Source organism: Saccostrea cucullata, unplaced genomic scaffold (assembly GCF_032062105.1).
Source record: "Saccostrea cucullata isolate Sc308-1 unplaced genomic scaffold, CSIRO_AGI_Scuc_v1 ctg4891, whole genome shotgun sequence".
Classification (NCBI taxonomy): domain Eukaryota; kingdom Metazoa; phylum Mollusca; class Bivalvia; order Ostreida; family Ostreidae; genus Saccostrea; species Saccostrea cuccullata.
The window spans coordinates 20,008-86,485 of NW_026938626.1; the positions used below are offsets into that span (position 1 = coordinate 20,008).

At 33.6% G+C, this 66,478-nt stretch overlaps 2 long non-coding RNA genes across 2 annotated transcripts; one reads left to right on the plus strand and one right to left on the minus strand.

Moving 5' to 3' along the window:
- The first annotated feature begins 10,914 nt into the window (after window positions 1-10,914).
- Window positions 10,915-11,442, plus strand: LOC134250788 (uncharacterized). Its single transcript, XR_009988601.1, has 3 exons — window positions 10,915-10,974; window positions 11,139-11,219; window positions 11,333-11,442. It is a non-coding gene; the product is annotated as an uncharacterized LOC134250788 (long non-coding RNA).
- Window positions 11,443-39,564: 28,122 nt separating this feature from the next.
- On the minus strand, window positions 39,565-44,734 carry LOC134250789 (uncharacterized). Its single transcript, XR_009988603.1, has 4 exons — window positions 44,492-44,734; window positions 42,024-42,116; window positions 39,840-40,014; window positions 39,565-39,613 (listed from the first exon to the last, which is right to left on the minus strand). It is a non-coding gene; the product is annotated as an uncharacterized LOC134250789 (long non-coding RNA).
- Between the last annotated feature and the right edge of the window lie 21,744 nt (window positions 44,735-66,478).

Here is a 66,478-nt window from a genome sequence, read left to right on the forward strand (position 1 = left end):
TAAAACGTGCATTATCCTCGTCTGCTAAGGGCAAAACCTCGTAATATTCTGTAGCCTGCTAGGTCTTTTAATAAATTAACATTTAACCATATTTTTGAAAATGTATATATATATGTGTACATGTCAGTTTAAAATAAATTATATATGCAACAAATCCTGTTTAAATAGAGAAAGTAAAATTGTGTATACATAACGCGGTCTTTACTTTAGACTATGCCCAACACGTGTCCTAATTTTCTCCGCACCTCGGTCAGGTCAAATGTTTAATGTGCGTTTTTGTTAAACATTTAGACAGTCTTTTTAATATACTATTATATGAATGTTAAATATTTTTTATTTGCGTGGACTCTGAGGCAAAACCCCCGGAAACTCCTGGATTCTAGAGATTTTGTTAGGAAAAAATGAGGTCTACCAAGTAATGAAGTATACATATTTACATTTCTAGACGAAACTGTGATTTACGTTAATTTTGACAATTTTAGGGGGCGCCGGTTGCGCCCCCCTTAAATCCGCCACTGATTTGAATAAACAGGAAGATGTATAAATTTTTAACATCCGGTGATGTTAATACATTCGAGGTTGTTTTTCCGACCTTCGACGGAAAGACCCCCGAGATGATGCGATTGACCGGATGTCCTGGACAAACTTTGGGATACGCATGCACGAGATTGCTCGAGAGTTAGACTGGTACCCTGACATTGGTTAACCCTGTAGCGGCAGTGACTGGATTCAAGGGCAGAGAACCAGTACTACTAGAGAGTTTGCTTCTAAGACAACTTGATGGTAGAACAAGTTTGGCTTTCCAGAAAGCCTTAAATGTCATCTCTTTGGCTTCGTTGATATCACAGAATAAACAGTGGAGTGTAACTTTTTTTCTCAGCTATTACAATCTTAAGAACCTTTTTTTTTTTTGAAAAACACATTTGTTTGGGGAAGACATAGCTATACTTTAACAAAAATTGTGAATAAGGGAGGATATTTAAAGTATGATATGACTATATAGTATTAATAATGCCGTACTTTGGTAAATAACTAACCAATACCACTATTATTGTGCCTGGTTTTACTATTAAAATACACGAAAAAACAGGACCTTTCGGAGGCTTTGGCCCCTGGGCCCCCGCCACTGAAAGTATAATATATGATTCCTGAAAAGTATTAATAATGCCGTACTTTGTAGTGTACATAACTAATCGATACTACTTTAATTGTGCCTGGTTTTACTCTTGAAATACACGAAAACCCAAGAGTTTCCAGTGGCTTCGCCCCTTGGGTCCCCAACAGGGCTTCGCCCTGAACCAACTGCATGGGGGCCTTAAGACGGCCCTCAGGCCCCTGTCGGAATAAAGTTACCCCCCCTCTAATCACAAATCAAGTGCATGTATCCGCCCATGTAAAGGAGGAATGTACTAAGATTTGGCTTCATTTGATTTGGTGAATTTTGTGTCATTGATTTAAAATTACATAAAAATGAATGCAAGTTCTTAAATTATATTTGAAATCTTAAAAAGAAAAGTGAAGGAATGCAAGAAAATACTCGCAATGATTCTTTGTGTGTTTTTTTTTTCTTTTTTATGCCTGTATTTCTATAGTGCTTTGAATTTCTAAAAATTCTTTCCTCATAGTATACATTCGCTGAAGAAGATTATATTATTCAAAAATGGCAGGAAATAATGTACCAAACAGAAAAATGTTTTTGCCATCATTTCATATCAGTATATGCGCGTACTACTGTAAATGTTTTAACTTTGATAATTTTATCCGTTAATTATTGGATCCACTCCTCACCTGATATTTAGCGAGTTTTGATACACATGCACACTCTAACCTAGTTAGAATTTTCTATCGAGCGCTGGCTATCATTTAGCTTAGATGACTACATAAATAAGAACATATATTTTGAAGACCCACCACCACCCAGGCGATATTCTGTGTCTGACTCTCTAATATTTCTGTGCAGCTTGTTTTCTTTATCGATAATAGACAAATCGCTCATCATCCCTAGTTTATTTTTAGAAAATTTCATCATCGTCAAGCATTGACCACTCGGGGCGACTTCGATTCGTACCCGAGTACGTACTCCAGTTACTTGAGTTTCAATCGAACGACCATAGTTACTACTCAAAATACGTCATATGACCTTATAAACTCTACCCAAGCTAACCCAGTCATACAGTAGGATTACTAGAGTTTCGATATGGCGGCGTCGAAAGAAAAACCCGAACGTAGGAATTATTTTTTACTAAATATTATGTTTAGCATCGCTTATCCTTAAAAGCAAACTTCGAAACGCACTTTCTACATGAACGCTTTATAATTCATATGAATATATGTTTATTTGATTAGATTTTTCAGGCTTACTGCCCGATAACAGCAAAGACATAAATTCAAATTCGAAACCAACAAAGTTCAGAGCTGAAAAAGAAATACATTTCAACTGCAGCAAAAGCTATAGAAAAAATTAACTCAACAGATGATGTCAAAATGGACCTATTTGACCGCCTTTTAAAACTCATAGAGGAAAATAATTTTATTTTCGCTACCCTTCAAACTCATATGAGTTCGCTTGAAAACCACATGTTTGTGTAAACATCCGGTCATGTGACGTCAACCAAGAGTTAATACTCAGGTATGAATCGAAGTCGCCCTCGGTGTTCCTAAGGTGGCTAGTGCCTCGCACTATGGAGCCCAGCGGTGTCAGCCGAGGAGTACCGGTTGATTAATGGCAGCTTACATAGGGACTTCACATCCGGAAATCAAAGTTAATGTGTCATCTCTCGTGAGAGATGACAATAATTCGCCCTAGGCGAATTACACACTGCTCAACGCGTTATCGGCAACTCGGTTGTTATCGGACACTCGTGCAAGAAAAGCATTGTTTAGAAAATGTGGGTAATTTTAAATTTCATATATCAACGATAAATTTTTATTTCAGCAAATAAAGTTTGTGATCTATGACAGACTTTCAGCAGCAGAAAGCACAAACCAAATCACTCTCTTTCAAAAGATCTACAGTTCTTTCAAATGATATTTTACAAATATTTCGGACTATGTCATCACATTTTAACTTCTGTAGAGTTCAAAATTAGTTTATTCTATTAAAAAACTGATCTATTTACTCTATGGACAATTAGATACCTTTAGATCAGCAAACTGAGATTAAAAATCCAAATTAAGGGTTAGTAAACAGTCTTTTAAAATGTCTCGTTAGTTGAAAACATGTTATCGTCAACTCAGTTGATGTTGCCGGATACTTCGGTTTTTGACGGGTGTACGTTATCGGAAACTCAGGTTAAAAAGTTTCCTTTAGCTTCATAAATAGATTGGAAAAAATCCATTATAATCTGCGAATTCTTGAAAATAGCAAACGTAAAAGTTTGTTTTGATATAAATGTATATAGATAAGATTAATAATTATAAATTTATTATAGAACTACTCATCTGTTCAACCATTTTTCTTGTTTTCCATTCAAGATAACCTCTTGGAAACTGCTTCAGGCAGTTTCAAACATAAATTATCATGTTTAATTAATGATAACAATTTTGCTTTCGTCTTCCGATATAGTTTACATGTCTTACGTTATTTTTTAGGGAAAAAAAACAAGTTCAATTTTCTCCCATGATCCCCGGGGAACTATTTTTTTTTCCAGTAATGCTAATCGTATTATCACGTCACAGTTACACATATATAGCAGGTGTGGCTTAAGAAGGGATGCCCCATATATGAAACAAGTGCCTGTGGTTGTGACGTTAGGACTTATGTTGCTCCGCAGAAGAACGTAACATATTTTTAGAAGCTTAAAATAGAATCACCGAATTTATAGGACTTTTAAATACTTGATCATGTGATCTTGTGTCAATCAGACAGCCCCCAACATTAAAGAAAAATAATAATTCTTAATTCTTTTTCATACAATGTAATATGGATATGTAGTAGATTAAAGAGACTATCCTTTAACAAAAAGCGTGGTTCAGACAAAAATATTTTTAAAAAATGAGTTAAGAAGGCCGACTGGAATTATTTTCCAACCGTTAAAAATACCTATTAAGGAGGAGGGGTGCTGGTTGATTCACTTCAGTTCCTCGTATTTTTAACTTTTTCTACAAACAATTATTTGGGTTTTCAATTACAAAGAGGGGGGGGTTAGAGATTTTTTGCTTCAGTATAAACACCCAATAGCAATGCTAAATGACATATCCCCCACCCCACCCCCCTTCCATCTGAGCATTAGTGCTATCAACACATTGAATTTGAGCACACTGTAGGATGTAACAACCTCCGATGTTTTAGAGATCCGTATTCACGATTTTTAAAATTTTTTTATAGTCAAAATTTTGAATTTTATGTCATATATTTTGGTCTAACTACCTTTTTGGAAATTCATCTAACCACCCTTGAGTTTAAATTGTTTTGTATGTACATACCAAACTGATAAATGTTTTCGTGTTTGAAAGGTTGTGAGTTTGAAACTCAGCGGCGACTGACCTAAGTCAATCAAAATGGGTTGCAACTGTTTCTTCGCCATGCGTTCAGCAACTTGATTGTATGCTGTTTAACGCCCTCCTGCGTTTTTTCCAGTCATATGGAGAGGCCATCACTTGCCGACGGAGAGCTTCAAAATGTGTCATATACTCAGCACCTAGGGCCATTGAGCAGTGAGGGATCTTTTTTGTGCTAGCACCTACTGCGACGTCCCACTGTGGGATACGAACCCGCGACGTAAGGATCGACTCCTTACTTGGCGATTCTAGAGCAGACACTCTAACCAATGCGCCACACAGGGGACCTTGGTACCTTGTAATGAAATTTAAAACTTGTACCATATTTTCAAACAGGTCAATGCAGATTTCAGTGAGAAATGCCAAAAACACACAATTTTTAAAAGTTACATATTCTTAAAGAGGCATATTATAGCCAAAAATTAGAATTTCGAGCCAGCCACTTTAAATATTTAGATTTCATACGGATTTCTGTCGTTTCTTTGCGTTTTCCCTTAATTTATGACAACCTTTGTTTCCGATAACCAAAACCGAGTTATCCGATAACAAAGTGCATTATTCAACCGTATTTCCGATAACATACTTAAAGTTAAACTCGGGCAAATTTTACCCTTTAATTACATATTTGCAAGATTCTGAGGAAGTCTTCTTGTGGACAATCATTAACGCAAGGTAAACAAGGATTTTGAAGAAAAAAGGCTATTTACAGAAATGCCAATCGGAGAAATCTTGCAATATATAACAAATTTGACTTTTAAAGCCTTCCAAAGGCTAATAAATGCTATACTAGTACGTATCGAGGCTTTATTTTGTATTCGTATTCATTTCTGTTAACAAAAAGCACAATGAATATTCTCTGTTTCTATTTTAACAGAGTTTACTTAAAATAATTTACTAACCTGTCAAAAATTGTTATCAACCGAGTGTCCGATAACAACCGAGTAGCCGATAACGCGTTGAGCAGTGTGAATTAGAATATGCAATTTCATTGGAAAATCTGGCTTTTCAATTTGTACAGTTTATCGTATTTATAAATTTATTTGCAGATACGAATTTCTCTCATACATGTATACTTTTACTTACAAATTGAACATTGAATCTATAGCACAAGTACTTTAAAAAGTGGGAAGATCTTGCAGTATATACTACTGATTAGATAACTTAATAACTTGAATTGAAAACTTCATTCAACAGCAAGTTCTAGCTTTCAAAATCGGCATGAATTTTGTGCATCAAGGCTCAAAAAAATATTTTGATACACAGCAATCCAAATATAGCTTGACAGATGCCTGTAGAAACGGTTTTCCATGTAGGGGGGGGGGGTAAAATTTAAAAATCTGCTTAATACAGAGTCATGCTACAGGTGTACAATCAGATCTATTTTCTAATGATAGATTTCTTTTGTTTAAGTCTGGAACAGATCTCAAGTCCCAGCCGATATGGGTTACATGTATCAAAATAGCCCGACTTTTTTTTTTATTAGAAAACTTATATGCTATCCGGGGATAAAATTAAACAATTTTGCTTTGAATGTACTGTCAGTCAAAATACGCAGGTCATTGTGGAAATGTAAACGAACCTACAAGAATATTCACTAAATCAAGAAATTTTCTCTAATTGAATTTCGGTTTCTAATTAATTAATTTCTAATTGAATATGGTCCACGTATTGCGGTCCTTTTTTAAAGGACACAGCTTGTTAAATTGTTTTAACTCCTCGGAAACGCAGGGCGACTTCAAACTTTCATATCAAATAACCGACCGCCTCCGGGCGGCCGGTAATATGGCCTAACGTGGGAAAAGCACAATCTGCTTGCATAGAACGGGGACAATTCTTATTTTTGAAATATACCCTATTACAAGTTTTAAATAAAAGGGGGTGGGGGGGGGGGGGTCGATCCACACTTCAGGTGTCTGTACTTTCTATTGCAAGTTTGTGTGCACAAAAACATACGACAACATGACATTTATAAGATAACATAACATACTAGTAGGTAACATAAAAAATAAGATAAAATTACAGAACATAATTAGGGAAATTTTTCTTGCTTCAGAAAAATAGTATGGAACAAGCTAAATTTTTTTATTGTTTGCTTGACATTCACCATATGTTAACAAAATTTCCGGAAATCAGTACGATTCATTTTTTCAAACATCAAAGGGACTTTGACTATGATTATGACGTCATAATACAGTTTTACTTAAGAAATAAGGTATCATTTTTGAGTTTTATTGAGATGTAAAACGGGTTGGTCACGTGATCAAATCCCATAAAGGGTTTTATGGAAGATTTGATCATGTGCCAACCCGTTTTACATCTCAATAAAACTCAAAAAATTATACCTTATTACTTATATTTACATTTGTGACTTATTCATACTTTAAATTTGCCTGATTGTTACTTTTAACGTGCGAAATGCGTTATTTTTCAAACCCAACGGCATGTATGTAATCCACTAAACGCGCGTCGACCCTTTATGACGTCACAAATAGTTTACGTCGAACGTTTATCCAAACGCATATCTATGACCTCTTGACCCCGTACCTGTATTTATACAGTTATAAAAACGCTTGCTTTCAGTAGTGTTATATATAGGAAAACATTTGCAAATGTAAATATATAGATGTACAACGTCAATTACAAAGCAGTGGGTATGCAAACTGTAAGTAGACTTTAAGCCTTAGAATATCTAGCAGATTTATAATTAATTGCATTTCTAACAGTGGCGTAGCGTGTATCAAATATATGTGTAGCATTAGAAAAATGAAGCCTGACAGGCTTCACTGAGGCGCAAAGCGCCGAAAGGGGGTAGGCGCGGGAGGGGGTCACCCCCTCCTGCCAAGGGGGTTTGGGTGACCTCCCCCGAGAAAATATTGAAAAATAGACGCACAATTAGCACTTTTGAAAGAAAATTTTTAATTTAAACAAAAAACGTATGCTTGTCATAGTTATTTATTTGGGCATTTTAGGAATTTCGCCCATTAAACAATCAGATCTTGCTTTTTTTTAAACGCACACTCTTACAGATTCCCAAGATATATGTCCCCACAATGTACATTGAAGTTGAAAGAATCTTTAAAGCAGATTATTTTTAGACACCCCCTCCCCGTGATTTGAATGTTTAGAAACGATGATACATATATAGGCATTTTTACTATTTGTTATAAATTTGAATAAATGTTTTCAAAAATTGGTATATAAGTAATATAAGTATATAAGTAATATGTTGTCAGTGTTTTGGAGAAACAGATAAATTTTACCAATTTAAGAGAGAGAGAGAGAGTCAGAGTCGGTCTTAGTCAATTCCGTCGTAGTCCCTCACCCTCCCTATGTATGAACCTGTGTCAAACAAATTTTAAAGTTTTAATTATTTAATATACTAGTATCATAAACGCTGCTGAGCGAACAAAAAAAGGAAAGAACGTTTTAAGGATTTGAAAATGTGTGTAAGTTTGATACTAAATTTCGGTTAAATTTGAACAACAACACATTATACTACAGTTACTTGGTTGATTGGGATTAGAAAACATCAAAAGATTTAAACTTTGTTGTGAGAAACTCAATTTTTCTTAATATGTCAAAGATTGTAGGAATGTCCCACGACATCTTTGTATTAGGTACTCAGTTTGAATGCTAACGCCACTAAAAGAAACAAGACTGTAAATTATAGGTTTTACAGAAATAAAATATATAATATATATTATATGTACTGAATTTTATTTTATTTTTTTTTTATTTATTATTGACAAATTAATTTATTACATCAATTTTATTTTTTTTAAGAAACTTGACCAAATATTTTGCCCAAAATTATGTGTAGGCATTTGCCTTTTTGTCTTAATGGACGCTAAAGTGTGTTAGGAATCCAGCTTTCTTCTCTCATGATTTTAAATGGAAGTCATTGCCAGTCATTATCTGATTTGAATATTTTTCACTATTGATAGATGCCCCGTGGGGATCCGGGTTAGAATAGGTCCTCGGTACCCCCTTGCTTGTCGTAAAAGGCGACTAAATGGGGCGGTCCTTCGGATGAGACCGTATAAACCGAGGCCGCGTGTCACAGCAGGTGTGGTACGATAAAGATCCCTCCCTGCTCAAAGGCCGTAAGTGCCGAGCATAGGCCTAAATTTGCAGCCCTTCACCGGCAATGGTGACGTGTCCATATCAGTGAAATATTCTGGAGAGGGACGTTAAACAGTATACAATCAATCAATCAAACTATTGATAGATAGATAGTACCTGGGCAAACAATCTTCACTGTCCCCTTTTGGAGTTTTGTTTATATAAAAAGCCTTTGCGGAAGAATATGTGGGTTTTTATTTATATTTTTATTCATTATCATTTATTTTTTACTTTGACACGATTGACACGAATATGCATTTACCAAAACCGAGTCAGACTTGATTGAACATTAGATTGCTTTCAAAATACTTTGATAAAATACAAATAAGTTAATCGTTACGTCATGACAGAGGTTTTTAACGATGACCTATATATGACGTCATAGTTAAGTTTTGTTTACAAAAAAGCGATGGAAATGCATCTCGTGAGTAAAAATTTATAATGCTAATGATTTGTTAATGATTAGTAAAAGTAAACGATATTTCATTGATGTCTGTAATTTTTTTTTTATTAAACCTTTAAAATACTATTTTTGATGTTTGGTTGTTTAAATGAAAGACAGATAGGAATTCTGGAACACCTTATAATACTGCATTAAAAAATTCAAAAATTATCAGTACTTTGCAAATGTCGATAATTTTCATAGTTAACAATTTGCTTAATTCTGGAAATTATTTTTTTACCATTGCAGCTAGGACACAGAAATAATTCTGGACTTCGGAGATGAAGCCGTAAAAGATCTGGTGAGTATATTAATTAGAATAGCTAATTTTTGCAAATTTAAACAAGATAAAATGCTAGATTTAAGCCCTTCGGGAAAACTACACTGTATCTTGTGTCTAGAAGTTCCCTATATGCATCATTCACGTATAAAATATTTTGTTGAAGAGAGTCAACGTTAAGAGTTCAAATTACAAAAGTATTATTGAAAAATGAGAGAGAGAGAGAGAGAGAGAGAGAGAGAGAGAGAGAGAGAGAGAGAGAGAGAGAGAATGAGATTCATGTAAAAAGCGTCTTGATTTATTTGTTAGAAATCAAAGAAAGAGATACTAAAGTTTGAAAAAAGCTGGGTGGATATGGTGGAGGAAGCGGAACTGCAACAGCTAATGCAGGGCTTTAGAAATATCTGATATGATTCATTTGATTATTTTTAGTTTAACGCCCTTGCCAATTTTTTCACTTATATGGAGACACTATCATTAATCTGAGTAAATACCAGTACATAAGAGAACTATTTTAGTTTACAAATGAGCACAATTTGAAATATCCTGAAATTTACCTTTAAAAATGTCTGAAATGTATATTATGTATAATTTTTTAAAATAAATATTTACTTTTATTAAATATAATCTATTAAATAATTTTAATAAGGATTACGAAACAGGCAAAGACCATGTACACCCTCTCCTTCTATAATAGGCCAATGTAATATCTTTCATGAATGTAACAAATTAATTTATTTATTTCAAAAACTTTCATTTATTGTTTCGTAAATTGTTTATATAGGAAAATTTATCCAAGGTAGAAGATATATTGAAAGTCATGGATTCACAGATCAAGTCTAAAGAAGAAATGCAAAAAGAATTTAAGGTACTGTATACAAGACTTATTATGAAGTTGTAAAATGATATAAGTCTGCTCTTTGTAGACCAGCTTGATTAATGTTACAATGTTAATGTTACAATTGTATTAACAGAAAGATTCCCCCTAAAAATATCGTCAAGCTAAGAAGCACATTTATTGGCATTGAAAAATTGAGGAAAATGTGGAATCCCATCCACCGGGAACTGATGGTAAAATTTTCAGAAACATATGCTCTTGTACCCAATTATCTTACAGTTAAACTTGGTTATCACAAAGTCACGGGGATCTACGAAATAACTTCACTTTACCCATAATTCGTAATATCCGTTTAAGATATTCGTTAAATTTTTATAGGTGGGGATCCAAGATAACATCCCTATATCCGTAAATTCGCAATATCCGTGTTCGTACTAATAGAGTTTTACTGTATTATTTTTTGGAATTAAATGTTCATGATATAAAAATTGATCTATATCTGATAATTTATTATACAGGCATTTTTTACTACAAGAGTTCAAGAGCTCCACCATCAGACGAAGATCATGTCAGAGTTGTTAAAAGAACTTAAGGTAAACATGCCAAAAATATTGGTTGCAATACTTCAGAAACTGAAAATGTGGGCAATTTTCCAAGTTTTAAAAAGGTAAACTGTTCATTACTCTTGATAAATTTTGATTTTAGGTAGTGGCATCAAGAGAACTTGACAACAGAAATGAGAGATTGGAAAGAAGGCAGACTACTTGGAGAGGAATACATAAAGAGTTGATGGTAAGTTTTCATCTGTTTATCCTTTATGTTATATTTTTGTTATATTTGATTTAATATGTTCTCAATTTTAATGATCCTGTCTTGTTTGTCTTGTGTTTGTTTTAATTTGATTATTTAATACTTTATGATATTAAAAGATCTTTATTTTATCATTTATTAGACAGGAAGCTTTGATTCAAAGAGATCAGGACAAACTAAAAATCCACCATCAGAAGATCATGTCAGAGATGTTAAAAGAGCTGCAGGTAAACACATGTGTAAGCCAAATGTTACTGTTATTAGATACAAAAATGTTGACGATTAACAAATTTTTACACAGGTTCAGTAAAAATAATTTTTGATGAATTTTGATTTTCAGGTTTCGGCATTAATGGATTTTGAAGGAAGAATTGCAAGAGAAGAAAAGAGGCAAACCATACACAAAGAGCTGATGGTAAGTTTTCAATGCTTATCCTTATCTTATATATTCTTGTATTTTTATGCCCCGCCATGAATATGACAGGGAACTATTCCCCGAGGGCTTTCCCGAGGGGAAAAGTCCCTGTCAAGGGTTTGATAAAAGAGCTATCCCACTCACAACCAGTGGATAAGCGTTTTATTATACTGATGTATGATATAATTTCTGAGGTTTGAATTTTTTGATGTAAGATAATACTGCAAGAATAATCTGAAATCCTTATGATGTCACAATGCTACTGAAGTCATTATGACATCATCAGTCAATAGATTATCATTTATCACTGGAAATCAAAATTGGAGGCAAAAATTGGGTGGATAGCAAAAAAACTATACTCCAGGGTGTTATGCATGAACTATAAAAGATTTTTCCTTCTGAACTTTATATAGGAAACATTTTAACAGAGGTATAATGCATGTAAATATTGATGAGAGCTATGCAACTGCATCAACATATTTTTTACCTTTCCTTTGACCTTGACCTCACTTTTCTTAGATTAGTGTTTAACTCAGTTTTAAACATATCATTCAGACAAGGTGGTGTTATCAAACTTCACATGTTGATACAAACTTGCACGGATGATGCATCTATGGATGGACACTACCAGACTTGCTTCGGATGCTGGATCTGACCTACATTTTCCAGATGAGTGACCAGGTTAAAGTTTTTGGAGCAGGTCCATTCCTAAGGAACCATAAGCCTTACTTGGACCAAACTTGCATGAATGATGTAAAGAGATTGAAACTACCAGACTTGCTTCGGATGCTGGATCTGACCTACATTTTTATTCCCTATAACTATAAGCCCTACCTGAACCAAATTTGCATGTATGATGCATCTAGGGATGGACACTACCAGACTTGCTTCAGATGCTGGATCTGACCTATATTTGCATTCCCAAGTAACCATAAGCCCTACCTGTTCCCAAGTAACTAGATGATGCATCTAGGGATGGACACTACCAGACTTGCTTCTGATGCTGGATCTGACCTACATTTTTATTCCCTGAGTTCCTATAAGCCTTACCTGAACCAAATTTGCATGTCAAATGCATCTAGGGATGAACACTACCTGATTGCTTCAGTTGCTAACAATCTGACCTATATTTTCATTCCCAAGTAACTACAAGCCTTACCTGAACCAAATTTGCATGGACGATGCATCTAGGGATGAACACTACCAGACTTGCTTCAGATGCTGGATCTGACCTACATTTTTATTCCCTAGTAACTATAAGCCCTACCTAAACCAAACTTGATCTGAGGGCATTTGAGGTACTACCAGATTTGCTTCAGATGCTTGATCTGACCTATATTTTCATTCCCATGTAACTATATCCCTACCTGAACCAAACTTGCATGGATGATATCTATGGATGGACACTACCAGACTTGCTTCAAATTTTTGACCTATATTTTCATTGACCTTGACCTAACTTTAAGCCCTACCTGTCAAACTTCATATGATGATGCATCTATGGATGTAACAATTCAGCTGCATCAATGCTGGATCTGACCTATATTTTCCAAACAAGAGACCTGGTTAAAGTTTTGGGAACAGATCAATCTCAATGAATTTGAAGCTCTTGATATCTACAGTATTAACAAAGTTATGAATATCTGTTCACACTTTACATGTTTTTCACCCTACATGTGTAGAAATGTGTATATGCCATGTAAGGGGTTAAACATAACTTTCAAGAATATTGTTGTTGGGATAAATACTGAATATTTAGAAAATATGATGTGAGATTTGCATTTGACTTACACTGATAACATTCCTCGAGGTGAGCGAGCTTTGTTATCTTTGATTACCTATGTTTTATTAAAGACATCATTTCTAGATATTTTTATCAATCTTCATGTGTTGATACATACTGATGAGAGATACGTCACTGCATCAACATTTTTTTACCTTGACCTTTCCTTTGACCTTGACTTAACTTTTTCCTAAATCAGTGTCAAACTTCATATGCTGATACATACTGATGTAAGCAATTCAGCTGCATCAACAATTTTGACCTTGACCTCACTTTTATCAAATTGTGTATTAGTCAGTCTTTAATTAAAGACATCATTTCTTTATATTTTTAACTTCTTATGTTGATACATATTGATGAGAAATATGCAACTGCATCAGCATTTTTGACCTTGACCTTTGCTTTAACATTGACCTCACTTTTCCTAAATTAGTGTCAAACGTCATAAACTGATAGATATTGAGGTAAGCATTTCAAGTGCATCATTATTTTTTACCTTTACCTTTCATTTGACCTTGACCTCACTTTTATCCATTTTTTTGTTTAAGTCAGTTTTAAAGAAACCATTTATAATTATATTTTCAACTTTATTTGCTGATACTTACTGATAAGAGCTTTACAACTGAATCAACCGTTTTTGACCTTGGTATTTCTTTTGACCTTGAACTCACTTTAATGAAATTAGTGTCAAACTTCATTTCCTGATACATTCTAATGTAAGCAATTCAGCTGCATCACTATTCAAAATGCATGTATTCTGATCAAATTTTATACACATACTAATTTTCATGTTGCTTTACTAATATATCCTCGGTGGGGCAATCATGTCCTATGGACATATTTCTAGTTTGAATATGTTCTTAATTTTAATGACCCTGTCTTGTTTTGTTCATTTGTCATGAGTTATATTAAGTTTATTAAAAATTTTTTACAGTTAGTTTGGACTAAGAAGAATTTTGAAGATGTAAAGTTTCATTGTTAAAGTGAGTAAAAATCGGTCACCTATTGAGGAAGATTAAAATAAGTTCTTGTAAGGTTTTGACTAGAAAAAACTAATTTTTCTTCTTAACTACAAACTATCACTAAATTTGCTTATATTTCTTATAAAGGTGGTGTATCAAAATTTAAAAGACCATAGAGATAAAATAAGAAATTATATAGAAAAAGGTAATTCTGATATCAAAATTTGATCATTTTGTAAGTTTTATATTTCTTCGGAATCTTTTCGTATGAAAATATCTTCTTTTTGCCTCTCAAAATTTTAAATTTAGACAAAGAAATTAGAAAATTTTTACAAACTCTAAAGGCTCTGAAGTCAGCAGCCCCTTATGTAGCAGTTACACAAGTAACTATAGTGTTTATGTTTGTAAAATATCGTACTAAACATATGACTTTCAAAATTTTGAATATAGAAAAAAAAATTCCATGCAGTTTAAAAATGACTAAATACTTTTCTTCTTCTAGAATTTAGAATAAAAATATAAAAATATAACAACAAAAAAATTAATATTTCTGTCAATTTCCTTAGTGAGGAGTTCCATGTTTTATAGAAAGACTAGACAAAGAGAAGCAATCAGACTTAGAAAAGGAGAAAGAGGATGATCTATATGTCCCACGGAAACTGTTCCTGTTCAATGTGGATACTTTTAAAATTTCTCCACAGGTAAAAGTTTGATATGACATTTTTTAGAAATCATTTTGAAATATTTCCTTTGCAGAATTTTAATTGTGTTAAAAATTTACATATTTAATGCAGATAATCATCATTATATCCAATGTTAACGTTTGGGAGATGATAATTATTTAATTATGTTCTTTCTATATTGAAAAAAACATTTATGTACAATCTATGGAGGTTATAAAGGATTTTTTTATTCAAATAAAAGACTATGGTTTGTAAAGAGAGAGATGAATCCTAAAACCTTATTGACAAAAATGACATCTTAAGATTTGTGTGAGGTGCTTTACAAAATAAATTCTTACATTTTAGAATGTTGAGACTGAATTTTGCCACAACAGAACAGAGATCAAGAATGGCTACTGTACACCAAGAGTAGAAATGGTATGTAGTAATTTGTATTGTATGTATTTATGTTTTAGATTTTGACCAAAGTTTATGACCAATATTAAAAAAGCTGAATGTACTCTATTTTTTAAAATAGGAGGGGGAAAAATACGTGATTTAACAATTCTTATTTTACCTAATAATCAAAGAGTAAATTTCAATTATTGTTTTAATTTATTTCATATCTACTTACATTTTTTTTAAATAGCAAAATTTCACCTTAATCTTCAATCTGATTATAATCAGATCCTTGATCTGCTCCTTTATTTTTTATGGTCCAAAAAAATTAAAGGAAAATCAGGATCCTGATTTAAAGGCAAATTCACCAATCTTCAATCTGATTATAATCAGTAATTTAGCTCCTTTATTTTTTATTCCAAAAAAATTAAAGGAGCAGATCAGGATATGATTTTAATCCCATTGATTCTCTCTTATTTATGAATTTTAATTTGTTTTTTTAGGTACCCACTCCAGCAAAAAAGACTGAGGAATTCTTTGGTTTCAAATAAGACTCTGTGCGTGGAACCTTGGGAGAAAACCTAGCTGTTATATTTCATGATGGATTAAAATGTACCCGCTGGATAAAACTCAGACATAAGGCAAAAGAAAATAATTTCTTGGTTCTCAGGCCCTCCCTCATCTCTTCCAAGGGTGCCTCATTAACCCTTTTTATTGCTAAATCACTTAAATATAAACACCAAATCACCTCCCTTATCATTTTTTTTAGGTTTTGTACAATGTAAAAAGCTGCCTCATCAGGGCCGTAACTACCATTGAGGCAACGGAGGCAATTGCCTCCTCTAGATTTTCATTTTTTTTTTTTTGGGGAAATAAGAAAAAAAACACAAGCAGCTGGATCAAAATTGATCATTTATTTGTTTGATTATAGCCACCTGAGCAATTTTTCAGCTATCCATTGAGTGTCATCATTACCTATGCTCGAAGTTCAAAGCCTTTGAGCAGAGAAGGATCTTTATCGTGCCACATCTGTGACACGGGGCTTCGGTTAACTTTATGCGGTCTCCTCCGAAGGACCAGTCCCCATGTCCCATAGCGAAATTCGAACTACGGCGATCGATCATTTAAGAACTGCTTTTAGTACAGTGAAAACCATTCAGAATGAATCGACGGGTACGATCTTCCCAGATATCCCTATTGACCATCTTCGCTAAACCCTTGGCTAGCGAAGATGCTATTGACTTGAATAATTTTATCTTTTTCTTGGGAAAAGTCCGTTTCGTATTTATCATATTTACATTCAGAAGTTAAAATTCAATTGAAGCATCTGATGAGTATTGTGAGTTAACGTTAGTTGGTTAGTTATTGATTATTTTACGTCCCGCTCAAGATTTTTTCACTTATATACCATAATGGAGACGTCTCCATTGCCGGTAAAGGCCTTAAATTAAGACCTATGCTCGGCGCTTAGGGCCTTTGAGCAGGAAGGGATCTTTATCATGAAGCAGGAAGGGATCTTTATTATGACACACCTGCTGTGACACAGGACCACGGTTTTTTCCGTCTCATCCGAGGGACTGTCCCATTCAGTTGCTTCTTACAACACGCCATATAAGTGAAATATTCTTGAGCGGGACGTAAAATTATAAACAATCTTACAACAGGCAAGGGACAATGAGGACCAACTCTAAGTAACTCAGATCACTACGGGTCCCCATTCAGTCGCCTTTTACGACACACACTCCCCATTTAGTCGCCCCTTACCACACACAGTCTTCATTCAGTCGCCTTGAACTGTTTTACTGCAGTCAAACAGTAATAAAGTGGTAAGCATTCTCAAAATCAAGGAAATGGTCCAAAAATGAGCCGTTTGAAGCAATTTTTTGAATTCGCCCCTTCCCCGCACCCCCGATATTTGGGGGCCTCAATCGGCCCCAAACCCCCGCCTCCTCTATCTTTTACCCCTAGTTACGACCCTACTCATCATGTTTTGGGGGCAATAAAAAAGAAAAAAAAGCCTCCCTCCCTCATCATATTTCTTGAAAAAGGGCCTGAGAACCAAGTAATTAACTTTGCATAGCCTAAACTAACTCCAGAGTGTCATGATTGATCGATCATCTCTTAATTCAATTTTAAGTCTTTTTATCAATCTTTCCATTGATTTAATAAAATAGTTTTAATTCAATTTTTTTTTCTGCGTTTATTGGTGTATCTATTGCTTAGACTGGTTTCTTGAGCTGTAATTCAGAATATTTCTAATGTCTTTGTCTGAGATAAAGATTGTAAATGAACTTTATTTCCCCCATCTATGTATTGGCGCAGTTCCGAAAAAAAAGTGCATTTCGGGAAAACAGCTAGACAGAAGCATGGCTCGGAGCACGTGGATTGGCGTGATCAGAACATGTAAATATAAGGAATAACTTACTAGATTTTTCAATTTCATGACGATGATCAATCGATTGGCTTGCGTGATAATTTTATGCATGAACGCCAAAGTTTATGCAAATTACAACACAAGCCAATCGATTGATCACATCATGAAATCGAAAAATAAGACAGTTATTCCTTAAATGATTCAGTGCTTCTGATAAGAAAATATAACAACATAATAAAACCAACATCTCCATTAATTTTGTTTTACTATTTACAATAAATAATGTAGCAGATGTTCACTCCTCCATGGCACCTGATCCATCCTCTGATTTTGGGAGGTCCGCGTTTGCTCTGCTCCAATTTTGTATTGTTTAAATAAATGAATTACTGAGCTTGACTATTGTTCATTATCTTCATGTATTCCATGTTTACTATACATATATAGACAAGATATATCCCAGTGAGCTTTTTATTGAAGATACTATATAGAGTCTGTCACATTTGCTTTATACTATAAGTTTATATAATGAGGCGTATTTAGATATTTTACTGTAAAAGTAGCTGCAGAACTGTAGCTCTCCGAAAGAAATATCTTGAGAGACCGGAGGGCTACAGTGCCATCCATTGTAAAAACTGAATACCTATTGCGCACAAAAAGTTGCACTTAGTCCTAGATTAATTATAATACCAAATTCTTCACCTTAATCGCAAGCTCTGTGTGAAGTACTCTCGTAATTGACATCTGCACGAAGTGCGTAGGTCCAAATTATCTAACAAACAAAAACTGCAGTAAAGATAGACAAAATTCTCCATGATCTTAATTCCAGGGCCATGGGGGCTACATGTATTAACAAAAATTATAAGAAATATTTTGTTATGGAAACATCGTAAGAATATCTTAAGAATTCATGGTTAGTTACATTTTGAGATGAAAATAAAAAAAATATGGAGAAATAAATCGAGAAATAGTGCACTTTTCTGTGCGCAATAAATATACAATTTTTTTTAAGTGGTGGCACTGTAGCTCTCGATCCGGCCTGTCAAAATATTTTTTCCAGAGAGCTACAGTTTTGCAGCTACTAGAAAAGAAATGGTATACAGCAATATATTCTTATTACTTGCATATGGGATGTAGACCTCTCAGTTGATTCCATATGCAAAAGAATGGTCAACGTGTGAACAATTTCTAAAACAAGGTAATTTATTGACAAACAAGTTGATGAAACAATCTTAAAGTCATTATTTCGTAAGTTCTATGGTTGATACAATGACCTTATCAGCAAAATCTATCCCTTTGCGAGGAAAAAAAATAGATCCACTCAAGTGTATTTCAGTGAAATTTTGGGCTATAATCAGACATAGGTTGAAGGCCAAGGTATCTATTTCCGCTGCTTTCGCTAAAGTGAGGGGTATTGGACATTTGCGAAATACATGTAGCGTACAGTGGACATCAGACTTCAGACTTTAAATAAGAGGGAGCATCTCAATGTGTAGAAACTATAAATCATATTTGCATTTGAATTAATAATGCAATGGCATTTGATATTATGGTTATAAAAAAACAACGTCTTCCTGCGATATTTATTAATAGGAAATGAGGAACACTTGGATTATTCTAATGTTTCAGTCAGTCTCTTTGGAATCGAAACTCGCGTCAAAAACCAAATGTATTTTCCTTTTCTCTCTTATTTACTTCTTCATTCAAATGTTCTTTACCTTTTAAGTTTTATTATTAATAATTGAATTTCAAGATTTTTCTGCATTAAGAATTGTTTACTATATGCCTATTTTAACACCCCCCCCCCCTCCGAAAAAAAAGAAAAGGATGTGTCCTAATGCATATCGAATTTGAAATAAATAAAGAGTGGTGTACATTTTACTTTGCTGCAAACATGATGCAGGATTCCTGATATAATCAGCTTTATCAAATTTATACCAATATCAGTTACCTGGTTCAATCCATCTGAATAAGCAAGACTTATATACAGACTTATATCATAACTCAAATTCTAATTTTGCTTCATAAAATCAAATTAATTGAAAAGCAAGTTGAAGCCACCCTTCCACAAGCACACACCTTTTGGCTCAGTACTTGTGTTACATTAAAGTTTAAGAATTCAGATAATTTAAAACTATCTATAACAATCTAGATCGCCCTGACGATTGAATTTTCGAGTCTAGAATATTCTCCTTTTTCTGTTTATCAAACATTTTTTCAGGTAAGTTGTAGCCCCCTTCCCCCCAAAAAACAAAATTTCCAAATCGACTTGCCTATTCAGTACATATCTTATATACCAAATAACTGGAGACATTTAGCTTTAGGTACTTTTGATATTTCTTTTATTCAATATTCAACAAAATGTAAAAGAGAAAAAAAAAAACAAATAAAAAAACTAACATAAAACAGCATATTTTTTTTATCTATGAGGGGTAGCTTTTATTTACATGTAATGTTATTAACCTTGGTTTCTAAATTGTCTACTGCATTTAAAATAGGCTATTTAGTATGTTTTTACACAGTAAAATTTTTAACTAAAGATTTGACAAAATTCATGTTTTCTTCTCAATCCATTTTCCAAATAAAACTTATACCAAGAAAATGGGAATTAAAAAGTATAATGCAAGATATATATGACCCAAATTTGTGCATGAAGTAGTACTTTCAGTTTACAAATTAGAAACAAATTGAGTGTGAAGTTGCAATATAGAGTCTGTAAAATTCATTTTCTGAGATTGCAGTTGTTTGGAATATTTGATACATTTCAATTTAATAATTGCATAGTAAAATATAAGTTATTTCGATCGAGACAGTTCGATGTTTACTAATAAATTGTTTGAGAGCTTTCAAATTAACCAATCAAAAAACGAATTTCAAAATCCTTCGATCTAAATTTTTCATAGTCACCAGAGGCCTATACATTTTCAGGTGATTTGTTATAAATTTATAAATTTCAATTTTTTAAACCTCTCCCTTAGAAAGGCCCACCTTTAAATGTCTGAAGTCCGAATTCCGGTGTTCGCTATTCCGCAAATGTCCATTAAATCTCATTTGTCTGTCCGTTAGTCTGTCTGTCAAAAAAAAAAAAAAAACCTTAAACTTGCCCGTAACTTTTGATTCAGTGGAGCTATGACTTTCTTATTTTACATGTGTATTACTTGTGACAAGAACTTCCTTTGGGTACCAAATTTGACCTTTTTACCTTGACCTTAGAGTTTGGCCAACTTTTACTAAAAAATTCCAAACTTTTACTTTGACCATAACTTTTGAATGGTAGAAACTAGGATTTTTATATTTCACATATGTACTTTTTGTAGCAAGGCATTTAATTTGATACTAAAAACTTTGACCTTGGCCTTGGAAATTTCTATACTTATAACAAAACTCTTACCTTGACCATAACTTTTGAATGGTAAGGGCTAGGGCTTTCATACTTCACATATATTATTTTTTGTAAAAAGACCTTTCATTGGATACCAAGAACTTTAACCCTTTGACTTTGACTTTGAAGTTTTAACTACTTTTTAAAAACTTTAATCTTGGTCAAAACTTTGGAATGGTAAATACTAGGACTTTCATCTTTCACATATGTATTTTTTGTGATACGAACTTTCATTGAATACCAACAACTTTTACCTTTTGACCTTGACCTTGGAGATTTCTGTACTTATGAAAAAACTTTAACCTTGACCAACACTTTTGAATTTTAAGGGCTATGGCTTTCGTACTTCATATATGTAATCCTTGTGAGAAAATCTTTGATTAGATACCAATAACTTTGACCCTTTGACCTTGACATTAGAGTTTTTACTACTTTCTAAAAACTTTAACCTCGGTCACAACTTTTGAACGGTAGCTACTAGGATTTTCATATTTCACATATATATTCTTGATGGCAAGACCTTTCATTGGATATCAACAACTTTGACCTTGACCTTGTAAATTTAAATACTTATGATTGGACTTTAACCTTGACCATATTTTTTTTTGGTTAGGGCTAGGGCTTTTATACTTCACATTTGTGATACTTGTGAGAAGACCTTAGGTACCAAGAACTTTAACCCCTTGACCTTGACTTTGAAGTTGACCTACATTTTATAAAATTTAACCTTGGGTATATCTTTTGAACGGTTAGGGTTAGGGTTTTCATCCTTCACATGTGTAACCAACATCTCAGACCCATTCACCTTGGAATTTGACCTATCTTTCAAAAATTTATCCCCGACTTTAACTTTTAAACAGGTAGTGCAAGGTATTTTTTTTTATTTCACAATCGTATTTCTTGTGAGAAAAACCCTACTTTGGGCTATAATGTATCTAATTTGCATTTAAGGTAAGTTAAATCTTCGTTATGTTATCATACGGGGTCATCAGTGTTTCACAAACATATTGAGAAGAGATAAGGCTTTCATATTTGACATGTCCATTACCTGTGACAAGATAATTCCAAGAATGATTTGATTTCTTACCCCTTGACCTTCACGATTGACCTTATTTTAAAAAAATCATCTTCAATGATTATTTCTACATAAATGTCAAATGAAAGGGTATTCATTTTAGACACAATATGTCATAAAAATAACATCTCACCCACAAGGACACCGAGAGCGGGGGACCACAATTCTTTGAATTTGCTTGTTAGGCCCTTAAGCCTGACAGGTCTTTTGCGTGCTGCCCATTTCTCGTACATATTGCAAGAAGAGTTTCAAGCTCCCTTAAAGCAGGAAACATGAGAAGAGCCACTAACACAAGAAGTCCAGCCATGTTGATGTCCATTCAGGAACGTAACACCGATTTTGAAAGGGAGGGGGCAACCAACGAATTTTTTTTACCTACCTGTAAAAGGTGACAAGCAAAAAAAAAAACAAAAAAACAAAAAGGAAATTGCCCAAAACTCGAAAATTCTGTTTCGTGAGGGGATGGGGTAGGGATGGGTGGGGGCAACTTCTTTTCAAGGCCAACTTCCTTTCACTTCCAATTTTTTTGCAAACAACACTATATAACCTTGATATCACTTTACTGTGGTAAGAAGGGGGGGGGGGGGCAACCAACCTTTCAATAGATATTTTCAAAAGTAAAGCCCCCCCTGCCCCAGTGCCACATACCTGCCACTGACCCGAAGCTAGATGAACAGTGGCATGAAAACTTCATGTGTATTTTATGCGATTCTCTTTTGCATAACTGGTGGAGTTTAAATGTTCAGCATATACTTTTTCTGCAGTTGGTTATCAAAAGGGTATAATAATTTTATCTAATGAGTAAAGGATAAGATAAACATGAGTTTTTAAATGAATTCATGTCTTAAATGAAGTTATTTCATTTCTTTAAAAAAAGGGAAATGTCGATTGATTTTGAAGTAGTTATTGTGTCGTAAAATGTCTGAAATAATACGTTAATACGATGTGTTAATCTTTGCTTGAGAGTGTGTACGGGGGTTAAAGGGGCACAACCCTGCCCCCCCCCCCCCATTATAAATATCAATAACAGGCAGTTTACTACAAATACTAAATAGAGATTATGTGTGTTTGTGAAAAGGTAGTGTAATTAAGTGTCTTCAGGTGGTTCAGTAGGAATAGAATGACTCCTAGAAAAGTTGACATCATTTAGTGCAAAAAATCAACGACAACAAAATGTGTTCGTGAAACACTGATGCCCCCCCATATGGCAACATAGCAAAGATTTAACTTCTTTTCTTAATGCAAATTTATTTAATTGGTACCAAAAGTATGGTATTCTCACTGGAGGAAGGATATGGAGATAACGAACATGCAGTATTCAATCTCAAAGTCCATAAAACATTACAAAATAAGAGCAGAGCAATCACGGACCTCCGAAACATCAGAGGTGGGATCAGGTGCCATGGAGGAGTGAGCATCCCCTGGTGACCGGTCACACCCGCCGTGTGCTCCTTGTCATGATCAGGAAATAACGGAAAAAAATCCGACGTCTATTCAATGTCTAAATAATGGACTAATAATTGGTATGAAAAACGTCAGTCCATATTTGACTCAATGATAAATTGTATTTGCTGACAATGTCATTGTATCGACCATAGAACTTACGAAATTATGACTTTAAACGAGACTGCTGATAGCCTTGTTTCATCAACTTGCTTGTCAATAATTTACCTCGTTTAAGAAATTGTTCATACGTAGAGCATGCTCTTGTGCATCGAATCAACTGAGATATAAATACTCCGTATGCAGGTGATGAAGGTATATTGCTGCATAAGTAAGGGAAGTTAACGAAATAAAAAGTTAAAATCATCTTCTTTATCATAAAGCTTGGCTGTTAGATTACCATTAGAGTCTTTTTCGAGTAAAATATCCAAGTTTGAAACAGAAGTGTCGATCTCTGTGTTATTTTTATCTCCAGCTCACTAGGATATATGGTATCAACGTAGGAATAGAAATTGCCATTGTTAATTGACAATACGTCGTCGATATTTCTAAATGTCGATTTGAAGGCCACAGCAAGTGTTTTCTTCTTTTCACGCATAAAATTTTGCATAAATTCTGCTTCATATGAATATAAAAATAAGTCTGCTTATAACGGAGCGCAATTTGTACCCATGGGAATTCCAATAGATTGTTGGAATGCCTGGATATTGTCAATCAGAAACTCATGCATCTTCTTGATGTCAACTTCCGAGTACTTATGTGTGTATATAATCAGAATTTGTTTCAACAAAATAATTCTGCAAATGACCAATTACCAGGTAAGTAAATTGAGTTCCATTTTTATTGAAGAAGTAGCCGTCAATGATATCAAAAAGCTTGGATTTTAATTTGTCGTGGGGAGTTGTTGTGTATAAAGTTGAAAAGTCGTAAGTTTTCAAGCTGTTGATATTTGTAAAGTTCAGTGATTTCAAATTGTCCAAATGTTCTTTAGAATTTTTAAGTATCCACATCTCATTAACACCAATTCTTAAATGTATAGTTGTACAGTACTCTGGAAGTTTTTCCTTCACTACTGTCAATATCTTAGTGAGGAGTAACGAAAGAGGCTTGGTTGAACATTTACTGGAACCTGCAATGTATCTTTGTTTTTAAGGATTCTTATGAAGTTTTGGAATCCAACATAAAAAAGGTAGTTCAAATTTTTTTTGGCTCTGTAGAATATTAAAAGTATTCAAAACTGACAGGTGATTTTGAAGAATTTCTTCCTAAGAAAGGGAAGTATGTGTATAAGTAGAGGATTACCACTTGTAGAATTAAGTCCAAGTTCTTCTAGAATGCAATTTATATAAGGAGGCTTACAAACGAAGACAATGTTGTTACCTGCTTTGTCGGCAGGAACCAGTACGAACTGATCGTGTAATTTATCTAATTCTTATGTCACTTCTAGTTTTTTGAAGGATAGATGGTTTTCATATTGCCCCTCAATCTTTTTATACGTGATTTTAACATGGATCTGATACATTTAATCCATTCGGACAAGGTATCAACGTTTTTTTTTCAGATCTGGCCCATCGTTTGGCGTAATTTTCAACAGAGTCCATAATATTTATGAAATTCCGACGCCAGTTGAAGGATCGGGGTTCCCTATGTTTAGGACCTTTTGGAAAACAATTGTGAAATTTGAAAGACGCTAGGCCTATGTTTAAGTATTTTTCATCATTAAATACCTGGTACAAAAATTTCTTTGAAAATCAATATTAAATAAATCTATAGATAAAATATCAATTCAATTACAACGTACAATGTATATAGAAAAATAAAAATTAAAGTACTAGTTCGTCTGCTAGTTTTTTTTTAAAAGATAGTAATTAGATTTAACACTTATTGCACTTTTATCTATTACATAATACTGATACAAAGACGATTAAAAAAAAAATAACATTGCATTTGCATTTACTATTTCGTTTTGCAACCTATACATTTCATTTTATATTTATATATTTTGTATCCCACAATTGATATGACGTTGTTAAAAATCATTGTTGTGTTATTGAACTCATTATAAAATCCTACAACGATATGTTTCCAGGATATATTTAAATTCAATACTTGAGATATTTTTTCCCATACTTTTTTTCAGTCTGCACATTCAAAAATTAAGTGTTTAATGAATATATTCTATTTGTCCGCAAGATGTACAATTTTTTGCGACCTCTTTATTCCATTTACTAACATGATAATTACAATTCAGTTGGTTATGTAAAAGTTTAAAATTGAATTCTGTTATCTGTTTATCAAAAATATTTAATATCTTAGCTGTATAGATATTTTTCCATTGACCATTCATAATATGGAATTCTTTTGACCATTTAGTTTCCATTATTGGTTTTTGTTTCTTTTTAGAAAGTAAAATTTTATAATAAAATCCCGATTTTTCAAATTCTGGGTTTTTACTTTTCCCTTGAAAATAAAAATACGGGTTTTGTATATTAGTGTTCTTTACATTACAGTAATCTATATTTAGTTTTTTAATCGCTTTTTTCATGATAAGATATTCACACAAGTAATTACTCTTTGATTCAATGATCTCTTTCACTTTCGTAACATTTTTCATACCTTCTGTTGTAAACAAATCTTTAAGGGACTCCGACCCTCAGCCAGGAAGGACAACTCTTAATTCATAATTTAATTCAAAAAGTCTTTAAATGAAGCTTAAAAATTGAATATTTTCATGCAACAATTTTCATTACATGCCTCTCAATGTGCTTCAAGGTTCTTTGCAAAGCTCCATAAATCACTTCTAATTTTTATATCATGTCAATAAACATTGGTCTCATAAAATGCTTTTTCGGGATAAAATTTTCTACTTTTAATTATACCTTCCTGAGAAGTTCAAAAAACCTTGAAGCACATTGAGAGGCGTAGAATGAAAATTGTTGCATGAACAGATTTAATTTTCCTTTAACATATCAGATACCACTTCTTGCCCAATTTTTTTTTAAGTATAATGGTTTGTTATTTTGTGTAATGAAACTATTAAACCATAGGTTTTCTGTTATTTTATTTCGTGGTGATGTTAACATTTTACACTCGTTAAAACTACAAAAGATTTCTTAATAAAAATTTGGGAATTTATTTAAAGTATTGAAATCAGTTGGATTTCTTATATTGCTGCGTAACAGATATTCAAAGTTTATTCCATAAGATTTTAAAGCGTTATCTAGGAAAATTCTAAGTGAGGAATTTTTATTATATAGTCTTTTGATCCATCCCGCTTTTACGCTTTTAAGTTTGCATTCTATATCAAATAGACCAAGACCGCCTTCATTTACTGGTCTTATGAGTGAATTCCGCTTAATTCGCTCTTTCCTATTCCATAAAAAATTGTAAATAATTTTATTTAAATTCTCAACATCTGGATTTTCAAGAACTGTGAATGCATATACTAATTTAGATACTATTAGTGAATTGATAACGGTACATTTTCCGAAAAAAGTTAAACTTCTTGTTCTCCATGAATCTAATATTTTTTCAAATTCTTTAAGCTTTTTTAACCAAATTCCTTCATTAGATACTTTATCGTGTCCTAAGAAAATTCCCAATGATTTAATAGGTTTATTTGTCATTTTAATTCCTTTTACCTCTTCCCGTGTGTTTTTAAGCGGTCCTAAGAGAATACCGTCTGTTTTTTCTAAATTTAACTTGGTACCAGACATTTCCCCGAAAGATTTTATAACTTTAATAGATTCTTTTAAGGATTCCGGATTTTTCATTGGCAATGTGCAGTCATCTGCATGTTGTAAACATTTTATTTCACTTGATTGTCCGATTCTGAAACCTTGTATATTTTCAGAAGCATTTATTTTTAACACAAGGATTTCAATAACAAAAATAAAAAGCAATGCTGAGACGGGACACCCTTGTCTAATGCCTCTTGACATTGTACATTTTCTAGTTAACCAGTTATTATTTTTAACATGAAAATAAGGATTAGTGTATAAAATTTTGACCCATCGAAGGAAAATCTCTCCAAAGTTGAACCTTTTAAGAGTTTGAAATAAGAAAGTCCATTCAAACTGAATCAAATGCTTTTTGAAAATCAGCAAACAATAATATTCCTTCCTCATTGTTTTCCTCGCAATAATTGTATATATGTTGTATTAATCTTGCATTTTCACCAATGAATCTTCCCTTAATATACCCCGTTTGATTATCATTAATGAGTTTGTCCATAATAGTTTGTAGTCTCTTTGCAAATACGAAAGCTAAAATCTTATAATCGCAATTTGTTAAACTAATAGGACGATAGTTATCGAGATTTATCAAGCTCCCTTTTTTGTGTATGAGTGATAAAACAGAAGATCTTTGTGAAGAAGATAATTCGCCTTTTTCAAATGATCTCACTAGGCTTTCATATAGATAAAATTTTACATATTTCCAAAATATTTTTTTAAAATTCCACTGGAATTCCGTCTAATCCCGGTGATTTATTTAATTTCATGTTATAAACAGCTTCTGCACATTCTTCAATTGTTATAACTTTATCGCAATTTTCTCTATCTACATCAGATAGGTAATTAGTTAGTTCTGTTTCTTGTAAATATCTATTTACATCGTTAATTGATATATTGCTAAACGTCACGAGTATGGTTTTTCATAGTATGAACTAAGTGTACTTAAAATTTCTTTTGTTTCATACACACATTTATCTCCTACCGATAATTTATTTATGACATTATGTGATTGGTGTTTATTTTCTAGTCTTAAAAAATAGGAGGTGTTTTTTTCACCGTCGTCGATCCAACGCGCTTTGGATCTAACCCTTGCCCCTTTTGATTTATATGTTTATAAATTGTCTAATTCTTTTTCCAAATGCTTTTTATGTAGCATATTTATATCACTAGACTTAGACATTTCAATTTCTTCAATTTCCTTTTCTATTACTTTAATACGATTTTTTACGCTTTTGTTTTTCTTTTTAGAATATTCAATGCATAACTCTTTTATTTCATATTTGATCATTTCCCAACGTATTTGTGAATCTGGTTGGGTATTAATATTTTTCAGGCAGATTTTCGAAAAAGTTTTTGATAATGTTACAAAATTCAATGTCTTGTAAAATCGAGGTATTCAATTTCCAGAAACCATTACCTCTTTCATTTTTTGAGAGGGTGCAGTAAAAAATAAAAGACCTATGGTCACTCATTCTAGTATTTGAAACATCTGGAGGTTTTCTAAGTAAGATTTTTTCGACAGGATAACATAAATTCTCGGAAGTAAATATGTAATCAATTCTACTTTTAGGCTTATTATTTGAATCACACCATGCATTCCTTTCTTTATAAGGATTAATTTTGTCCCATATATCAATCAAACGAAATTTAAATTTTAGATCATTAATTATTTTGGAACATTTATTCTTTGCATTGTATACTGAATTAAAATCCCCAACTAATATAATGTTTTGTTCATTTAAACAATATTGAGAAACCCATGAAGCAAGTTTTTTGAAAAATTTACATTTTTCATTTTCTGAATTTGGCGCATATATATTGACTAAAGTCATAATGTTCTGTTCATACTCAATATTAATTAAAATTCTCCTTCCATCATCCAATTTGTGTATGTTATGAACAATAATTGGTAAACTTTTATGAAATAATACAGATACCCCTCTACTATATGGGAAGAGTTGGAAAAACAATGATAGCTTGAACCCTCCCATCCAGCATTGTAAATTTTTTCTCTTTCAGTTACATAATGAGTTTCTTGTAGAAAAACTATTTTGCAATTAGTATCATTAAGCCAATCATATAAAGTCTGTCTCTTAGAATATTCATTAAGCCCTCGGGCATTTAACGACAGAAACTTTAACGATGACATAAATAGAAGAGTTCTGTGTGTTCATACATCTTAACTTTAAACAGTTACCGTTAACCACTGCTGGTAAAGTGCGAATCGAGAAAATCTTGGTTTCGGACACCAGCTACTATTGGCACCTGTGAATTATCTAGTTTAATACATATTTTTTTTATAAAACACAATAAAAATCACTTTCTAGAAAGCAAATTCATTAAATAGTTAAGCGATTGGATTGCTTTTATACCCGAAAAGGGTTCATATCGAAATATCACTTGTAAATGACTGTTTACATCGTGTTTTTCACGTACTCGCATTTGCAAAGCACATAAAGTACTACAGGACTAATTGGGCAGTAAAGTTGATAAATTTAAGTTTAATCCAACGTTTTTCTATGCCATGGACACAAACAATGTGCTTTAAATGAATTATTTCCATGAGATTTGCCAATAACTAGCAAATTCATTTTATAGGTGCTACAACTGGTTTCTGTTAAATTTTGACAATGGCGACTTTTGATTTGTGTAAATGCGACAACTGGTTACGTCTCTGAGACTGTTGATTTATGTTACTTAACATGAATAATATGAAATTATTCAAATTTACATGAAAAGAATTAATGTTTTTATAGTTTATAGTAATTTTTGACTATTGATTGAATCAATACATAGTGTTCCATCAATTCTTTTTACGGATATTGTGTTTTTGGTTAAATTATTTTGTTTCTTTTAAATAGAGTGATATGGTGTGAATTAGTAGGACGATGACACCAAATAATCCAAAACTGTACCAGGTATACATATACGAATGTTGTGATCAAGAGAACAAGCTTTTTAAGCAATAAACGAATGCATAATGGAAATATTTTCCTTGCAGTATATGTTTATTTAAAACAAGATTTGAGTATCTTTAGAGTTGAGTTGCATATAGTCTAAATTTATCCAGTAACATCTCAGGTCCGTAGTATGCAAGCTGAGGTGTACTTTTTTTTCTGAAAATAGTCTTTTGATTTTCTTTTAATTCATGTTCATGATTTTTTATGCAGATATGTTTGCCCCCCCCTTTTTTTAGTAATCGTAAAGTAGCTGCCTTCCTGTAATTCGCTGGTCTGGAAAAAAAAATGAGATAGACGACCAAAATGCCACTCATACAAAAATCTGTTTAAAAAAAATATTACGCACAAAAGCTGTGCTTGGTGCTAAATTAAATCCTCAAGATTCTTATCTCAACTGCACAAAAGCTAAAAATATAATCCTAAGATCTCTAGCAACAACTCTTGTAGTTGACTTGTTCACGAATCGCGTTGCAATTGAAATGATTTTTCTTTAAAAATGGAAGTAAAAATGCGAAATTCGATGGTCTCAATTTCATGTCAAGGAGGGCTATTTACAACAGTTGTGGAAATAGCAAGTGGATATTGTAAAAGAATTTACTTGTATTTGGAGCATCCAATTAGAAATAGATTGAAAATATGACAGTTTGAAACCGAGAAACTGCATTTTTTACGCACAATAAATTAAACATACACTTTTATTCCAGTTGTTGGCACTGCAGCTCCCCCGTTTGTCAATATATTTTTTTGGAGAGCTACAGATCTGCAGCTAATCGTAAGGTTGAACTCTGGCAAATCCAGCCGTTGGGGAAAATGGAATATTTGAGGAAAGATCTCCGATACACCAAGAAATAGATTGTTCTTCCTAGCTGCAGAACTGTATGTAGCGTTGTGGTTTTATTGGTCTTGATAGCCAAGGATTAAAACAAAAACCATAACACTACAGTTCTGCAGATTTGTGCTTCCGAGACTTCATGGGCTGCTTATTTTTGTTGGCTTGTCAATCACCTGCGACTCTCATTCTTCTTCCATATACATTTTTAAAAATTCACGGGTCTGCTTGTTTAATAAATAGGTAATTAGGTCTATTTATGTCATTCAAATATGAGAATATTGTGTTGAAATATTAAAATATTCCATACAAATTGAATATCGGATATACTTAATGCCTGTCCACGTCATATTTCCAAGTCAAAGGTTAAAAAATTATTCAGGAGGTGAATAAAAAAGTTGTAATACACTTTCATGTTTCAACGTCTATTTCCTTCAAATACTTATATATATATATATATCTTATTCCGGGGGGGGGGGGGGGGGTTACAAGGTATTTTTTTTTTCGTTTCTTCTACAATGAAAGTTAGTAACCTTTAAAACATAGGTAGGCAATTGAAGATTACTAACAAGATGAAAGTGGAATTATTAAAATTGAACTATGGGATAGAGCTTTAATGGACATATAACATATTTTAGTGAAAAAGATTATTTTTAAAGAATATATCCAATGTATATTCTAAACAGAGTGAATTCTGCATTTTTTATCCTTTAACTTTAATCACATAATCGAACAATTTATGGGGGGGGGGGTTTATATGCAATACACATTAAATATTTGATAGAAGCTTTATTTATGAAACAACTAGTCAAGGACTGGAGGTATATGTTTTTGGTACGTATTCAAGGACGTTGCACTATCTAATGTTCGAAAATAAGGTCTTTAGATGCTTTACTAGGAAAACAATGATACAGAAGTAAAATGTCGCGCCTTATGAAACAGTACAGAAGCCAAACGTAGCAATTACAGGTGCCGAAAGTCGCACATACAGCAACCATACTCGCGCTGTATATCAGAAAACTTTATATTGCATCAAAAGTTTTAATCTTGTGAAACACTAAAAGCATGGGAAATCATAAATGACTTATACAATACATATTCATATCACTTTTAACACAAATAACGCAGTGTAAATCGTGTTTAACATGTAAAAAGAAAATATGAATAGATCCAGTGAAATACATTGAACAGGTGTAATCTGAAGCAGTTACTGGATTGCTCCTTACATGTATCCAACTAACAAGCAATTCTACTGCATAAGATCATACTGAACATTAATAATTACGTCTTAATCAAATATTATATCATTTCTGATCGTTTAGTTGATATAAACTGCCTCGTTGATGTAAACCAATAGTAGCTGGTGTCCGAAACCAAGATTGTCTCGATTCGCACTTTACCAGCAGTGGTTAACGTTTCCGTTGATCTTTTTTCCTGCTTTTTCTAAGATTTTCAGCGGCGCAACCAATTATCTCCCCCATCATGTTTTTCCCTGGCCAGGCCGTTGGTGACGTTTTGTCCAAAGAACACAGACGGCTTAAAGGAGAGCAGTTCGTCTGTCATTTTTTCACATTGTTTTACCTTTTCTGCTCCATGACTCCCTTTTCCGTTTTCTTCCATTGATCTGATTTTTGGACAAGGTTGCCGATACGTTTTGCTTCTAGGGCAGTTTTAGCGTTACGAATGCGTTCAGCTGCACCTACATCACCTGCATGATCTTAGTGCCTTCGCTGTTTGAAAGGCTTGTTCTGCCGACCTAAATGACTCTCCAAAGATCTTAATTTCACATGGGAAGAAATTTGACAAAACATTGTTTTCTCCTTGAAAAGTTTCCAAATTTTTGGGTTTAACGGGAATGTAGAAATCGCATTCTTCACATCCTGGTTTGTGCCCCGGTTTTTTGCACACTGCACAGCACGTCTCGTTTTTACATTGGAATTTATTGCTGGCAAAATGGGCACAATAAATTCCAAGGTCAAAAGGTATTGGTACCTGTAGTCACAAACTACTTCAAGCTTGAAATGGCACCTGACTGGCATCTCTACCAGTACCATGTGGATTTCAACCCTCCTGTTGACTCCAGAAAAATGCGCATGGCTCTATTAATGACCCATAAAAATTTACTCGGGAAGACGAAAGCTTTTGATGGGATGATCCTGTACTTGCCAAAACGTCTTCAGGATCAGGTAACAGAGGTGTACAGTCAGAGGAAGACAGATGACGCCCAAATAAGAATTACAATCACACTGACCAATGAGCTGCCCCCTTCCTCACCCCAAGTCATGCAGGTCTACAACATCATCTTCAGAAGGGTACTGGCCATGATTGAAATGAAGCAGATTGGTCGTAATTACTTCAATCCTACTCTGTCGGTTGACATTCCGCAACACAAACTGACTGTCATACCCGGATTTTCCACCAACTGTGACGATGGGAAAATTTCCTTCAAAATATTACTCGTCACTACATATTTTCGTTTTCACTTTTTATTCAAGGAATTCCTAAGGTTACATTTAATCGCTAAGCTATCAAAACTAAATCTCAATCTGATACACAACTCACATCTCATCTCTTTCCCCTAAACTCCGCCCACATTTATAAAGATATCCAATGAAACTCAAATGTAACATCAAAGGAAAGAATGGTTGACATAAATTTCTACAGAATTCTCTGGACAGGAAATGCTCAAGCTTTTATCTCTACTCTAAACATATAACTCACAATACTGTCATTGATACTGTGGGACGGAGGGGGGAGAGATGTCAAATTTGATAAATACAACACAGATGCTGAAACATCAAAGTAAAAGTAAAATACACAAAATCACTCCTTGACAATATGTATCCAATGAAAGGTCTTGCCACATAGAGTACTTTTGTAGCGTATGGGAGCTCTAGTCCTAACCGTTCAGATGTTATGGCCAAGGTTAATTTTTTAAAACATGTCAAACTCCAAGGTCAAGGTCAAAGTGTCAAAGTTCTTGTTATCAAATGAAAGGTCTTTTCACAAGAATTAAATATGTAAAGTATGAAAGCACTAGCCTTAACCCTTAAAAAGTTATGTCAAGGTTTGCTTTTTTAAAGTAGGTCAAACTGAAAGGTCATGGTCAAACGGTCAATTCTTAGTATCCAATGAAGGGTTTTTTCACAAGGATTACATATATGAAGTATGAATACCCTATCTCTTATTGTTCAAAAATTATGGAATAGGTTAATGTTTTTTCACAAGTACGGAAATCTCCATGGAAAAGGTCAAAGGATCAAGGTCGTTGGTATCAAATGCAAGGTCTTTCAACAAATAATACATATGTGAAGTATAAATGTCCTGGTATCTATTGTTCAAAAGATATGGCCAAAGTAAAAGTTTAAAATTTTCATGTAAAAGTAGTCAAACTCCAAGGTCAGGGTCAAAAGGTCAAATTTAGTTGTACCCAAAGAAAGGTCTTGTCACAAGAAATACACATGTGAAATATGATAGTCATGGCTCCACTAAATCAAAAGTAATGGGCAGGATTAAAGTTTTTGCGGACAAACAGACAGACAGACAGACAAACAGAGAGACAGACAGAGAGACAGCTATACAGACAGACAGACGGATGGACACCACAAAACTAACGTACCCCCGGAAACTTCGTTTAGGGGGCATGAAAAGTTATTCAACCTTATACAGGTCGAGGAAACTACCTTATATGGATATTGTTGTCATTGCGCACAAAGGTGCTCACAGCAAACAATGGTCCAATCCAGTGAATGAGCCGAAAAGCATGATGGTCTACTACACGTTTATTTTTATTACAAATACGTGGGTTAAGGGATATTTAGGATGCGATTTCAAATGACTGCTGGAAAGTCAATTTACAATTTTTTTTATACGTGTTTGAGAAAAATACGAAGAATAGGTACTAATCAAGATTTCTCATGCTCACATTAACAAACAAAGTCAGTTTTCCTTGTTAAATAGTACTTTGAAATACCGCGTACAAAGGCTCCACATGTAAAAATTAAGGACTCCAGTACTTGATAATTGTAAATTTGCCATGTAACTGGTTGAATTAGTTAATTGTTGCTCAGTTATTTGTAACAAGAAATTTAAAGTTCATGCATTTACAAAAAGGGCTTAAGTTGCACGTTTTTTACAATTTACCTCTATATTAATTCTCATGTGCATTGATCATAGAACGTGTATTAAGCAGTTGAGTAGCATAATGTATGTTTCGAAGTTGTTTACGTTGTAAACATTGTCAATACGTGAGCACACCTTAGAGTTGGTTTTTTTTTGTACCGATGAATAGCCACGTGAAATTGACTTTTCACTGAAAGTACATCACGGGGAAAGCTGTAAACAAACGGACTTGTACAATGGAGTGAGGAAAACCCTAATTTTTATCATTGGTAATCATTTGTATGTAAATGTGAGCATGGGATTAGTAGATAATAATGTACATATTATATTAAGCGTGTAAAATGCTTGGAAAAATGCATCAAGTCTTTCCGAGAGCGATTTATAAAAAATGGCTTTTCGAAACACACATGTAGTATTTTTGTAGTAACCCATAATGCAACTCATTGAGCTGATTGGTCGATTAGTCAGTCACGTTGGTTCCTCTTTTAACATGTAAATTTATTCTGACGTCACAGAAAATAGTTTCCTCGACCTGTTATACATTGTGACGAAAAGAAATTAAAAGACAATGCAAGAAAGATAACTCTTACGTTCAAGTTTCGGAAAAAAGTGAAAATACTTGTTAACTCCCTTTAATTGTTATATATTCTCATGTTTTGTGTAGATTCTATATTGTTCAAATCTTGCATATGAACCCGGGGGTCGGGTGGGGCCACAATAGAAAATTAAGGTATTACGTTGAAAATATAATATAGGGAATTATCACAGGCACTTGACGTTACTTAAAATATACCCCGTACCTACTAATCATTAGGAAGAGGGATTATTTTCTTATTAAAAGAAAAATAAGTAACGTCAAGTGCCTGTGGGTATTAAAAATATATACTGAAAATATGCTACATTACATAAAACGCTCTTTTTCTCAGTGGCGGATCCATAAGTTCATTGGGAGTGGGGGGTTAGGCCCGTAGGACTAGGGGGCATTTGAGGGGGACACCCTCTCCAATAGGTGTGGGTTTGGGGGGCCTCCCAGAGAAATTTTCTTAGATAGTTGCTCCAAATGGTGCATTTTCCAACATTTTAGATTGAATTAATTTTTGGCCACTTTTTTCTAATCGGTTTTCGAAACCGACCTACCCAAATATTTCAAAATTTGAACAGAAGATTAAAATTTTGGGACTACATCATGTGTTTTTAACTTCCAGGTAAACATGAAAAATGAGAAAAAAAAATTACTTATGTTATATCTGATAAAATTAGAAATATCGCCATTTGATATATAATATCCAATTGCAAAATTTCTTCGTTTTAAAAATGTAATTTGGCATGTACATGTACAAGTGTATAACACTGACTACCAAATTAAAACTGATGTGCAATTTCTCAACACTTAAAAAATGGATTCTGTGTAGAAACTCTTAAGATAACTCTTTTAACTACTTAAATATAATGTTCACAGTTTGCAATAATTATATTACAATTGTATTTTATGTTGAGGAATAAATATACATATTTTTGGGAATTTGTTGGAATTATTGCTTATTCATTTTGGAAGGGGGGGGGGGGTTATAATTTGTAACTTAATTCTATTTTTTTTACCCACTTTATATTGAAGAAAAAATATATAAAATATTTTGGGAAATTGTTGGAATTATTGCATATTAATTGTGGGGATTTATGATAATTTCTGTAATAAATGCATTCTTTGTGTTTTTTTCTTTCTTTTTACACTTTTACCAGGTCAATGTTTGAAAAAAAAAGAGATTTGAAAAATCAATCAATAATAACTAAGATGGCCAATTCTTGTTTGGACAGGACCTCTACTTAAAGCATATCACTTTTATTTTTTTTCTACCACAATTTATTCAGTTTAATGAGTTTCTTTCTCTCTGCCAAAAAAAAAAAAAAAAAAAAAAAAAAAAAGGGGGGGGTGCAGGTCGCAACTTCGATTTTTGATTACTTTCTATCAATACATTTACATAACTATAAATTGCCATGATAAAATACGCTACCGCCTTACAATAAACATTATTAAACTCTGTCCCACCAAGTTACTGTAAGCACTTTTCGCATAATATCTCAAAATATATAAATACCTTGGCCTTCAACCCGCTTCCGATCGATAGATCATTTTTTTTTCCAACCTTCCTCCGTTTATCCGAACCCTCGAGGTCAACCAGTGTAAACACACGGCGGCAAATTCAAAGTCTACGGGGATTTAACATTGTCAAAATGGCCACCACTTCGGAAGGGGATCATCCATTGTTCGTAATTTTCCGTACATTGCCGTCTGTAAGGACATGACGTCACACACGTTCGGGATTGCTCTATTGTTATCGACGTCCGAAAAACCTATAACGCCCGAGACTGCCAAGCATATATTTATACTATAAGAAATATTACGTCTTCAACAAAACAACAAAACTTTCCTACCCAGACTGAGACCGAAGGGATCAAAGATTCATAAAAGAGTTATACACTGCATAAAGCAGCTGCAAAGAGGTATGACTCATATATATTCATACATAACATTAAGGCTAGGCTACTGCAAATTTAGCTCGAATGAAATTGCTGCTTTTATATTTTATTGCCAACACGTAGAGATCAATCGAAGAAATATCAATAGTATCAAGATTTTTAAAAGTTATAATTGCTGCCTTACCTTAATGTTTCGCCTTAGCTTTCCATATAAATCCAACTCCTAATAGTTTGTTGTAAACTGTAACACACGGTCAAAATGAGCATCATGATCATATCGTTTCTGTGTAAACAAGTGATGTCCTTATATGCACATGCTACAGTATATTTCATGACTTTGTTATATTTCCAACGCTTTAAACACATAAATCCTTCGTTGATATTTTATTTTGAACCTCAGTGCAAAACAACATTTGTTGTCTGCATCAAACTACGTCACCAATGAATTTTGACCTTGCCCTTCCAAAACTTCCTGTAATATCGGTGTTAGGTAAATTCAGACCCAGGATATACAATTTTTGTTTCCCATAAATATGACAGAATACCAAAATTTTAATACATTCATATACACAAAAAATTAAAGTATGTATATATTAAGGCCAAAAAATAATAGTCTTGTTCCCTGCTACCAGCCTGAAAAAAAAAATAGGGCAAGTACAGGTAGGAAAAATATTTTATTTTTTAATTTAATTTTTTCTAAACTGTATTTTTTGGATATGAACCCAAATTAAACATCAAAAGTATATCTTTTGAAATTAAAATCAATGTCTTTTGATGCATAACTCAATATCAGTATTGTATGAAAGTCCATATTTAAAACATATATTTCATGAAATACCACTTGAATATATATATTTTTTTCACTTTTGAAACATGAAATTTATGAAATTATAAAATTTTCCCCCAAAACTAAGGAAAAAACTTCAGAGTCGGTTGCAAAAAATAGGATAGGTCAGGTAGCAGGAAACGAGACCTTTTTTTTTTGGCCTTTAAACGCAAGGGTAAAGGATTAATTTTTTTTCTCTTTATAAAACTATTTAACAGAAAACGTTTTATGAGTTTTCAGAACAAAAATTTCATTGTAGGATACTAAATAGCTACCTGGTGAAGACACAAGATAGAAAAGGACAAACATACATATATGTGTACATTTCATACATTAAGCCATAAGTATACCTGCAGAATGCAGATATATTGTAAGTATGAAAAAATGCAAATGTCTTGAGTTTGATTTTCAGTCCTAGCAAAATTTTTTTCCTTATGCATTTGTAACTTTTAAGTATGTTTATTCATTTTTCATTGACAATTCCCTAGTATGCAAACGTATATATGCCTATATCATATTCCTATAGTAGTGTATCAGTCCAGCCCTGATCGTGATACAGACGTTTCGGACTCGGTGAGACAGGTAGAACCTGGTGAGTAGGGCTGTCTCGCCCTCCTGGCTGAGATATGTCTGTATCGGTCCATTGTCAAGGAGCTGTCTCGCCCTTTAATTTCAAATCATTATTTCTGTTTAATTTGTGTGAATCAAAAATAAAATTAAATTAAAGAGTTATCCTTCCTGGCTGAGGATCCAAGTATCTTTACAGATTTTTAATAAGTTTTGTAAAATTAAAAAATTGCTTCAAACATAAAACACTTTTAGATTACAGGATAAACCAGTTTGTTTGAATATATATTGTTTTATTAAGTAAAATTTAAAAATATTTTAAAGGATAAATGAATTGTTTGTCCTATATTTAAGGATATCAGATCAAATTCAGAAGAATAAATGTTTATAAATGTCAAGCGTCCACTGATGCTGGAGAGTCCATGCTGTAGAAAAGACATGAAACAGAAGTGAGAAAATGTCAACATTTTTCAGTCATCTGAATGAAGACTGGAGATTAAGTCTAATTCTACAATTTCTGAGGAAAATGGTGTTGTCTGGATCATCCAATGATCACTCCATGGTGCAGACTACCAGGTAATGATAAATCTTTGGTTTTGTCAATACTTTGTGCCTGAAAAAAATAATGATAAAACATTTTAATTTGTCATATAGATTCAGTGCATAAAAAATATACTTTTAAATTTGTGCAAAGTGAAATTTTACATGCTCATCATATTACATGTAACATGAATTGTTTATTTATTTAAAAAAATATACTTGGTCAATTCTCATTTTCAGGTACCAATCTGTATATACATAGGAAGAGCAAAATCTTTTTCATTCATATAAACACTTACTAGCTGTGATCCAGAAGAATGTCCTGATTGTTTTGTCCAACATAAGATGAATTTCAATCTGACACATTATTCTGAAAAATTGAGTGAACATTCTTCTTCATGCAGGCATGTCTTTGTTACAATATCTTGACTCTGCATGGTCATCATAACTTCAGACTCTTGTAAATTATGTAACCTATAAAAACATCATATTGTTACAGTAAGTAATAAATGTAAAATTAAATATTCTATGCTTCAGTTATTATTACATTTTTTTTATCAATGTTTGTTTATTCTTTTAAATGGTGAGGTTGTGCAGTATTAAAGTACTGAAGTTAATATTTTCTCAAATTTTCTGTAAAATATCACAATTTCTATATTGCAATAGCATTTCGCACGAAAATGTTACAAGAGGCCCATGAGCCACATCGCTTACCTGAATATCTATGACCATGCAGTTCTTTACCAAATTTCCCCTTTGTTATACCTTTTGTGACCCCATCCTACCCCTGGGGTCATAATTTGGACAATTTAAAATCTACACTACTCCACAGTGATTTCGCATAAGGCCAAATAAAAAAATGACGAATAATGACCGCTACAGGATAATGACCGGGGGTTTGATTTTCATAACTATAGGCACCGACCTATGTTGACTAGTATACATGTATATCATGCCCCATCTTAATGCTACCTGCATTGCAGTGATAGGTATATTATGAAGAAACATTTAAAATATCATTTTGTGAAAAAAAAAAAAAAAAAACACCTACCTAACCTAATTTTTTTGATGGTGTAACCAGAACCTCACCTATTTTTTTTATTTGGCCTAAGTTTCAGCTTTGCTTGCCAAGTAATTCCCAAGAAGATTTTTTTATAATAGATTTTTAGCTCACCTCAACGAAGTTGGGGGAGCTTATGTAATACCCTCGGCGTCGGTGTCGGCGTTGGCGTCCCAGGTTAAGTTTTTTGGAGCAGTTTTCTTCATTTAAGTACTTCTATGTCCTATATTGATTAGACATGCATGGAAGATGCTTCTAATGTGTTTCATTGTACCAGTCAAAGTTTCAGAAGCTGCAATTTCAGCAAAGGAATGGCTAGGTTAATGTTTTTGGAGCAGGTTAACATTTTTGGTGCAGTTTTTGGTGCAGGTTTCATTTCCAAGTAACTATAAGCCCTATGTTGACCAAACTTGCATGGTTGATACATCTAAGGATGCATACTACTGGGCTTGCTTCGGATGCTGAATTATTACATTTTTTTATCAACAGGTTAAAGTTTTTGGTGCAGGTTTCATTTCCAAGTAACTATAAGCCCTAGGGTGACCAAACTTGAATGGATGATACATCTAAGGATGCTATACTACCAGGCTTGCTTGGATGAAAATCTGACCTACATTTTGTGGATGAGTGAAAATGTTAGTTTGTGATGAATGTATCATTTCCAATTAACTATGAGCCCTATAATGAGCAAACTTGCATGGACGATACATCTTAGGATGCACACTAATGGACTTACTTTGGATGCTGAATTCGACATACATTTTTTCAGATAATAGACCAGGTAAAAGTTATGGGTGCAGGTCAATTACCAAAAAACTTGAAGGCTTATATAACATTGTATAAACCAAACCAAACTTGCACAAATGTTGCATCAGGAGATGAAAACTCTCAAATTTGCTTCAGATGCTTAATTTTAATTACATTTTCATGAACAACTAGTTTAAATTTTTTATGTAGGTCTATTTCGATGTATTCGAAAAAAATTGCTTAAATATTTTCATTTCTGGAATGTACACTTTTTGTTGGTTAATTGTATGACTTTGCCTTACTTAAAGACAACATTCGTTGAGGTGAGCTCTGTAATCTCTGATTACCTATGTTTCTTTTATATTTCAACATGTTCAATGTAAAACTTTGGTTCCCTATTGTGGCCCCACCCTACCCCAGGGGTCATAATTTGAAAAATGTAGAATCTACACTACCCCAGGATGCTTCTGGAGGTTTCACAGCTTTTCTGGCCCAGTGGTTCTTGAGAAGAAGATTAAAGATGCTGAGGGAAAAATATACACTTGAAAGATTAGAGGGAAAATTGTAACATGTATAGACATCAGGTGCTCAGAGCTTCAAAAATTCATTCCCAATACATGTATTTAAAAGAGACAGGATATTTTGAAGATTTTGAATATTATACTAGTAAACTTACTGCTTTTGGTATGCATATCATCTTTGCTTTAGCCAAAGGTTTCTGGTCTGCTTCTTTCTTTATACTGCAGTGGCTAAATCAAGCTAAATATTGCTGAAAGAAAAGAAAGTGTCATAAAAGTGTATAACAGTACATCAATTTCATCATAAACTAAAGTGTTCCAAGGAACACATGTGTCACTTAGCTTCTTTAAAGATGTACCTAATATTAAATCTAAGAGTGGTCAGCTATTTTTATCCTACTAGAATAAACAGTATGCAACCCTCAACTGAATAATTAAGTTGAAATCATAAGTAATTATTTATTATTTTACATGTGATAATATGCGTTTCAAAGCAATTGTCACATTGCATGATCCACTTTGTGGGATCCAATCCTGATTTATTTTCATAATATTTAAGCACAGGCCTTAAGATCACTTAGAAAAAAATTGAGGTGTAAAATGAAATATTTCTTTTACACACACAATTTCTTTTAGCGATCCAAAGGCCTGTGTATTTAAGATATCAGTTTGTGTGGTTTACTGAATACCATACAGTTTCAAAGAACAGTACATGTATAATGAGCTCATAAACATGTACCCGTATAAATTTAAATTATCCACACCTGTCACTTAAAGTCTTAAGTTAATTTAAATTATCTGGGGTATTCTTTGTAAAGTAGGTCAAAGCTGAAAGGTCAAGTCAACCAAGTTATACAAATACAGTACTAGTAAATAAGGACAACAATATAAAGAAAATTATTTGATGTACTCAGACTGATCGACCCATCATAACATTGTCCCAACCCAAACATTTTTTCAGCACTTTGAATTTTTGATTTTTTTTTTTAAATTTTGTTTCATTTATTAGAAATAGAGGCCATCCATTTTAAAACTGTGGTATAAGATTTCTCTTGGATGCTTTAAGATTCAAAATTTTTTAACGATAAATATTTCATCTGTCGAGTTATCCAGTGTATTGAAAAAATTAATAAATTTCTGAGTCTGTAATTTTTTAATGACACTTTAATATCAATTTGATCAATACAGCTATTAAGCCAAAAAAGATACCTACCTACCCACCTTGAAAAAAGTGTGTCAGAGTACATCAAACATAAATATTTTTATTATGGCCTACGGTTTTTTAAAACAAATACTTAAAGCGGCATTGTGATGCACAAAGGGGAAAATTGACAAATGTAGAATTTTTGCATTACCCTTATTAATTTTGTTCAATTCCTAAAAGTATTGGGTTTCAGAGAATTATGGATTTCAGAACCTAAAAATTCTATTTTTAAGGAGAAAAATAAAAGTAAAAATAATTTTTGTATGCCCCAGACGGAAAATATTGCTCAATACTTCTTCCACCCCATTGTACGTGTGCGCAGAAAAGTTGAATAAGTTTCCATAGTTACCATGGTACCCAGGAATGAATGTAAGTAGACCAAAATTTCACAGGCAATCTTTTAAAACGTTAGAACATAGGTCACATTTCTCACCTTTGCATGCTACAGTTGAATGCTGTTTACAATTTTGAGCTAAAAATAAAAGTGGCGTGACCTTGACAAACACAAAAACAATGAAACGGTAGATACAACCTTTGTTTTTCCGGGACTTATATCGTGCAGTTTTTCCTTGCAGTTTAATTGTCATATCTTAGCTATATACTCATAATTTTCATAAGTCTTTCTCTGTATGCTACAGATATCTTAAAAGAAAAACATGATTATGACTCATTGTGTCCTTTTAAAAGGAAAATCTTCTAGGAATTAAGGAAACAGAAATTTTCATATTAAGTTCACATTTGAGCAGTATAGGACTTTACAGAAAAAACAATGCTGTTGTGCCACTATAAATTGCATTGGTCTTGCCCTAGCTCTCCCAAGTCAGGATTAGGTTGGTAGGTACTAGGTAGATGAGAAAATTATTCTCAGAAAAATTAATTATAATTAAATTTTAATAAATAAATTTATTCTCCAGAATACAAAAAAAATTGCTTCCTAGAGATTTAAAATAAAGTTTTGAGTCATTTTAGCCAGTTGGTTGGAACAGGGCAATCAAACATTTTTTTTAAAGATGTTATTTATTTGCAAAATGCATGAAATGTTATAAATTGAAAATGAAAGTAGAAATGAAATTTAAAAACTTTAGTCAAAATGTTAACCAGCTGTTTTCTTTTTGGTATTATTTCACCTAATTTTTTAAACCATATTCTTGTTCTTTTATAATCATAGAAACACCCCTTTACATTTTTCACACATGAGCTTACATACAGACCGTTAACATTGGTTAAAGAGCACTAACGGTTAACCATGAGCACTAACCAGATGGCTGAAATTGATGTATCGTCACTATCTAATGTCAGCAATATCACGCGTTTTGAAATATATATATTGTTAGCATTTGTAGACACTTCTTTCATGTGTGTATATAAGCTAGTAAAACAACAACAGCTGCAAAAATACCACAGAATAAATAAACAACTTACGTTTTAAACACTAGCGAGCTTGCATCATCATGTCAACATCCATTATCCACAAGTTGTACTTCGTTAGATTCGGACTATTTTCTCGCAGTTTATAATTAAATTTGTTAAATGCTGTTAAAATTTATTTTAATTCAAAGTAAAAGTTATATTATCAATAAAAGCAATTTAAATTAATTCCTTTAATTTTTAACGATTTTTTGGAAATTTACTTTGCAAAGAACGACTACTCCCTTCGAAAACTGGTTCCCGGCCCCGTATTCTAGACGCTAATGGACGAGTTTACCATGTTAAATCCCCGTAGACTTTGAATTTGCCGCCGTGTGTTTACACTGGTTGACCTCGAGGGTTCGGATAAACGGAGGAAGGTTGGAAAAAAAATGATCTATCGATCGGAAGCGGGTTGAAGGCCAAGGTATTTATATATTTTGAGATATTATGCGAAAAGTGCTTACAGTAACTTGGTGGGACAGAGTATAGGGAATGAATGAAAAAAGAAGAACCCCCCCCCCCCCCCCAAAAAAAATTAAACTTGGTACCAATGCAGACCCCCTACCCCTTCCCAGTTTTGATTAAAAAAAAAGGAATATTAGAGTAGCATATCGCAACTTTCCTCAAGTTTTGAGTTTTTGGTCAAAGTTTTAATTACTATTAGTAAGGATACAATAGGATCTTCCAAGATGTACGCTCTACAGTGGCACTGTGTAACATTGATCACGTGACATGGGTCATAAGGTCAGATTGAAATTGCCTTTTGTCAATATCGGTCACTACTGCCTTTGCTTCTGCGATTGCATCTACTCAGCGCTTTCACTGCATTCTTCAAGACATCTTGCACAGAAGAAGATTTCTTCTGGATGAGGTTAGTTTATCGAAGTTGTTATATTCGTCGATTTATCACTCTATGTATATGGCGTTACTGTGCAAAAAATTTCGTGGTGAATACTCGAACATTTTTGACGCCATTTTTGTCCTAAAGCAAAACAGAGAGATTTAGGCCGGTGGCGGTGCATTTGAAATATTTGTTTGCATGTGTTTACGTGTATATTAGGTACCATTTGTCAAATTTTATTAAGTTTTAGCTGAAACTACTGAGATGTAAAAGTAAATATTGACTTCAATGTATATGGCTATATTGATAAAAATTAAGGACTTCCGGTGGTGAGTGTGCATGGACATTGAGATATTCATGCTCACAATTTTATATATTTATTGACTCAGTTCGAGGGCAACATGCATTTTGTCGGACCCAAAACTCAATTAAACTGCTTGCCCGAGGCTGTTAGGCGAAGAGCAGACGGTTTTGTTCCAGGGTCGACAAAAACCCATTTTGCCTGAGAACACAGCCAATAAATAATTTTTTAATGTTATACCTTTTATTTCAATATTTTTGACATATATGCATCTTGTACTGTCTTCTGTGATGTAAACCCTTGGGGTCTGTCACTTTTAAACATTGATGATTGAATGCTAATGAGATTAAGCTCCTCCCATTGTGTGACATCTCATTGACAGGTCCAACATCTCATTGACAGGTCCAACATCTCATTGACAGGTCCAACATCTCATTGACAGGTCCAACATCTCACTCAGTCAACATCAATTTTTATAATGCCCACTTTAAAGGTCATAATAACCAAAAAATGTTCATATTGATTTGAAAATATTTTTCAGTATGAACTTATATGGGGGTCAGAGGTCATAGTGTGACCAAATTACACGAGATGACATCTTGTTTACTTTATTTCTGTCTGGGTTGGGAACTTTGTAGTCAAAAGCGATGAAAGTGTCAAGATTAGTTTCTTTTACTACGGTAAGGCCATACAAAATGAATCTTTAGATTCTCATCCTCGCCCGCCCCTCTCAAAATGTCCCGCCCCAATGTTTTTTATTTTGATTTTTTGGGTATTTTCATGTATTTTTATTCAGTAAGAATTTGGGTCAAAGTTTAAGAGTTATCTCCCGTCTGTATTAAAAGTCGCGTGTCGCTATTTATAGCAAAAACGCCATGTGAAGAATGGAGAAAAATCGGCAAAAGCAGTTTTAATGTGTAAGGAAAAGATAATTTGTCAGTATAGAGAAGGCAGAGAAGAAAAAATAGCGTAAACACATATAGATACCATCACTGGCAGGAGCAAGTATGTAGAGAGATTGTAACTAAGTAAAAATAGACGAAGAAAATGACACCTGGTCAAGTTATATATAACGATCTCCAGCTGTGTGACTTAGCTTTGAAATAAAAAAAAAATCTACAACATCATAGACAGACTTAAGAGAAGGCCTAGATTTTTCAGTAGAATAATTATTAGAACATTTATATAGATTTTTTCAAAATAAGAAGTCACGCATACACAATTTATTGGTATCCCCACCTCATTTTGTTCAGGATGTGCCGTATAATGTGTACTTGATAATTTGTTAATTAACAATAAATAATTTTAACTTTTAAAGCAAAAATTTTCTTTAAATATTTCAAAGAATGTGAAAAGAATTAATCTATTCATATTTGCATTAAGGTAATGAAAAAAATGTGTACGGGGCGTCCATTGTTTTGTTGATACTTAGGCCTATATATAAATTCCCTTACCAAAGTAAAATTATTGCTGCTATATTGCGGCAACACATTTTTGTCACCAGAAACAAGCTTTTTGGGTTAGTGAAATATCACCGCTAGCGGCAACAACTTCTGGTGACATTCTGGCAATACTGCCAGAAAAAATGAAATATCACTGCTAGCTGCAACAACTTCCGGTGACATTCTGGCAATACTGCCAGAAAAAAACTTTCTGGCAACATCTAGGATTACCCATGAGCCATTTGTTGAGCATGCTCAGTCATTTACTTCCTCTTTTTAAATAAAGTGGAGGGAATTCAAAGGCAAGCATGTTTTGCTTCATTACTGACTTGTATCAAGTTAATAATTGGAGTTGTTAATTGTGTACAGTGGGATTAGTCAAGATGAGTAGTAAGACTGATATAGTGTGGAATGACTAGAAAAAAGAATTTAAGCAGAATTATAGGAATGTGTACTCTGTTTCCATATCTTCAGACTTGGTGAGTCAAAACCAATATTCTTTTTGAGATGAATGATTCAATGGAGATAAAATTGGAAAAATTATATGTGTTTCAATTAGTGCTTGTGATGCATGCATACTAGACTTGTATGTCTTATATATCCTAGAGTAGCAGGAAAAGATGAATTAAAGCATGTTATTTGAAAACTAATGCAGAGTTGCTGGACATTTTCACAGTGGCATATTAATATTGTTTCTATAAACATTTTTTATGCACCCGTCTCGTATAGATCGGGGGTACATATTGTTTTTGTCCTGTCTGTTTGTTTGTAAACGATGAAAAAAATGTTTCTTTTAACATCAAACCTTCACCGTTACTTTTGAACCAATGAGAGATAAAGATTTCATATTTGGTATGTCTACTCCACTAATTAAGTTCTTTCAAATGACAACAAGGTCAATGACCTTGTGACCTTGACTGTGACCTATATGCTAAAAATAGCTTTTTCGAATATTCATCATAACTCAAAAGTAATGAAAGATAGAGACTTTATATTTAGTATGCATAATTTACTAATTAAGCTTTTTCAAAAGACACCTGAAGGTCAATGACCTTGAGACCTTGGCTGTGACCCATATCCTTAAAATAGATTTTTTGAATCTTGGACATAAATCTTGAGCCATAAAAGATAGAAAACTTATGTATTATGTATGCACCCTTCATTAATTAAGCTCTTTCAAATAACACCAAGGTCAATGACCTTGGGACCTTGACTGTGACCATATACTTAAAATAGATTTTTTGAAACTTCAACATAACTTTTGAGTCATAAAAGATGGAGAATTCATATTTGGTATGCACCCTTCACTAATTAAACTCTTTCAAGTAACACCAAGGTCAATGACAATTTGACCTTTACTGTGACCCATATGCTAAAAATAGCCATTTTGATCCTCTGCCATAAATTTTGAACTATAAGAGATAGAGACTTCATATTTAGTATGCATACTCCACTAATTAAGTTCTTTCAAATGACACCAAGATCAATGACCTTGTGACCTTGACTGTGACCCATATTCTATAAATAGCTTTTTCAAACTTTATTGCCACCAGGCGCACAGCGTTTCACAAACATATCTTGATTTTCATTATGATGATCAACATAATTTTCTATCTGTTCAAAGAATAGCAGAAGTAGCTATTTCTTATTAACCCTGTGGCTTGCTATTGTTTGTTATATTCCTCAGCACAGTTTAGGGATGTGCAATATTACCGGTATATCGGTATATTGCGGTATTATCCACCACGATAATATATCGCGATATGAAAATCAGATACCGGTATTTCACCATATTTATAAGAAATATCTAAAAACTTCCTTTATTGCAGAAACTGTTAAAATAAAACTGGAAACTTCTAAGTCTTTTTGTTTCTCGTTGAAAGAATTCTTCGTCAGTTTCGTTCGGGAGAGAGAAAGAGAGAGGAGAGAGAGGGGGTGGAAGCTTTTAATTCACTGTTGCAGTTTTGAATATCTTACTTTGAAATAAAATTACTAATTAATAAGACTTTAAAATAAAATATATAAGAAAGAAAATATATAAAACATTTTTACAGGGTGTATACCATATGCATTGCGGTTCTCAAAATCTCACATTGAATCTACACGATCGACATCGCGGTGAAATGTCAAGTTCAATATACATGTACATATTACAAGTAAATGGTCATCCATGTTTCCACTTGTAGCAGTGTTGTTTTAATTATTTTTAATAACTTTCATGCCATTTTAAACACCTTATGCTATAGCAGGAGCAGGTATATATTAAAACAGGCCATTTCCTCATTGTACGTCTTGATGTGAAATTAGGTCGGGTTAGACTAAATTACCAAAACGCACGAAAACAGGTCAAAATTTCTTTCTGATTTTTTAAATTTTATTTTGTAACCACAATAAAATTATTTTCATATAGGCCTAATATGTATATTGTTTTAATCTTTAATAACATTTTATGCTACTTCATTAACCCCCCCCCAAAAAAAAAAAAAAGAATTCAATGAAAAAAGATTATATATTCTGTAAAAATTTTTATTTCAATGTGAAAATTCTCCAAGAGAGTTCATGTTGTTTTACTATTTTACCTGGAATTTGATTAAAAGTAAAGTGTTAATTTGGTGTGCAATCAATGTCTTATCCCTCCTCCCCCTTTTAAACTTAAAGATAAATTCAAATAGTCTTTGAACTTGACAGCATTTCAAATATTCTGCTCAAATTTATTAATGATAATAAATCTACAATATATTGCAATATATTGCAATATTCAAAGTAAAATATTGCAATATATCGCAATGTGGATTTCCTTCGCAATACCCAACTCTAGCACAGTTTGTTAATTATTAGATTGATAGATCATTATTTCTATTAAATACCAATTTATATCTAACTTACATACGAAGGATATTGCCGCAATATTGCGGCAATAATGCCGGAAGATGTTGCCAGAAGATCAATATTTTGGTCATGATTTGCAGCAATATTGCCGCAACCCCTTTCTGGCAATATTGCCGCAAAACTAATTAACATACGAAAAACGGTATAGCCGCAATATTGCGGCAATAATGCCGGAAGATGTTGCCAGAAGATCAATATTTTATTCATGATTTGCAGCAATATTGCCGCAAAACTAATTTACATACGAAAAACGATATAGCCGCAATATTGCGGCAATGTATTGCCAGAATGTTGCTGCAATATTGCGGCAATAAAGCCAGAAGATGTTGCCAGAAGGTCAATATTTTGGTAAGGGTTAACAATAATAAAAATTAAAAAATAAAATCCGCCCACCCGCCCCAATTTTTTTGCAAATTATGATGAGAATCTAAAGATTAATTTTACCTGGCCTAATCAAACTCTTAAGGTCGGCGAAGTCAAAGTATGAAAGCCAATATAGCACCAACTACATGTATTCAAAAGTTATGGCCAAAGTTAAGTTCAGAAAGTTTTGGTAAAAGTGGGTCAAACTCCAAGGTCAAGTTCTAGAGGTCAAATTTGCTGACTTTTTTCAAAGATTATACTGCTGTGAAATATGAAAACCATAGACCCATCCACTCAAAAGTTATATAGCCAAGGTTTAACAGTTTTGGGGGACAAACAGACAATATCTTCAGGTAGAGTTGATTCTGATATCTTCAAATCATGATCCCCAGGGTCTTGTGTATTGGTGTGTTCAAAATTAAGCCTAATCACCACTAGGTATTGAATTGTTGGCATATTTTTTGAATTAGCGCAACACACTTCTGTGCTGTATGTTGTATTTATATGATTTCTTAGGGTTTCCTGAATTAGCGCATCAATGTCAATGCGCCAAAGTGGCTAAAATATGATGCCAGGGCGCTTCTTTTAATACAGTTTGTACAGTATACATGTATATAAACATTTATGCTTTGATTGTGAAAAATATGAATGAGATTGGGATTTGTAATCTTAGTAACCTTAACCTCAACCAGAAAAAAATCCTGCATCTTGTAGTGACTTATTTTAAAAATCAAAGAAAATAACCGTGTTGTGTTTATTTGTATACTGATTCTTGTTGTTATTTAGATGGAGCTTCGACGGTCTTCGAGGATTCGGCGTCGCCCTGCCTGGCACGCCGACTACGTGATGGACTTCCCGGTAAGTATTATAACACACAATCTCCATTTCTTAGTTGATAAGGCTATATATACAAATCCAATATTTCTTGTCCAAATTTTTATCCTCTGCCATTAAATGATTCCATTATTCTGTCCTCATTGACTTTCCATTCATTTTCTGAGGCAGCAACATTTATACACATATTCATCTCTAATTTGATATATAGATATGTCATAGGAATATGTATCAGGGCTCAAGTTTGAATTTGGTCATCATCCAATGATTTTTGCCAGAGTTATTCCTCTTGAAATAAAAAAAAAATATAAGAGATTTCAGTTTCCACTCTTTAAGGACTTAGTTTTGAAGGATACATGTATAAGATGGTATTTTACTAGAATATTCAGGTCAAGTTCAAATGATTTTTGGCCAAGTTATCTTTCTCGAACTTAAAATAATGAGAAATTTTCAGTTTCCACTGTGACTCTCAGATCGATTTTGTACTAAGGGATGTATTTTGCATGTGCAGGCAAGAATGAGGTGCAATTTTTTGGCGGTTTGCACCGCCATAAATATGGCCGGGGCAAATAGACTGCTTGTCATGTCCGTCTTCCGTCCTTTTGTCTGTCCTTCTGTCACGCTTTGTTTTTATAGCTCTGTTCAAAGATAAGTTTCAAACAAACTATCCAAGATGTTTTCATCAAACTTCATATGCTGATAGATATTGATTAGAGCTATGCAGCTGCATAAAAATTTTTTGACCTTGATCTTTCCTTTGACCTTGACCTCGCTTTTCTTAAATTAGTGTTCAGCTCAGTTTTAAACATACCAGTCAAGATGGTGCTATCAAACTTCACATGTTGATACATACTGATGAGAGCTATTCAACTGCATCAATTTTTTGTTTACCTTGACTTTTACTTTGACCTTGATCTCACTTATCTTCAATTAGTGTTTTGCTCAGTTTTTAAGATGCCATTCAGGATATTTTTATCAAACTTCATAGGCTGTAACATATTGATGAGAGCAATTAAAATTCATCAACATCTTTTACCTTGACCTCTCCTTTGACCTTGACCTCACTTTTCCTAAATCAGTGTCAAACTTCATATGATGATACATACTGATGTAAGCAATACTGCATCAACAATTTTTACCTTGACCTTTTATTAGCTCACCTGAGCCGAAGGCTCAAGTGAGCTTTTCTGATCAAAATTTGTCCGTTGTCTGTCGTCGTTGTTGTCGTAAACTTTTCACATTTTCATCTTCTTCTCAAGAACCACTGGCCCATTTTCAACCAAACTTGGCACAAAGTATCCTGAGGTAAAGGGGATTCAAGTTTGTTCAAATGAAGGGCCCAGCCCTTTTCCAAGGGGAGATAATTATGAATTAAGGAAAAATTAATGACATTTATCAAAAATCTTCTTCTCAAGAACCACTGGGCCAGGAAAGATGACACTCATGCTTTCCTCAGGTAGTGTAGATTCAAGTTTGTTCAAATCATGACCCCCGGGGGTAGGGTGGGGCCACAGTGGCCGATCAAAGTTTTACATAGGTGTATATAGGGAAAATCTTTAAAAATCTTCTTCTCAAGAACCATTGAGCCAGGAAAGATGAAACTCATGTGAAATCATCTTCAGGTAGTGTAGATTCAGATTTGGTCAAATCATGACCCCCGGGGGTAGGGTGGGGCCACAATGGCCGATCAAAGTTTTACATAAGAATATATAGAAAAAAAAATCTTTATAAATCTTCTTCTCAAAAGCCACTGGGCCAGGAAAGATTAAACTTATATGAAATCATCTTCAGGTAGTGTAGATTCAAGTTTGTTCAAATCATGACCCCCGGGGGAAGGGTGGGGCCACAATTGCCGATCAAAGTTTTACATAGAAGTATATAGGGAAAATCTTTAAAAATGTTCTTCTCAAGAACCACTGGACCAGGAAAGATGAAACTCATGTGAAATCATCCTCAGGTAGTGTAGATTCACGTTTATTCAAATCATGACCCCCGGGGGTAGGGTGGGGCCAAAATGGCCAATCAATGTTTTACATAGGAATATTTAGGAAAAATCTTCTTCTCAAGAACCATTGAGATAGGAAAGATGAAACTCCTGTGGAATCATCCCCAGGTAGTGTAGATTCAAGTTTGTTCAAATCATGACCCCCGGCGGTAAGATGGGGCCAAATGGCCGATAAAAGTTTTACATAGGAATATCTAGGGTAACCTTTTAAATTTCTTTACAAGTACTTTAAATCCATGCTTAGTAGTATTTATAGGAAACATCCTCAGGTAGTGTAGATTGAAGTTTGTTCAAATCATGACCCCCGGGTTGTTAAAATTCAAGCCCCCTCAGCCTCCCCCCTTTTGGTAAACTTTCAGTTCTGATCTGATGTGTGCTTTTTCCTAGCCAATTGCTCAGGTGAGCGATGTGGCCCCTGGGCCTCTTGTTTGATTTTGACCTCACTCTTATCAAATTGTGTTTAAGTCAGTTTTAATTAAAGAAATCATTCTAGATATTTTCATCAAACTTCATATGTTGATACATATTGATGAGAGATATGCAACTGCATCAACATTTTTGACCTTGACCTTTGCTTTGACATAGACCTCACTTTTCTTAAATTATTGTCAAACTTCATAAGCGATAGATATTGAGGTAAGCATTTCAAGTGTATCATCATTTTTAGCTCACCTGAGCCGAAGGCTCAAGTGAGCTTTTCTGATCACATTTTGTCCGTGTTCTGTCCGTCTGTCCGTCTGTCCATCTGTAAACGTTTCACATTTTCGACTTCTTCTCAAGAACCCATGGGCAAATTTTAACCAAACTTGGTACAAAGCATCCTTGGATGAAGGGAAGTTTAAATTGTTAAAATGAAGGACAGAGTCCCCTTACAAGGGGAGATAATCAAGAAAAGACAAAAATAGGGTGGGGTCACTAAAAAATCTTCTTCTCAAGAACCACTGGGCCAGGAAAGCTGAAACTTATGTGGAAGCATCCTTGGGTAGTGTAGATATTAAATTGTAAAAATCATGACCCCCAGGGGTAGGGCGGGACCACAATAGGGAATCCAAGTTTTACATAGAAATATATAGAACAAATCTTTGAAAATCTTCTTCTCAATAACCACTGGGCCAGGAAAGCTGAAACTTATATGGAAGCATCCTTGGGTTGTGTAGATATTAAATTGTTAAAATCATGACCCCCGGGGGTAGGACGGGGCCACAATAGGGAATCCAACTATTACATAAATCAAATCTTTAAAAATCTTCTCAAGAACCACTGGGCCAGGAAAGCTGAGTCTTATATGGAAGCATCATTGAGAAGTGCAGATTCTAAAGGTTTAAATCATAAAACGGAAGGGGGTAGTGGGGCATGATAGGTATAGCAAGAGGGGGAATCTGGTAAAGAACAGCATCACCCAAGTTACTCAGGTGAGCGATGCGGCCAATGGGCCTCTTGTTTACCTTGACCTTTCATTTGACCTTGACCTCACTTTTATCCATTTGTGTTTGTCAGTTTTAAAGAAACCATTTATAATATTTTTTTAACTTCATATTCTGATACTTACTGATGAGAGCTTTTGCTTAGCAATAATATGAATGGTGCCAGCTCAGCATATATTTGATCCCTAGGCCTGTGTAGGCTGTAGCATAATATTTTGATACTGCGAAATATTGAATCCGGGTTCAAAATATCGCATAATATTTTGAACCCGGGTTCACTTTTTCTCTGCGATATATTGAATCCTATAGGTTGATGAATTTTACCCGTTTGCTTGTGTCATCATTGTAAACTTCTTACATTTTCATCTTCTTAAGAAGCGCTAGGCCAATTTCGACCAAACTTGCCATTAAGTATCCTTAAGTGAAGGGGATTTAAGTTTGTTCAAATGAAGGGCCACGTCCCTCTTCCAAGGGGTTATAATTATGAATAAGTGAAAAATTAATGACATTTCTAAAAAATATTCTTCTCGAGAACAACTGGGCCGGGAAAGATGAAACTCATGCATGTGGAAGCATCCTCAGGTAGTGCAGATTCAAGTTTGTTCAAATTATGACCCCCAGGGCTAGGGTGGGGCCACAATGGGGGGGGGTCAAAGTTTAAACATGGGAATAAATAGGGAACTTTTTAAAAATCTTCTTTTCAAGAATCACTGGGCCAGGAAAGATGAAATTCATGTGGAATCATCCTCAGGTAGCAAAGATTCAAATTTGTTCAAATCATGACCCCTGGGGGTAAGAGGGGGCCATGATGGGGGTAAAAGTTTAACATGGGAAAATCTTTAAATATCCTCTTCTCAAGAACCACTTGGCCAGGAAAGATAAAACTTATGTGGAATCATCCTCAGGTAGTGTACATTCAAGTTTGTTCAAATCATAAACCACAGGGGTAGGGTGGGGCCACAATGGCTGATCAAAGTTTTACATAGGTTTATTTAGGAAAAATCTTTAAAAATCTTACAAGGTTCTCATTTCACACAAAGATTGCCCATGACCTAAGGGTTTGTCATGATCTTGACCCAAAGTCATTTGGGGAACTTCAAGGTGACTGAAAAAAATTTTCATAATTTGTGTCCAGTCTATATCTTTCTTATGGATAAATTTGGTAAGTTCTCATTTCACACAAAGATTGCCCATGACCTTAGGGTGTGTCATGACCTTGAACCAAGGTCATTTGGGGAACTTCAAGGTCACTGGAAGTAAAATTCATAATTCGTGTCCGGTCCATATCTTTCTTGTGGATGACCTTGGTAGGTTCTCATTTCACACAAAGATTGCCATGGACACAAGGGTGTGTCATGACCTTAACCCAAGGTCATTTGCGGAACTTCAAGGTCAATGGAAGAAAAATTTCATAATTCATGTGTGATACATGTCTTGATTATGGAAAACCCAGCGGGGGTATTTTGTCCCGTTTGGACAGCACTAGTTTAAATCTTCATCTAAAAATGTCAAATAATAGATATACACAGCATACAAAGCTGCGTTTTGAAGTTGGGGTCCAATGATTTTCATGAATTCAAAAGAAATCACTGACAGGTACACACTTTTAAGCTCTCATAAACAAGGTCCCAAGGGTGTGTCATGACCTTAACCCAAGGTCATTTGCGGAACTTCAAGGTCAATGGAAGAAAAATTTCATAATTCATATGTGATACATGTCTTGATTATGGAAAACCCAGCAGGGGTATTTTGTCCCGTTTGGACAGCACTAGTTTAAATCTTCATCTAAAAATGTCAAATAATAGTTTACATGTAACAGAAAAACTGTAGTCTGATGGAGGGGAAAAGTTCCGGCTTTTTTTTTTGCACGATGGGTCTTAAAAATTGGCTTATAGTTTTTGATACGTTTAATAATTCATTATGAATGCACAATGATTTTATCAGAAATACTTTGTTATACACAATGAAATCAAACAAAATACCCATTGCTACTATCTATCCAGTAAACCAAAGGTGTAAAAAGGCACCACGCTACTATACTTAAGTGGAATACTCCTTAAAAATAAACCCCTTTACTCCTTTAGATGTACATGACACTTTTGCATATGAACAGTAGAGCTGAAACTTAAATACCAAATTAAATTAACATTCGAATATTTGTGACTGTTATTCGAACGTACTCGAACATTTGGTAATCAAATAAAAGAGTTATTTATGCTTTTCGTATGCTTGCAAATTCTATAATTGTTTATAACTTTATAAATTCTACATGTATGTATTTAAGATAGGTGTAAGATATAAAGATCTGTTCAAAGTCTTTTGACATGTACAATGTATAATATTAGGACTCGTGTTTATTTTTAAGAAAAAACTAAATTAGAAAAAGAATCTTTAATTTATCAACAATCATGTACAATGTATATTATTACTCACTATTACATATGTAGGACTCATGTTTATTTTTAAGAAAAAACTAGATTAGAAAAAGAATCTTAATCAACAATCATAAGCCTCTTTACTTCTTTAAATTAGGACACTGCATTGCATTCCGATTACGTAAAACGCGCAATTACCAAACAAGCAGGTGCCCGCCATGTTTACTGTTATATCAATAAGACAAAAATGGTCCCTTTCCGGAAACGTCCTGTAAGGCCATCCTTAAAAAAATGTTAATTTGTTTGGAATTGCCGCCTGGGGGTTTTCAGACCCATGCAGGAGGGAGGGAGGGATTTTATTTTTATTTTTTTTACAGATTGAAGCTAAATGATGAAAAAATAAAATCTCAATGAACATTGGTAATTTCCATATATTATCCTCTTTCTTTTATTTAATTAATATCCTGTACGAATTTGAAAGGCGGATTCCGCCTGGAATTTGGGTGGAATATTGGCGGAATTGAGCAGGAGTTTGCAAATTCCGGGCGTACTTGAGCAGGAGACGGAGTTTTCGAAAAGTTACGCCTCAGTAGAAGAGATGTTTTCCAGGCGTAATTTCTAATATCCGGGCGTCAGTTTGCAAGTTCAGATTTTCCAGGCGTAAAATGGCAGGAAAACAAAAACCAAACTTACGCCTGGAACTTTCAGGAGAAGTAAAAGCCTCTGATTGGTCAATTTTAATTATCAAGGAAGGGTCATTTCAGATAGGAAGTTAAGTTTTAATTTGATCAAGAAGGGAGGGACTTTTAAGTGTGAGTGAAATAGGAAATGCAGATATTTCAATGTTGAGGCTTTTACACTTCTGGATGACACAGTATCTGCTGGTAGGTGTGATTATTAATATCTGGTACATATTTGGGTAAATTTGATTATGATTATGTATAATTATAGTTATATAACTTGTTAACCCTAAAATTACTTTAGATATTTGAGTTTCCTTGCACACATTCTGAGATAAATAACAGATAGAGGCAGTCTCCAACTGTAAAGTACGGAGTAATAATGTAGAACTGTATTAAGTAACTTGTTTCAAGATCATGATTATATTGAAGTGGTAAAATGTACGGGTATTGTAAAAAGTTTGTGTATAATCCTTAGACATTCGATCATGATGGAGTTCCTTACACAAAAAATTGGAAAAATCTTATAGATTATATTTCTATACTATGTAAATGCCCTGTCATTACATTTTCTTGCAGTTCAAAAAGCTAAAATTTTAGCTTTAACCAGGTACATCATAACCTAAATGTTTTCTTGGTTAATATGGCTAATATATAGGTTTTTAGGTCACATAGTATTATATAATTCTAGGCGGAATTTTGATACAGGGGTCATTTTAGTTTCCAGGCGGAATCTTTTTCCGGGCGTCATTTATTTTTCCAGGCGTAACTCATTTGCATATTCCGCCTCAAAATTCCTGCCAGTTTCCGCTTGGCTTCCGCTTGATTTACGCCCGGAGCCTCTGTGTAACACCTTATATAGAGAGAAACAAACTGACGCCCGGAATTCCGTCTCCAAGTACGCCTCTATTCCCCCTACATTCCGGGCGGAACATTTTGTACAGGATTATTTGGTCTGAATTTGAAAAAAAAGATATACACAGAACGGTAACAGACTACTCAAATATTAATCTCATTTGGATATTAAGATCTGTTCATTTATTTATAGTTAAATTTCAGCATTAAACTTCTAGTTTATTTTAAGAATCTTTATTAACAATGCTCTTATTAATCTATTTTGTAGCATTTCTCTTTGAAATTTACCCCTTAGTATTTCTCTTTGAAATTTACCCCTTTGTTAAGACAACGCTTGAAAACAGTTTGAAACACACAATATTTCTTAGGAATAGCTGAGATGTTTTGTGGAAAACCGGGAGGGAATGCTTAGTATGTTCTCGAGTTTTCAACATGCATCAGTTTTAACATTACGTTTCAAAGACTTGTCATAACTGACAGACAACATTTTTCCATTAGTATTAGGGATAAAAACGTTTCTGATCCATGTATTTTTTCAAGTCAGCTGGGAACTGAACGACAATTTTTTTTCAACATGACGGTCTTAACTTATCAAGTTCAATCTTCAATCTGTTACGATAGCTCTTTCCAGGTATCGATGTATCATTCCATTAATTTTTTATACCCCCGCTCCGAAGGAGAGGGAGGGTATACTGTTTTACCCTTGTGTGTCTGTCTGTCTGTCTGTCCGTCTGTCTGTCCGTCTGTCCGTCCGTAACAAATTTTCGTCGCATTTTTCTCAGCAACCGTTCATCGCAGATGACTGAAATTTTAGCACAATCTTTGCCAAGGCATGTCATACGGTGGGATTCATTTTTGTTCAAATCTGATGTCAACTTCCTGTTTATCCGTCCGTCTGTCTGTTTTATACATAACAAATTTTCGTCGCATTTTTCTCAGCAACTGTTCATCGCAGATGACTGAAATTTTAGCACAATCTTTGCCAAGGCATGTCATACGGTGGGATTCATTTTTGTTCAAATCTGATGTCAACTTCCTGTTTATCCGTCCGTCTGTCTGTTTTATACATAACAAATTTTCGTCGCATTTTTCTCAGCAACCGTTCATCGCAGATGACTGAAATTTTAGCACAATCTTTGCCAAGGCATGTCATACGGTGGGATTCATTTTTGTTCAAATCCGATGTCAACTTCCTGTTTATCCGTCCGTCTGTCTGTTTTATACATAACAAATTTTCGTCGCATTTTTCTCAGCACAATATCGGTATATATATATAGTTCTAACAAGATGCTTTGGTTTCTATGTATTTTTACAGATACTTTCTGCATAAACTTTAATGATGATAAGGAATTTACCTTAAATGAAAATAAATACTTAAAAAGTTACATTTCATTAACTTAACACGTGTATAATTATTCACATAAAAGCATACATTCATATCAGAGCGGGGGTATTACTAGTGAGCATTCGCTCACAGATTCCTTGTTTATTCACCTTTTATTTTTATAGAGATGCGTAAATGTTCTGCGCTTCAACACAACGCTTGAATTAATGTTTCCAAAATGGTCTGACATTTTGGCGGCTTTTATTTTGTCAAATCGCTACCTATAATCGCCATATCATATAAATACTATGAAGAAAGCGTTTTATTGACCCGAGTTATTAAATTAATTTGAGATCAAACCCGACTTTAAAAAGCTATTTCGACGAACGAATTAACTAGAACTAAAGAATGTAAGATGATAAAACAATGAAAAAAAAAATATTGTGAATATTTTGCCATTAAAATTTTTTGAGCGGGGGGTATTTTAATGAGGCGGGCGGCAATTCCAAACAAACTATAATTTTGGCCTAAATTTTTTATTTTTTTTTTCCATATTTAAAATAAAATATTCTCAAAAAATTATAATGTATATTTTTCATATTCAGTGCTCCAAGTTGCGACTAAAATGGTCGCATTTGCGACCAAAAAATTGATTTTGCGACTAAAAATGAAAAAAACACTTGCATTTTCGCAACTGAGAAAATTTGGGCTGGAAACATTTATTTTTAAGATCGGGATCGAGATTTCATTTGTAAAGATTCTCTATCAAGAAAATGTTTGAAGACATATACTTAAATACACTTTACAAAGCGTCGCATAGACTTGGATCACGTAATGTTATGGCAGCATGCTGTACAAAGTTTGATTAGAACCAGAGACGTGTATAAATAATATTCCTGATAGAATGACATCGAAACTTCTTAAACTTTCTAACATCCGACCTTGTTATTGAAGCATTTGGTCAATTGCTTGCATCAATCGCAACTTCTCGGGCCTTTCCGACTTGCGGAAAAACGACCTCGAATGTATACGGTAGACGCCATTACAACCCTCCTTTTCACGATCTTTAAAATAAATGCATGGAGGCGTTTTTTCTGTGGAATATGGAGTTTAACTTTATTTAATGTAATGATATTACCTAAAACATACTATAGAAGGGACTTCTAACTCAGTCTATCCTATATTTGAATAAACAGGAAATGTATAAATTTTTAACATCCAGTGATGTTAATACATTCGAGGTTGTTTTTCCGACCTCTGACGGAAAGACCCGAGATGATGCGATTGTTGCTTGCATATCACAATGAATCATGCTAATAAAGAGTGTTTTGGCGTCATTTATAATGACTATGTAATGGGTTAGGTACGTAGTAGTAAGTAAACATGACAAACAGCAGGCGAAGTCCTGTCTCAACAGCTGTCAAGCTTGTATTTTCATTTGATAAAATTTTATTTCTGTAATCAGATTACTTGTGTTCTTCTGTACAACCATAAGGGTACATGTATTCAATAAAAATAATTCATTCAACCTAGCAAATTTTTATAGTAAGGCCAAAGTTTTTATTTTTTTTGGTTTACGATTTTTTGACACAAAAATATGCATTGGGTGGTCGAAAAATAAAAATAAAAATAATTTGGAACCTTGACATATTTTTTCTCGAGTAGCACTGAAATGTATTCAAATAAAAATAATAAACACACAAGAATTTTCAACTTTTAGAATTATTTTTTCTTATCACTCGATTTTAAGTCAAGAAAAATGAATCACATGTCAAATGACTCAAGAATAGAAATGGGAGTATCAGGCTCTGTTACTGTTGATGGTTTTCATTCTTCCGACTTACAAGTCTGAGTTTCCATGATAGACACATATATTGCACTGGGACAAATATGGGTAAAATTAAGCAAATTGGCTTTTCTCTGGTCAGCCTTTCCACTTACGAAATTTTTTTTGGAAACTCCAAAAGTGATTGCTTTCACAATGAACCTTTACCTTAAGATATGTGTGTCCAGGGACCAACCTAGACCCACCCTAGAAGGAGACTTCACTTCTCCCTCAAAGAAATTTAAGGAGAAGTATTGAAATTTAGAGAGACTTATTGGTGCGTATACGTGGCACACTTTAATCGTTATAAAACTAATTCATTGTTTAAAACTAAGATTACATTTCAAAAAAAATTCTGTATAAACAATATTGTATTTAAAATGATTAAAAAAGATAAAAAGAATCTTAGAAGATATTTCCCCAATTACAAGGTATATAAATATCTAGTAAAAATAATAAAACAGCATTGACATTACATAAAATTTACTACTACTACTATTAAACTGTAAAAGTTTCTTGTTGTCAGATTAATTGTTTACTAAACATTTTTTTTCATATCTTATATAGTAGTAAAATCTTAAACTTCTAAAATTTCTCTTCTCATTAGATTTCCAGGCTTTTGGCAATCCAGGCATAGTCATAATTTTGTTAATTTCTCTTCAAAATTGTTTTCAATATAAAATTCTCTTTCTAATAAAAGTTTTGATGCACACCTGCATGCCGATTGAACAGCTACTTATGTTTATCGAATCTGTCTTCTGATGTGTAACTTCTTAGAAAGCTAATAACTTTACAATTTATCAGTAAAATTATGTCTGTATTCACAGCATGAATTAATTATTTGACAGTAATAAAGATCTAAAATCTTCTCCAACATCTTTGGCATGACATCAATAGCTGTCCAGCTGTTTTGCGTCTTGTTCAGTTGTGTATAACTTGTAAAGATGGACTTTTTCATACCCGGAAGTGTAAAATCTAGAGGAGTTCCGACGGAGTATTCGATGCATTGGTCATTGGCAATGTGGTTTGACATTTATTGAATTTGTGAGAGTTTGGGTTAATGATTAAGATGTGTTGTAAATCTTGGTTTGGTCAAGAAAATTTCGAGCCAGACACATTATTTTTATTTTCGTAAATAGGGAAAATTAAGGGTCGGCGGAATCGTAAACCAAGAGAAAAAAAAACTTTGGCCTAAGAGTAATAAGTAATCTTTGATATAATAAAGACATAATACATATCCTTATTTAAATTATCAAGTTTTATTCACAAAATGTATTTTTTTTATGGTGAGTGAAATATTGATTATGGCGACCAGAAATTCTGAAATGGCGACCAAAAAAAATTTTAGGTCACCATTTTGCGACCTAAGAGTTTAAGTGTGACTTGGATCACTGATATATACTTTCTGAAATTATTTATAAATTATAAAATATCTAATCAATCGATTCTGTATGTCTATCTGGAATATTTTTTTCTGCACAATATAAACCTTTTATTACTTTGGATAATCATGGCGGCCAATATCATATATCTAAATTAAATCGGAGATACATTAATTAGGTTGATGAATGTTTGGCTTGAAGATGATTAATTAATTTGATGTCATGCCTTTATCAGGCCAGTAGTACCATGTGGACAAAGTTTACAACCTGCCTTATACATGTATATATGCTTCTGTTTGCTCCTTTTTCATCCGTGATCAAAAACTTATAGTGGATAGGCCTACACATTTCCTTGCATGAAATACGGGTATTAAACGTGACCGAATTTGTATACAAAATTTCAATTTGAATATTCGTGAGAAACTATTCATTCATGAATGTTCAAACATTCGTTTCAGCTCAAATGAGCATTGAGGGATTTTTTTTAAGCACCTGATTTTACATGGGAATTAAATTTTTATCTTCTTATCTAAATGATCAGTCCCCACAGTGTGCGAAACTAACTTTTTAGCTCACCTGAGCCAAAGGCTCAAGTGAGATTTTCTGATCACAATTTGTCCAATGTCTATCGTTGTCGTTGTCGTCGTTGTTGTTGTGGTTGTTGTAAACTTTTCACATTTTCATCTTCTTCTCAAGAACTGCTGGGCCAATTTCAACCAAACTTGCCACAAAGTATCCTTGAGTAAAGGGGATTCAAGTTTGTTCAAATGAAGGGCCTTGCCCTTATTCAAGGGGAGATAATTGGGAATTAATGAAAATTTGGTGGTATGTTTTAAAAATCTTCTCCTGAAGAGCCACTGTGCCAGGAAAGATGAAACTTATGGGGAAACATCCTCACGTAGTGTCGATGCAAGTTTGTTCAAATCATGACCCCCGGGGATAGGGTGGGGCCACAATGGCCGACCAAAGTTTTACATAGAAATATATAGGAAAATTCTTTAAAAATCTTCTTCTCAAGAATAACAAAGCCATAATTGATCATATTTATATGCAAGCATCCTGAGGTAGTGTAGATTCAAATTTGTTCAAGTCATGACCCCCGGGGGTAGGGCGGGGCCACAATGGCCGACCAAAGTTTTACATAGAAATATATAGGAAAATTCTTTAAAAATCTTCTTCTCAAGAATAACAAAGTCATAATTGATCATATTTATATGGAAGCATCCTCAGGTAGTGTTGATTCAAGTTTGATTAAATCATGACCCCCGGGGATAGGGCGGGGCCACAATGGCCGACCAAAGTTTTACATAGAAATGTATAGAAAAATATTTTAAAAATCTTCTTCTCAAGAATAACAGAGCCATAATTGATCATATTTATATGCAAGCATCCTCAGGTAGTGTAGATTCAAATTTGTTCAAATCATGACCCCCGGGGATAGGGCGGGGCCACAATGGCCGACCAAAGTTTAACATAGAAATGTATAGGAAAATTCTTTAAAAATCTTCTTCTCAAGAATAACAAAGCCATAACTGATCATATTTATATGGAAGCATCCTCAGGTAGTGTAGATTCAAGTTTGTTCAAATCATGACCCTCGGGGGTAGGGTGGGGCCACAATGGCCGACCAAAGTTTTACATAGACATATATAGGAAAATTCTTTAAAAGTCATCTTATCAAGAATAGCAAAGCCATGATTGGTCATTGGACTACTTTGGGATTTAAACTATTTCATTATAAACCAATTTCTACTTTTTCCCAGTCACAGTGCTCAGGTGAGCGATGTGGCCCATGGGCCTCTTGTTTAAGCTGGTCTGCAATAATTTCAAATTCTATAGACCTGACTATTTTCATATAGACCGAAAGAAAATATATATATCTATGTATATATTTTCATTTAATTGTATATTTTCAATGGCTTTTTCCACACTCTGCATTATTTTATGTTTTGACATTAAACACTTGGACGTTAAGAACCATGCATGATTAATAACTTATTAAAAAGTAATGATTCCAGGTTTTTTTACACTTTGAACAAATAACGAAGATTTCAGATGCAGGGAACATTGAAATTTCTAAGATTAGATTTCTATTCTTGTCAATGAAAACTTGTGTGAATAGGGGTTACCACTAAACAGAGTATGCAAGCATACCCTAGTAAAATTTCATAATTTAATGCAATTAGAGTGCTTATTAATGTATATACAACTTGATTAAAAATATCATAAATAGTATAGCAATATTTGTCTCAAATGTTTTTACTGTAACATTTTGAAAAAAAAATGAATTAACGCTCTTAGGATTTGTTTTCTTTTGCTGTATTGTCAAAATTTTAAGCATATGTCTGAAAAAAGAAATTGATTTTTATGTAAAAGTTAATCAATAATCATTAGAATAAATTTCCCTGAATTTTATATAGATTAAATATATTTCTATTTTCTTTTGCAATTTAGATACATGCCTTTAAGCTTTATAATATTGAGAGAACATTGATTTTTTTAATGTTTAAATTTTAAATGTCTACTTTAATTATATTTTTATTTATTATACTTTCATGTTAAATACTAAAATCTGATTGGTTTAGACGCAGTTAACAATCCGTTCTATTACCCTCAGCCTTAGCAACGCATGTGACAACGGGTAACACAACGGTAATGCCACATGCGTGGATATTATGCGCGTACGGTTCACCATAGAATTCTCAAAACGTCAGTTGCGCGTTTGAAAGAACTGGAATAAACTTGACGTCAATAAAAGCTTGCGTCCGATGTAGCTTACATGAAAACAACAAACAACAGACGAAACATGCTTGCGAGTGCAGAAATTACGAAACTTTATATGATAAAAGACTCTTAGAGTATCAAACAAACAATAAAAAGGTCAGTAAATCTTTTTAGAAGTAGCGAGGAGTTTGAAAGCTTTCTAAACGTGAACGTAAAGATGATCGACGATTTTTTTTTTTGCTGACTTAATTTAAGAAGACATTCAGTATAATAAAATAAATGGTGCCTGTTTTGGAGGGTAACAGTTGAAATTGCCACCCCTCGGAAAACCATTGTCAACCTCCGCTGATGCGTCGGTTGACAATGGTTTTCCTTGGGGTGTCAATTTCAACTGTTACCCCCAAAACAGGCACCATTTATATAATGTGGTTTAAATTGAACCAACACCCGTTCTTTGGTTAACTGAGTCAGGGAATAATTTAAAGGAATATTTTGAAAGACGTATTGACGATATATACACAGTAGACTGGAGGAAATTTGGGTTAAAAAATTGATGATCGCTTTTAGGAATATAATAAATAAATCATATAGTACTGCAGAATGGATCAGATAAAAGAGATTTATGAACAACAGAACATTTGAGCTTATGTTTTTCATTGGCTGAAAAGTGGTATTGCGTAAAATGGCCGTGTTCACTCTATAGACAAATTGTTCTTCAGATATTCACTTTGCTAT